A 72,089-nucleotide genomic window follows, 5' to 3' on the forward strand; every position below is an offset into this window, starting at 1 on the left:
CTAATTCTAAAAAATTCAACAACTCTAACCCTCAATATTTGTGGATTTTGTCAATTTAGTCCAAATTCAAAAAAATATAATGTTAAAAACTTGAAAATATATAAAATTTATTATAAAAAGACATAAAAATATAAAATATTAAAAAATAAGATTAAATAAAGACTTAAATATTAATTTGGTAGAGGAATTCAAATCAATATTTCTTGAATTTTAACAAAATCTTTTAGGGATTCAACAAATTTTAACCCTCAATTTCTCTTGAATTTTTTGAACCAATATTTCCATTTTTTTCTTTAAACCCAACGAGCTAAACAAGACCTTTGAATTAACTTTTTAAACTAATCACTACCAAATCCAATCAACACCATGATCAAACAGTTGGTTGAGGGATTCAAATTGGAAAGCCTTTACTTATATAAACATCTCTAGCTCTATTTCAACAGCAAAGTGTAGGGTTGTGAGGGATTCAAATGCTTAAGTCTAAGTGAAGCTTCACTGATCAATTTTTCCTCATTAAAAGAAAACACAAAACTAAGTTTGGATGTATCTGTAAAAAAAAAACGGACTTTGGGTGTGGGTTTAATGGTGAGTGCGATGATGAAGTGATGATGAAGTTTGGGTCTAGTAAATTTGGCTATGGATTTGGTATGGTATTTGATATTGTGAGGTTTAGGCAAGAGTATGAGAACAATAGGAATTTTGAAGATGAACAGGGAAGGAGATAAAGGGAAGAATATTGTTTTTCAAAGTTTCTCTCTTTTGTTTGGTTGACTAGAAAATCTGGTAATAGGAAAGAAAATTTTGAACTTTTTCTCTTGTAGTTTTTTAATCGCGGTGTTATGTAGTTGCATATGTCAAATGTAGGAGTGTTTTGTGGGTTTCTAATGATTTTGAATTATAACTAAGAAAATTTTACTTATTTCGATTATGGGTTTTGATTGACTTTTTTTTGAATGTTTTATATTTTTTAATATTTTATTTTTTTTGAATTTTTAGAATTTGGACTAAATTGACAAAATGTGCAAACATTAAGGGTTAATTTTGTTGAATTTTTTAGAATTAGGACCAAATGACAATTAAGTCTTTATATAAAGTTATATATATTTTTATGTCTTTTTATAATAAATTAAATATTTTCAAGTTTTTAAAATTATAGTTTTTTTTTATTTTTTGAATTTGGACTAAATTGAAAAAATGTGCAAACTTTGAGGCTTAAATTTGTTAAATTTTTCTAGAATTAGGACAAACTTTATAGAATGTGTAAAATGTTAAGGGTTAAATTCATTATTATACAAATCGAAAGACTGCCATGTCAGTATTCCGTTCAGTGACTAAGGTATTTTAATAGTAGAGTGACTGAAAATGACAATTAATCTAATGGAAGTAACTAAATTAATGAAAAAAATAATTTGATGACCAAAATAGGAATGCATTAAAACTTGGGTGACTATCTGAGTAGTTTACCCTTTAAATTTTATAGAATTATTAAAAATTTAAAAGTATGAAATTAATAGTTTAAGGGTTAAATTGGTTATTATCTATTTACATTAATGGAAATTAATGAAAGAGTGACCAAAATATAATATTTTAATAACTTGAATGAATGAAATATAAATATAAATTTAGTGAAAGTAAGAATTATTTGGAGAGAAAATAGGGGAAGGTATGTTAGTAATGTGTAGGGACAGGTGCATGGGAAAGAGAAGAAAGAGAAGATGCCTAAGAAAATAATAAAATCATTGAATTATGCAAATATATTTAAGATGGGATAAATATGTATCCTTATATTGTAAAAAGAGATATTATTTAAGATGCAAATGATGCCAAGATTTTGTTCTAATTTGTAGGGTCTGCAATATTATTACTTCTCCTATCATACACCATGTTGAGTATTTTAAGTCTAAAACACATAAATTGCAACTGGTTGGCAAGCAGGATAATAATAAGTTAGCTAGTGAGTGTAAGTGAATTATGGGCTAAAGAATTAAGTCATGGTGGCTGTGATGCGGTGAAATCTTTTATCTTACTTAATAGTAATTAATTTCATTACCATCTTTATTTTTAACTTTACCACCATCCAAAAGCACACTAATTTACCTTTGTAGTAGCCATGCTCATATTCACCTTCCTTATATAAGTATTGAGAATTCCAAGTTAAAATTTTATTGTTTGAGTTGAGTATTTTTCCAATGAAAAATTAGAGTTAAAAGGTAATTATTTAATTCGGTATTTATAATAAAAAAATTTAATTGAAACTATTAATATAGTTGTAATTTCAAAAATAAAAATCAATCCATTAAATTTATTGTGTTTGTTGAGAAATTACTTGACATAAATGGAAGTCCTAGTAATAAAATCATATAATAAGATTGAAAAGATTTGATAAATCGAATGTACCAGAAGGGGATTGATAATTAAAATTTTCTTTTCTAAGGTTGAAACACCTCAAAATGGATGGAAAAGTTTGTTTTTTTAACTTTCCTGACATGACATACATGTGGATTACTGTGTGAATGACACGCCAACATTAAAACTATTAAATATATATAATATAAAAAATATTTTGAATTTTTTAAAAAAATTAATTAAAGACAAAATTTGGTGAGTCGTTTTAATTTGTTATTTGCTTCTTCTTTTTTTCTCTCATTAAATTCTCGTTGTTGTTAGACTTATTTGTTTGAACACATGGACAATGGAGATATAAGTGACTACAAAATTAATTCTTGAACTACACTCAATATCACTCCACTTAATAGAACAAGTCATTGATGCTTCGAGAGGAACAAAGAATAGGTCTACTTCAATATATTTTTTGAGCGCATAAACGGAGAAGTTTCCTATTTCTTTGCTTACTTTTGGAACATAGAGGACAATGTTCGATTAAAGTGTGGGAGAATCGAGTTAATTTAGTTTGCATGATTTTTTTTTGCATATTTTATTTCTTCGATTTTTATGTGATGCATGCAATTTGCATGAAATCTTAACTTGATGAGATGTTGAATTATTTTTATATGCCTTTGAGATTTGGAAACTTGTCGTAATGAATATATTTGAAACCTAAATGTTGATTTTATATAGAATTTGCAACATTGATTGATGTTTTTAGGATGTTTGTTAGAACAATAGATGCTCCATATGGTCTTAATTCATTGTTATTTTCTATTGACACGTTTTTTATAATCGAATTTAGAATTTTCAAGAGAATTATATGGATTGAAACATGCTTGCAAAGAATGATCTAGGTGAATTTTTGATATGTTTCAAGCTTGAGTATTGGATTGACTTTTCATGGATGTGCTTAATTGGATAATTTTGATAATAAGCATGAGAATTGATTACTTTGCTATCTACTTCATGAGCTTAAAAAAGAACTAGTGACCCAACTGAATAACCAGAGATAGGTGCTTGATTATCATTTACCTTCATGTCAAAAGGTTTGGTGTTTCTTAGTATACTTCGTTGATGTAGATATGAGTAAAGTCGAAGACTATTTAGATTCAATTAACTAGGTAATTTAGGTTAGGTGCTTGGGTTGTCATTTGCACTCGCGTTCAAAGGTAATCATCCTAAATTCAAAAACAAAAAAAAAGAAGAAGAGAGAGATAAGAAAAGAAATTTGAGATTAATTATATTATTACTTGAATTATTCTTCTATCTCATGCTAATAAAAAAATTTCTATGATGAAGTTGAAGGAAAAGAAATTCGATACTTTATGCTCAATTGAAATTGTGGATTTTGGAAACCTAATGACTTTTGAAAGCATGATGAAGTTTGAAAATATTTTCTTGATTTTTCTAATATCTCTTATACATGACATATTATTAGGGAAGATAACCACACACGAGCATGAAGGTCTATTTTTTTCTAATTCTTCCTAATTGTATAAATTATTGTTATTGCTATATTTTGTTTAGCATATAGAATTTTGAATGTACTCATGAAAGCATGTTTGCTTGTTCCATTAGTATATAACGATATTTTTAATTGTTAATTTAAGTTGAGTATTTTCTTAGGTCACATATGCATTTGTTGTAACAACCCATTTTTTAGTGGTACTAGAAACAACAGTTTCAAAACCCCGTATTCCGATGATCGAGTTAGTAAATATTATTTAATAATATTTATGAGTCTATTATAATGTTTTATTGAATTTTGATATGATAATTTTGATAATTGGACAGTTAGTCAAGGTACAAATGGTGTGTATCGAAAGTCAGTGATTTAAAAAAATGAGGTATCAGAGCCTTTTTCCATAAACCCAACTCATAAATATTATTATTGAATATTTATGAAGTTATTATATAAGTAGATTGAAGTTTGGTCTGGCAATTTTGGCATTTAGTTAGCTAATTAAGGAAAAATGACTAAATCGTAAAAAATGCAAAAATTAATCACTATTAGTTTATATATACTAAAGGATTATAAATTTATAGTTGGAGGGTATATGATGCAATTAGCCCATATTAATTATAGTGGAGGGTATAATGCATGATTCATTATCATATTATATGTTAAAATTAATATAAAAATAAGATTAAAATAAGTTAAAACATAAAAAAAGAGTAAAAGATGGCCATTTTCACTTCATCTCTTTCATTCTCACCACCGAATGGAAGCCATGAATTCATTTAAGCTCTCATCTTTGCAAGGTGAGTGAGTTTTAATCCATTTTTAGTAAATTTTATATTTTTTAGATCATTACAATTAGGTCCAGTTAACTCGTATTTTTGTTTTTAAAAGTGTTAAAGATTTAAAAAGTTTTCATTGATTTTGTTTGAAGTTTTTGAATGTTTATTGTATATTTTGAAGCTTAGAAATTAATTAGGATTAATTTATTAAATAAATTTTGTTAGTTTTGAGTTAGGGACTAAATTGTGAATATATTGAAATTGGTATGAATTTTAGTAAATTGTGATAATAGGAGGTTGTATATGAACATAATTGAAGTGGGCTTAAAATTTGAAGTTCAATTTTGGAAGATATAATAAGTTTGATTTTAGGGGATAAATTGAATAAAATGTAAAATTTTAGGGCATATTTGAAAAATGAAATTTAATTATTATACGATACAACAGGTTATTTTGAGATGTTTGAAATTGATAAATTAAATTACATTATATTATAGATTGAGATTTGAACTAATCAATAGATAAGCACGAAAAAAGGAAAAATTGTGAATTAGTTTTCAAAGTCGTGTTTGTGGCTGTTTTGGTTAGGTAAGTTCATATGAGACTTACTTTCTTAATTCATAATATGTTTATATTATATTGTTTTACTTATAGTTTGAATTGTTATGTAATTATTGTCTTTTGGCATCAAATGGACTAAATCGTAAAATATAAATTAAATGGCAAATATGGATAAATACATGACATCGAATGAATGTGACATTGCTATATGATTGGAGAGTATGTTTATATTGATGTTACAAGGTTAAAATTGTAACCGAATTTCTATTTGAAAAGTGAAAAGTGTGTATATGGCTAATGAACTGTATATGGTAAAAATGCCCGAGTGAACGTATTAAAGGATAGGATACAATTGGCATGGCAATAAGGTTATTGCATGTTGTATGGGATACATGTGTTGATATAGAGATATTACTGATTATAACGGACTGTAGCATTTGTTGTGGATTACCGAGTTATACTGGTGTGGCGGAGGAATGTATTGATACTGATTATGTAATGCACGGGCTTTGCATTTAGGTGTTCTAGTGTGTTGTAGTTTAAGCTCTTACAAGCATTCTGGTGTGGTGTAGCTACCTGTGTATCTGAGCTATTTATTATAGTTCATCGGGCTACTAGAATAATAAAAAAGAGAAATGACTATGAAATAATACGAGTCACACACTCAATTGATTTTATGATGAAGAAATGATAATAATGGTAAAATATTGAATAATATATTACATGTTATAAGGCTATATTAAACTTTTATACGTTGAACTAATCTTAATATTGTAAAATACGATGTTAAGCTAAATTGTACCAAGTTATGAGATTGCTATGTTTATAAATAAGAAAAGTTGAATGGCATGATTGTACTTGCATATGAATTGGACAATATGATCTTATTTTATAAATAAACTAACCTTGTGTGAATTTGTGAAGTTGTATATGTATGCATAAGGATGCTAAAGGAGTGTCATATTTTGTACAATTGTGTTTCAAATTACTTTAACTAGTTGAAATGGAAAGGTATGTTTAGTTATTTTCATATGGACTTACTAAGCATTTGATATGTTTACCTTGTTGTTTCCTTTCTCTTGTAGATCGCTAACCTGCAGAACATGTTAGACAGATCATCAAGAAGCTCACACTATCTCGGTATTGATTCGGTAGTCTTTTGATCGTTCAAAGCTTGGTTTTGTGGCATGTGTATAGGTGTACTTATATATGTTTACCTTGGTTGCATAGTTTGGTTTGCATTTGGATAATATTTGAATTATGGTATATGTTGATGTGGAATGGTTTGAAAGTATGAAAGTATATACAAAGTTTGAATTAGTGATTTTGGTATGTTCTGGTGCCTATTGAGGCATATTGGTTAGCTGATTGGAAAATACCAAATTGTTGAAATGTTGAATTAGTTTTTTTAAAAGGGAGATATATGATATTTTGGCATGTATAAAGAGTTATAAATGCATATAGGTTGAATGTTAAACAAAAACTTCTCTTGAATGTAAATGGTCTTGATCCATATGAAATTAATCATTTACTTTTAATATGTTTAAGGACATGTTCACATATATATGTGTGTGTGTGTGCGCGCATGTGCGTGTGTATGTATGTGTTTTGTTGGGTGGAAGTGGATGTTGGATTGATGATGGAATGAAATGTATATATATGTTGAATGGGGCATAGTATGCACTTAGCCCTTGATAGGTGCATGTATTCATTTGAATTTTGGAAAGTGTATGCTTTGCAATTGATGAAAATTGTATGTGAGTATAGATGTCCATAATGAAATGCTTTGGACAACTTGTTTGGTGCTCATTGTTTAGTAAGGATGAATATATATATATTAAACTTATGCTTAACACTTTGGTATAGCATGTATAGTCGAGTGTGTATGTTAAAGTATCATTGAAGGAATGTGTTTGAATGGTTGAATTATGTTTGTTTTGGATGTATTAAATAAGTTCATGTAGTTGTTGTGTGTGTGTTTGTATGCATTCTTAATGTGGTAGTTGATTTGGGTATGAAATGAACTATTAAACTTATAATTTTGACCATCTAGGTAAAAGTATCGATACTAGATACCAAAGTATCGATATTTGACCAAAATGAACAGTGTTTTAAAAATGGCATAATGCCAAAACAGTATCGATACTAATTTTTGGTATCGATACATTTGATAAAAATACCAATACTTGTTCCCTTTGTATCAATACCTAGTTTCAAATATTGAAAATTTTAGATTGGTCCTTAATCATGCTTAAATCTATTAAACTATGTTTGTATGCTCAAATGAGCCTCTGTTTGGTTCATAACTTCTATTATGTATGTATTTAGAACAACTTGATGATTTAAATTGAATTCAATGTTATGATTTGCATGTGAATGTTTCAATAACTGTAGTAGCATCTGAAACTTGAGTCCGGTGATTGGACCGGGTGAGAGATGTTACATTTGAATTTTCATTCGCATTAGTTTCATGCTTGAGGATAAGCATGGTTCAAGTGTGGGGGAATTTAATAAGTGCATAATTTCCTAATTGTTTGTGATATTTATCTCATCGAATTATGCTATTTATGTTCTTAATTATATTAATTATATTATATTTATTATCAATTTAGGGAATAATTGAAGAAAAATGAGCTTAAAGTTTATTTTTTGGTAGTTTTTGTGGTTTGGATTTTCAACATAGTGTAGGTTTAGTATTTGGGCCATATCTTGAGCTACAAACCTCCATTTTTTGGGTCCATAATATAATGATTTGAATAGAATTGAAATATCTAGCTAAAGTTATTTCATGATTCTAGCAAAAAAAATGTCAAGAAGGCACCTAAAAATAGCCTAAAGTTTGACGCGAAGAAAAATTCTAGTTTATGTAATCAAGGGCACTTTTGTATTTTCTCCATTATATTATTTTTCCCTTATAAATAGATATTATTAGGTTGAAAGAGGGGGATAATGGTTCTTAGTTTTTATCTTGGTTTTGTGTTTTATTTTTTTATGAGTTTTTAAACCTTCTTTTCTAGTCTAAGGTTATTGAAGCTTGATTCTTTAAAATTTGTGAGATCTAATAATTACTCTTAATTTTTTATTTGTTATTTAATATTTGCATGTATTATAGATTAATTACAGTTGTTCAGGTTTGTTAAATATTGAGTCGGTATTTTATAACTTAGAATAATTGTTTTCTTAATTAGATAATTAGTCGATCGATTGATTTCTATTATTTGTGACGACTGCATGATTATTGGTATAGTGTTGGCATGCGATCTAACTTAAATAAACTCTGGTTGTGAATTTGTTAGTTAGAATTGAGGATTTCATTCTCAAGGCTATTGATAAATTAAATTCCTAAGCCCAAGAAACAATAACAAGCAATAAAAAAACTAATGACAATTTAAAGAATGAGTTGATAAAAAATTGTGAAATCTATTTTTATTAAAGCAGTTAAATTAAAAGTTTTTATATTCTCTTTCTCTTCTTTTGTTCTTTTTTCCCCTCTTGTTTCTTTCATGAATAACTTGAGCTGTCATTGTCATTCAACTGATGTACAGCCTTCGATTAGTCTTATCTAACTGTTTTGATCAAGATCAATAGTTGTCCCATCAAGTTTGTTGAGCCTACGGTCCTTTGTTTCACGATCGTCGAGTTAGTCCATTTCCTCGATTGTCACCATTTCTCCAATGTTGACATTTTTTAGAATTGAAAAGGTACAAGCCCAAGAAATTTGATGGAAAAGGTGTTAGGGCAATGTTTCAAAGTGACCCATACATTTCCCTTATTTCCTTGACTTGAAAACTCTGTGCTAGAGTTTAAGAAATTTTCCCTTTTTTGTGTGTGAAAATTCCAAACACATGTATCTTTTCTTAGGGCTTGAGCAATTGTATTTCTTTTTTTTAGGATCCCTAATGAGGTCTTTCTCACTATCAAATATAGATGATGTTTGTTTGTATATGTTTGTTAGGGTTTAGAAATTCATTTTAGTGTTTTATGATTTTTTTTGGGTTTAATGTTTTATGAAAATTTTGTTTTAGTTTTGATAATTTTATTAATAAATGATTAATAAATAATGTCATGAAAAATAATTTTTCATTTTGAAATTTGATCTCATTGATTGCAAATCTCAATGGAAAATTTAAATGTTTAAACATAAATTTTTTGATTTTTCTTCCTTAGTTAATTAAGGATGAACATGAACAACAAAGAATAGACAATGGAGAGAAATTAAAGGAAATTTAGGGGAAAAAGAAAGAAAACGAGGATTGGAGAAAAAAAAATGAAAGAGAAAGGAAAAAATTGGGTTTTCATTTTTTAATTATTTTAAAAAAAATATTATTAGTTATGTTAAATTAAGTATATTTTATATGATATTTAAAGGTTTATTATTATTTTATTTTTTTTACCTTTAAAATAAAAAAATATAATTAAGATTTATTATTATTTTATTTATTTTTAGGTCCCTTGACTTGACCCTTTTCTTACAAACACTTGCACATGGCATCTTACTATTAGTCCATGTGTCCTGACAAGTCATAAATTAACACCATTAGTTAAGGTAGAGGTGCTCGTGAGCTGGGCCTAAACATGATATTAACATATTTTATGATTGTCCAAGTCTGGCCCAACTCAAAATATAAGCTTAAAATTTTGTCAAAACTCGCCCATATTTTCTAAAAACTAATCTAAACCCATTTAGGCTAGCCATATTATTATTTTTAAATTTTTAAAAAATATTTATATTATATTATTTTAATATTTAATAATTTTATACATTTTTTATTTATTGAAAATTTTTATATAGTTATCTTAACATTATTTTAATGTTTACATTAGAATAGTATTATATATTTAGTATAGATTTATTTTTTTAATATGTTCTAAATTACATAATATATAAAAAACATAAGATAAAATATTATAAACTTAAAAATGGACCAGGCTTGGGCCTTAAATGTTTAAGATAAAGTCTAACCTATATTTTAAACGAGCTTAATTTTTTTTTGTTCAAGTCTATTTTTTGGGCCTAATATTTTTACCCAAATCCTCTCAAATTTTGGGCTGAACTTTGCACGTCTAAGTCAGAGGTTCTATATTGATAAACAATAGAAAATTATAGGTATCAAAATAGACATTTTAAAAGTAAAATTACCACATTAAAAGATTTGATAAAGTTTAGGTACCAAATCTGACATTAAGCGTACCGGCAATTATCCTTATTGTAGGCTGTAGCCAAGACCCAATACATCTGACCGCGCTGAATCACACAACAAACAAAGGATAACTCTTCTTACTAATAAACCCTAGCAAATTTGTCGTGATTGGTGTATAAATCATCTTTCTTATTCGCTTAGCGGCTCTTTCGGAGAGAGAAGGAAGCACGTTTAAGGTAAAGACGATGGTGTCGGGATCAGGGATATGCGCAAAGAAAGTGGTGGTGGATGCCCGCCACCACATGCTGGGACGGTTGGCTTCGATCGTGGCCAAGGAGCTGCTCAACGGCCAAAAGGTTGTCGTTGTCAGATGCGAGGAAATCTGCATGTCGGGCGGACTCGTTCGCCAGAAGATGAAGTACATGCGGTTCCTTCGCAAACGTATGAACACCAAGCCTTCTCATGGTCCCATCCATTTCCGTGCCCCCGCCAAGATCTTCTGGCGCACCGTTCGTGGGTCAGTCTTTAATTTTCTCAGTCTAATCTACATTATATACATATATTTTTTTTTTATTTTGGGTCTGATTTTGTAAAATGAGGAGCTCAAGTGAAATGGGTTTGTCGAAATTTATGTTTTGTTTATATCTTCGAAGCAATGAGGCTAAACCCAATAGTAAATTGCTTGCATTTTGAGCATTAGTTAGAAGAATGTTTGAGTTTGATGAGATTTAAGGTTAATGAATTTTGTAGAATGCTACCCCATAAGACTAAGCGTGGAGCGGCTGCCCTCGCTCGTTTGAAGGCTTATGAGGGTATTCCTGCCCCATTTGACAAGATTAAGAGGATGGTCATCCCTGATGCACTTAAGTAAGTTTATGTTTTACACTCTCTTTGATTTTTATTGCTATTGCTATTGCTATTGCAATTCCCGTGATTCTGTTCTAATCTTTTCTTATAACTTTTGATTAGGGTCTTGAGGCTTCAGAAAGGGCACAAGCATTGCTTGTTGGGCCGCTTGTCATCAGAGGTTGGATGGAACCACTACGACACCATCAGGGTGAGTTTATCTTATCATTCACTGCTTTGCCCTTGACTGTCCTTTAATCAATCTATGCCCTTATTTTTTGTGATAAGCACCTTTTGGAACTATTTGGGGGGGGGGGGTTTAACTGTGGCTTAAGTTGTTTATTTAACTTTATATTTGCTTGTTTAGTTGTTGAGGAAAAACATCCATCAACTTGGGCATGAATGTTCTTTTTTCTTAGTGCTTTTAGGAACTACGATAATGTGAAACAACTGCAGAGGAATTAGTACCTTCTTAGGATAGGATGTTATCGACTAAGAGCTGTATGAATTTTCTTAGGCACCAAGGAAAAAGATCATGCGCATATTGTTATACATTTTGTCATTTTAGTGGGTCTAATTGGGCTTTGGTTTTATCATCCTTCTGATATGTAAGTCTTGCGAGTACTGGTATCAATGCACAAACAACACTAGGCTATCTGGTGCATAATGAATTGTCAATATATATCTAATGGGAAATGCCCCCAGTATTATACTAAGGGTTATTTCTTGAAATTATAAAATTGTGTTTAGATTATGTTTCTACTGTCTAATAATAAGATTTGACTTCAGGAGCTGGAGAAGAAGAGGAAGGAGAGGGCTCAGGTTGCATATGAGAGGAAGAAGCAGCTGAACAAGCTTAGGGTAAAGGCTGAGAAGACGGCTGAGGAGAAACTTGGTTCACAACTAGACGTGCTTGACCCCGTTAAGTACTGAATTTGTAGTGGATAGCTAGTTTTTTCTTACAATTTTGTTCAAGTTCTCTCTGTATGGGATTTGGTTTCACTGTTTTATTCTGTACGGGATTGTTGAATTTTGACAGTAATCCTCTCAATATATTTCACATATATTCTATCTCCAATGAGTGCATTAAATTCCTATTATTTAGATTGCTAGAGAACATATTCTCCAATGGCTACAAAACATGAAAGAGGAGATTAGACAGTGGCCCGAAGTTGAAAGTTTGTGATTGTTTTATTAGAAAGACAATCTTCTGGGTTCGATTTCCACAAATCCTTGTACTTGGACTAGGTTTGGTTGGACGGTAGCTGATCAACATTGTTGATATGTTTGCTTTGCTTTACAAAAAGAAAAAAAAAAAAAGAGTGGGTCGAAAATACAAAGTAGGTATTATCGTTAGTCAATTTTTTTATTTTAGTCATCTGACTTTAATAAGTCTTCATTTTAGTCACTCCCGTTAATTCAATATTGTTGTACACTCATTTAATCACCCTAATTTTAATAAGTTTTCATTTTGCTCACTCATTTATATTTTAGAATTTTATTTATTTCTTCAAAAAAAAAAAAAAATCCTGAGATTTTATAGGAAATTTGAGCTATTTAGTTGTGGAGACTGAACCCATGTTTTCCTTGTAACTCAACTCGTTGTAAAAATCCAACTTTTCTTTATTATGTAACCCGGTTTTTCCCTTTTAACTAGAAAGACAATTTAAAAATTAATTCCAAAAAATATCGAAAATTAAAAAGATAAAATGTTTCCATTTTGCCCAGAAAATTCAATATAAAATATCATGTTTTCCCTTTTATGGGAGAAAACTAACATTAATTTTTAAAAAATAAAATAAATTAAAAAGATAAATTAGTTTTTGGATAATTATTCGGTACAATGGAGTAAAAAACTCCACAAACATATATAAGATGATACCAAGTGTCTTTTTTAATTATTTAATTATTATTTATTATGAGAAAATATTCGGCACACAACCAATCGAGTTTTTAGACTCCATTAACAATATATAAGATAATAATTCATAGTTTTTTCCAGTAAAAATCCAAAATTTTCCTATAAAAACTCAGAAAATCCCAAGTTTTCCTTTTTATTGGAAAATAATTCAAATTAATTATAAAAAAAGAAAAAACAAATTACATTTTAAAAAGATAAAATGAAAACTTATTAAAATTGGGCTACTAAAATGAATACAATAACATTGAGTGACCAACAATGTAAATGAAAAAGAAAACCGTCGACAGCAGGGTCGAACCTGCGCGGGCAGTGCCCAACAGATTTCAAGTCTGTCTCCATAACCACTCGGACATATCGACCTTGATTAGGTGTGGCTTCATTTAAAATTTACTTAATCATAAGTTCCAACCCTAAAGAGAGGAGTGTAGATAACTGCCAAAATAAAATTTGTGTTGTCACCAGTTGGGCAGAGCAGAAAGGGTAGGTTGATTTACATACACCTTTGGGAGTTGGCCGACAAGACGAAATAAAAATGGAAACGGGAGAAGATGAAACCTTTACTAATAATATAATATAGTATGACCAGATGGAAAATGTCAACAACATCTTCTAATGTTTGAATTAAATAAAATGTAAAAAAATCGATTAATACTATCCAATTAAGCTTTTCTCTTAATTAAGTTGACATTTAAAATAAATTGATAGCTAATTAGATACTGACAAGTGATAACTTTTGGTTTAATCTAATAATTTTCTTTAAAAAATTAAAAATAAAAAGTTATAAAAAAAAGAAAAAAGTTATAAAATATAAGAAAAATTACAAAAATATTAAAACTGATATAAACTTATTAAAATCATAAAAACTTATAAAAATTATAAAATTAATAAAACTTAATAGAAAAAAATTAAAAAAATTAAAATTGATATAAACTTATAAAAATTATAAAAAATTATAAAAACTTGAACTGAACTGGTTAGTTCGAAATCGGCAAGGATATTGGCCAAGGAAAGTCATTAGACTAGTTGACTTGGGAACTGAACAGTTGAATCAATTTTTTTTTATTTTTTAATAGTTTTATCAAACCAAAATATTATTATCTAATTATTAATTTATGTCAAAATAAAATATTCTAATCAAGATTTTTAGAATCGGACAGGTGGTCGAATCAGTCAGACCATCGATTTGTCTATTCGACTGATCAGTTCAGTTCAATTAAATAAAACATTAAAAATAAAAAAAAAATTAGTTCAATTGTCCTATTCTCAAATCAACTAATCTAATGGCTTTATCCTAACTGATACCCTTGTCGATTTCAGTCTAATCATTTCAACCAATTGATCTAATCCAGTTCAAATTTTTATGATTTTTTTATAAATTTTATAAGTTTATATAAATTTTAAATTTTTTTATGATTTTTATAGAATTTTAATAAGCTTTTATAATGTTTTAAATATGTTTTTATTAATTTTATGATTTTTTTATAATTTATTAAAATTTATTATATTTTTATATTTTTATATCAATTTTAATATTTTTTTAATATTTAATATTTTTATATTTTTAATAAATTTCTTTTATGATTTTTATCTTTTCTTTATGAGAAAAATATTAAATTAAATTGAAAGTTGTCACGTGTCACTATTATTTTTTTTTTATAATTTTATTTTATTTTATTTTACGTTTTTATGAATTTTGTAAGATGTAAGTCGAAAGAAAAAAGAAAGGAAGAAAGAGGGTAAAGTGATATCAATTAGTTTACAAGGAGATGAATGTGGTTTCTAACCAAAAAGGGAAAGTAAAAGGCATTTTCCTCTACATGGCTTAATCTAAAAGTAAATTAGAACTTCAAACATTTCATCATAGCTGCTTCAAATCTAATCTTTTTTTATCAATCACACAGTATACTCAAAATTAAAAAAAAAAAAAAAGAGTTTCTAAATGCATGGCATTGGTGCATTTTGTTTTAGGTTCCTCCAAACCAATATTTGAGTTTTTGGGTTATGAAAGTAAAAAAGCAGGTTGGTTTTCTTTAAGAAGAAGATACATTTGTGGGAGTGGGAAATTAATTTGCAAGCAAAGGTGATAATTGCACTCAGGCGGGTCCGCTAACCATCCTTTGCATTACATTTCCACCTATTTCAATTTAATTCCACATTCACTACACAACATGTATGTGGCATCTTCTGTAACTCTTTTGTTCCCCCCTCTCCTTTCAATGCAATGCCCAAAACGAAATTATACGAAAAGCCAAGAAGATATAACATGATTCATGGTTTCCACTTCCAGTTGAAATTTTAACGACTTTGGTCCACAAGGAAAAAAGAGAGAGAGGAAGCAGCTGCCATTTTTTTCCCTTGCTCTTTCAGCTGCTTTGCTTTCAACTACTGCTACTGTCAGTGGCGTTGGAGTGCCTATATATTATATACCATACCAAGAAATCATCACCAAACCAGAACCATAATAATGAATGCCAGTGTTGCCACCCCCTTTATCATTATCACCTGTCTCTTTAATCCCCTCCATTACTTGCATGCCTTAACTTTCTTTCTGAGACAAAATTCAATCATTACCCTTTAATCCCATTCCATTAACCTTCCATTAAGGGTTTAAGGGACTAAGAAATTTCCTTCATTTCAGGACGCTAGTGGATTCTATGGCCCTGAAGCTCTTCTGGGTCAGATTCACGTTGTTCTTCGGCTTTTGGGTTGTTGCTTTCTGTGATCAAGATGGTATGCATAATTTGTTTCGATTTTTGGATTCTTTCTCTCATTATAATGGCCTGTTTTTGCTACATTTGCTTTAGTTCTTAATTTGCAACATCATTTTCTTGTTGCTTGTAAAGCTCTGACCTTCATATCACCATGGAACAGCATGATCTAACAAAATGTTAGAAACAGAATGCTGAAGCTTTGAATTTGTTGGATTTACATTTGATTTTCTGTGAGACAGGTTTCTTGAGCTTATCTTGTGGTGGAGCAAAGAGTTATGTAGATTCATCTAAGATAAAATGGGTGTCAGATGATACATTCATAACCACAGGCAACACAACTACCGTTGAGTATGCTGAAGGTACCTCCTCCTCGTCCAGCATTGCACTTCGATTTTTCCCGGAACCTCGAGGCCGCAATTGCTATAGGTTACCGGTAGAGAATATGTCCTCCATTGTTCTTGTGAGGGCTCAATTTGTGTATAAGAACTACGATGGACTTGAGAAACCTCCAGCTTTCTCGGTGTCTCTTGGCAGAGCTATAGTTAACACAGTGAACCTAACCCACAAAGATCCATGGATCGACGAGTTCTTATGGCCAGTGAGTAAGGATACACTCTCATTTTGCTTGCAAGCTATTCCAGATGGTGGAGCTCCTGTTATTTCATCACTGGAAGTTCGACCACTTCCTCGAGGCGCTTACCAAAGTGGCATGGATGATATTCCCAATAAGTCACTTCGTAAAAGTTATCGAATTAATAGTGGTTACACTAACGGGTCCTTGAGGTAAAAGCATTTCATTATTCCTTATCCATATAAGGCTTCTGTTTTGTGTATCAGGATATCTGTGATTTAACTTGAATTAAACAGGTACCCTGTAGACCCATTTGACCGCATTTGGGATGCTGATCAAAGTTATACACCCTTCCATGCCTCGCCTGGATTCAACATTCCTCTAAGCTTCAATTTGTCAAGTCTAAAAGAGAGCCCTCCTTTGGATGTGTTGCAGACTGCTCGAGTTCTCGCACGACAGGATGTGTTACATTATAACTTACCTCTAGATAAGTTGGGGGACTACTACATTGTACTCTACTTTGCCAGCATCCTTCCTGTGTCTGCTTCTTTTGATATATTAATCAACGGGGACGTTGAGCTATCAGAATTCACTATAAGATCCTCAGAAGCCAGTACTCTATATTTTAAGCAGAAGGGAATCATAAATCTGGATATTGCACTTAGAAGCATCATATTCTACCCTCAAATTAATGCGCTTGAGGTTTATGAAATTGTTGATATCCCACCTGAGACTTCCTCAACTACAGGTAACATTTTCTTTTGTATATCTGATGGTTTTTTTCTGCTGTCTAGTGCTGATTCCATTCTTCCTGAACTTACAGTTTCAGCACTTCAAGTTATTGAGCAGGCTACCGGTTTTGATCTTGGGTGGCAAGATGATCCATGCTTCCCAACCCCATGGGATCATATTGAATGTGAAGGAAGTACAGTAACATCATTGTATGTATCTATTAAACTGTTACTTTGTAATTTTCTTAGTCTTACCATAGAGAACTACTCATACCGGGTTATCATCTTAGGGACCTTTCGGACATCAACTTGAGGTCAATTAGTCCAACGTTTGGTGACTTGTTGGATCTTAAAATACTGTAATGCCTTTTGCTGTGCAACATGTTTCTTTTACTATTAATATCGCTGGTATCCTCAAAATAAACACTTGCTAAATGTTGTGATTTGGTTTTCAGGAATTTGCATAACACATCACTTTCAGGAGCAACACAAAATCTGGGCAGCCTGCAGCACCTTGAGAAACTGTAATGTCCGTCAAAAAGTACTCACCCGTTACCGTATCTTCTAGCAGGACTAATAATATAATCTTGACTAAATTCTCAGGAATCTGAGTTTCAATCAGCTTACATCCTTTGGTTCTGATATAAGCAGCTTGGTTAACCTTCGAGTTCTGTAAGCTGTTTTCCTATGTTGTTATTTCTTTATATGATAAACGATAATTGAACTAATGCTGCATTATTGTTATTGTTATTATTTTTCTACATGTAAGGGACTTGCATAATAACAGATTACAAGGAATTGTTCCAGACAGCTTGGGAGAGTTAAAAAATCTACATCTACTGTAAGTGACTTTGATAAATATGCAGTTTGTTTGTCGTAGCGCAGCCTTGTGTTTCACCTGATGAAAAACTGTGTTCTCTGTTCTCCAGGAATCTGGAGAACAACAAACTTCAAGGTACCCTTCCCCTATCTTTGAATCGAGAAAGTTTGGAAGTTAGGTATGGCACTCATATAATATTCTCCTTTTATTCTCTAGGCTCTAGCTATTTATTCATGTATCGTTCGTGATAGATAAACTTCCATACAGAACATCAGGAAACTTGTGTCTTTCCTTCTCGACAATGGCATGCAATGATGTCTCGTCAAATCCTTCAATTGAGACACCACAAGTTACTGTTACCAATAGGAAGCACAGGGGGCATAGGCATTTAGCAATTATACTTGGTGCAGCTGGGGGAACCTTATTTGCTCTACTCCTTACTTTTTTAGTATTATTGTACATAAATAAGAGGAAAACTGAAGCCACATATACCACAAGTATGTACTAGTTATTCACATTGTTGTTACCGTGAAATCAGCAACATGGTTCTTATACACGCATTTTTCTTATATCAGGTGCAGCAATTGATATGCGAAATTGGAATGCAGCAAGAATCTTCTCCTACAAAGAAATAAAAGCAGCTACAAATAACTTTAAGGAAGTTATAGGCCACGGTAGCTTTGGATCCGTCTACCTCGGAAAGCTATCGGATGGCAAACCGGTTGCTGTAAAAGTGCGGTTTGATAAAACTCAATTGGGAGCTGATTCTTTTATTAACGAGGTTTATCATCTAAAATTCTCTATGATTTTCTTCTTTAACCATAAAGCAGTAGGAGCTCGTTAATTTTCTTAGTATTCTATTTGTGATCTTAATGGAGGACTCTATGCAGTCTATTATATCTAATGTTTTGGAGCTTGATTCTTTAGTTTATGTATGATGTTTGGCTTCTTGCTACATCTAATTTTCAGTCACATCGGCCCTGCAAAAGTTGCCTCATTGTTCGTAGGGTTGCATGCAGGTTCATCTCTTATCACAAATTCACCATCAAAATCTTGTGAGCTTGGAAGGATTTTGTCATGAATTGAAGCATCAGATACTTGTCTATGAGTATCTACCAGGTGGATCTCTGGCAGATCACCTGTATGGTATGTTTTCCTGAATAAAAGATTTAACATTTTCATTTTGTAATTTTAGCTACATGTCCTTTAAACCGTTATAGCTTGTTCTTGATGTTTGTTTCAGGTCCGAATAGTCAAAAAGTTTCTTTAAGCTGGATTCGGAGACTGAAAATAGCTGTTGATGCTGCAAAAGGTATGTCTAATTGTCTAGCATTAAAGGAATCCCTTGAGGGAATGTGTAGAGTTTATGCCATATTTGTTTGCGGAAATGGTATAGCTTCACTTTCACATTTGTAAGTGGAAACAGCAGGAGGTCCAATGTTTTTGGCATAATAAATGCTATTACCATTTTATTGCTTCTGATCATTGGCCTTGATTGTTTGGAAGGGCTGGACTATTTGCATAATGGGAGCGATCCAAGAATCATACACCGTGATGTCAAGTGCAGTAACCTCCTTTTGGATTGTGAGATGAATGCGAAGGTCTGCGATTTCGGCCTCTCTAAGCAAGTAACTCTGGCAGATGCAACTCATGTGACCACTGTTGTCAAGGGCACTGCTGGCTATCTAGATCCTGAGTATGTCTTCCTTAAATTGTGCCTTTACGGCACCGCACACCATCATTGATGTCGTTTATTAACTGCAGGTATTATTCCACCCAACAACTGACTGAGAAAAGTGATGTCTATAGTTTTGGGGTTGTTCTTTTAGAGCTCATATGCGGAAGAGAACCGCTGACTCATTCCGGAACTCCAGATTCCTTCAATTTAGTGCTATGGGTAACCAAAATTTCCTTTTCCTTTTAATTTCTTATTCTTGTGTATGAAAAGGAGCATGAAGGTGTGATGTTGTTGCATTTGTCAACTAACTGGAGAGTCATGGATTTAAGAAGGCTAATTAGTTTAAGCATGTTAATACAATATCCTGAAACATAGCTCTAAGCAACTGGATCATATTTGACTTAAACGCAGGCAAAGCCGTACTTGCAGGCAGGTGCATTGGAGATAGTGGATGACAACTTAAAGGGAACCTTCGATGTTGAAAGCATGAGAAAAACAGCCTTAGTCACCGTACGGTGTGTGGAAAGAGATGCTTCACGGAGACCCACTATTGCACAAGTGTTGGGTGAGCTGAAAGAAGCCTACAGTCTTCAGCTTGCATATCTTGCATCTTTGGGACACTCAGGTTAACCAACATCAACCCTATTCCAACTTTGAAAACTTTTCCTGCCCACTATTTAAAACGAGATGAGGTATATATAGTTGTTTCAAAAACAGACATCGTATAAGACTGCTTATATGTATCTATTCTGTCAATGGCAAGCAATAATAGTGTAGTGTAGTGTATTTGGGTAAACTTGCCAAACCATCCAACATGTTCGGACACAATGTTTCATACATGTTTCTGTCCCTGCAACATGTGCAAATCAATTGAAAGCAGTGAGTGGGGCTTGGTATTCAACTAAATACTGGATTTTGAAGCAACCATCCAATAATAAAAAATGACTGCTATATTATTTCTCCTACGGAAAAATGCTGTTGTTCTTGCAAAAAGAAAGAAAAAAAATTATTTATTTGCTTTCAGATGACATTATTAGAGTAATAGACTTATTATTCATTCAAGAAAAGAAATTTTGACTATTCAATAGTTAATTAGAGCATAGCCGACAAAGAAGATGTTGAATGATGATTGTTGGTTTCAGAGGCCAGCTTTTGAAAATTTTAATTATGTTTTTAAAATTTTAAAAAATAATTATTCCCTTATGAAAATTCTGATTAAATCTTTAAAATTTTTTAAAATTCTAATTAAAATGCTCCAAACATTTTTTTGTTATAAAAAGTTTTAATTAGATCTATCAATTCTTTTTTTTTTAAATATTTTAATTAAATACTCAAAACTTAATGCTAAGATTCGTCAGTATTGATTTCTACTATATTATATTGTTGGAATTAGTTTATTTTATTGTTGAATATAAACATATGATAATATTTAATTCTTAGTCTTTTATATATTTAAAAAGTTATATACTAACATTTATATTTGAATATGTATATTAAAAAAAAAGTTAAATTTTACTGTTAACTTTAATGCTTTAAGTAATTGTGACTGTTACCCCTCCGTACCTCCTCCTTCTTCAGGGAGGCTTATCATAAGAATGTTACCCTTCATACCTCCTTGAATTTAATTTTTATACTTTTTATTTGTCATTTCTAACTTAATTTTTATAAATTTTGAAATTTTAATCTTAATTTTATACTTTTTATATGTCATTTTTAACTTGATTTTTATAAAAATTTAAAATGTATTATTGATTTTTACTATTTACAAAATATACGGTAAACATATATGATTACATATATAACATTATATCAATTTTTTTTAAAAATGATGAAATTAATGTTTCAAAAAATATCAAAAATAAATGTATAATACAAAATTAATAGCATAATTACAATTATAATTGAAGTTAAAAACTGATATTCCAAAAAACAAGAATTAAAGTTGAGCATAATAGCAGAATTGATTTGATATTGAATACACGTAACTTGTACCGAAAACTGAAAAATGTTAATACATTAACACAAGTCTTGAGATTCAACAAAAAGAAAATGTTGATATTGTCTCAACGGACTCTCCAAAAAACACAGCTGTAATCTTTGTCCGAAACATCAGACAAGAAGTGAAAGGCGGCGATGGTTTCCAATTTCAACTTTTTCTTCAAGACAGTCAACCACTTTCCCATTCCAGGAAAACCCAGGGCCGAGAAAATTCCAGCTGGAAATTTTCATTGAGTTTGAACTTCACTATTATCTTTCATGATGTTTGATCAATTCCGTGTTGTTATTGTATTTCTTTTACTACTTGAGTTCCATTTCTCTGCCTTTCTTGAGCTCTTCATGTTGTAATGGTTTCCCCTACACTTACTTCGTGGACCTTAATTGGTCTTATAAGAGCCTTTCTCGGCCTTGCTTTAGCTTTTGTCCTTCTCTGTGGATCAACCTTGGGGTTTTTCGCTTGGAAACTTTATCATGTTTTTGGACTTTACTTGCCTTGTCCTTGTTCTGGGTTTCTTGGGTACCAAAATAGCAACCTCTGCTGGCATAACCTTCTCATTCAATTCCCAGTAACAAACATTCATTCTGCTCTTAAACTGCCTTTCAATAGGCTCCCTCTTAACTTACTTTGGTTCAACGATCAAGACTGGGATTTGGATGCCAAGTCCATTGAATTGCTGGGTGAAGCATGCCCTACTTCACCTTCAGGTTTAAGATTGCAAACTATAGTGAATAAAAAAAAGAGTGATTCTGATACCAAGGGAAAGAAAAGTATATATCTGAAGCATAAATCTAAAGTTCAACGAGGTAGGATAGCTGCTTTTGGCTATCGAAAGTCTGCTAATTTCTCAGTTGCAGATGCTTCTTCAGTTGATGGAGGTGAAACAATGATTGAAAATTGGGGTCTAGTTAGTGGAATAGAAGATTGTTTTCCTGGTAAGTAAAACTTATCTAATGTGATATCTTTGCATTATGGGAAGTTTAACTGCTGCTTCTGAAACTGGTTGAGGTTCTATGATTATTTTTTAACCATTTTAGTAAGTTAAGGAATCATTCATTGACATGAAGTTTTTATTGAATATTGAACTATTAAATGATGATCTTCTCTTATTAGCATTACATTTGTATTGACCTATGTGAAACCTGCCATTTTAGATGATAAAAACACTCAATCTGGCAATGATTTGAGTGAGGCAACCTGGCATGGTTTTGAACTGAGCAGTGGAGAGGGAAAAGGTAACACTAATGAAAAATTTGAGGTTACTGGAGATGGGGAAAATCGGATCAAAAGATTGGAACAAGCTATAAAAGAAGAAAAAGCTGCATGTGCTGCTTTATATTTGGAGTTGAAGAAAGAAAGGGCTGCTTCTGCTTCTGCTGCTGATGAAGCTATGGCAATGATTTTGCGTCTTCAAGAGGATAAGGCATCGATAGAAATGGAAGCAACGCAATATCAAAGGATAATAGAAGAAAAATTTGCTTATGATGAAGAAGAGATGAACCTTCTAAAAGAGGCCCTTGTCGGGAGGGAGAAGGAGAATCACCTTTTGGAGAAAGAAGTTGAAGCTTACAGGCAGATGGATACACGTAGAGATGAGCCAGAGGAGTATGATTTTTTTCAACATGATGCAAATAAAGGGGGACAAATTCCTTCAGTTTCACTTGGATTAGGTGAAGATCCGTTGCTGATGGGAAACAGTGGATCCACCAGGAAGAATGAAGTGGGAAAAGGTTCTAGTTGGCCTTCGGAATTTCAGACTTCATCATCTGAGAAATTAAGTCATACTGTGGTTGTTAATTTAACTGGGAAAGGAAAGGGACAAGATGATGATGATGATGATGCCATAGTATGCCAAGCAATAACAAGAAAAACTGCCCCAAGTTCTGGTGGCACTTCTTTAAGTGTAGATGAGCTTGAGAGAAATTCAGACTTTGGTGAGCCACTAGGCAGAAATCTACACAATTCCACATTTGATATGGAACCAACTGTTTATGATGTCCATGTTATTGATGATAACAAAGAAAGTCCTAAGGAGGAGAATAGTAAAAAAAGTAAACTGCCAATTGGTTCTGCATCAGACCACAAAACCTTTCTATATGACTTAGAGAGGAGTTCTTCTGCAGTCAGTAACGAGAGGCTGGAGATTGATGCTGAAATTGAACACCTTACAGAGAGGCTACAAATAGTTGGAGGAGAAAAAGAGAAGCTGACTTCCTCTGCCGATCAGAGGGAAAGGATAGATATCCTATTGAAACTCATCAAGGAACAGGTGAAGCAGCTTCGAGAATTTCAGCGGCTAAAGGAGCCTGTTCAACAGACTTCTTTACCTCCTTTATCTCCATCCTCTAAGGTAGTGTTACATTTCAATTTGACAGTTTTTCATTTTATAAACCAAGGGTAACTTTTGTTTGCATGCTTGTTAGCTATCTGCTCTTATGCTTGCATCAAATTTCCATTTTTGAGCTCCTGACAGGGAAAAATCAAGAATCCAGTTTTTCTTCTATACAATCAACAAAAACATGATAATTTGTGTCGATACAGAATCTTTGTAAAATCATTGTTCCATATCTGCATGAAAAGTGGACAACTCAAGTGAGTGAATGTCAACCGAGTAAACGTAGTGTATGTGTAAGACAAAACTGACCATAGTTTTCAGATGTAACCCTACTTATTAAGCATAAAAATATTGAGAAATGACTGTTGCAATTTTCCGTAACATCAGTTGCATGATACTGCCATATTTATTATTATTTCCTTAGTAGCATATCTGTGAACGCATTTCAAGAGTGTTTTTTTGCTTTCATGGGGTTGGAGTGAAAAAAATACTCTTTGAAAATCAATATTGTGTGATCCCAAAGAGTCATTTCTTCCTTCAAGTATAATTCTGTTGGTCAATTGCATGATGATGATGATCGGAAAATATATCTTGAAGAATGTTGTTTTTCATTTTTCCACTACTATTTTCTTACAGAACTTATTGACTACTTAGGTGTCTATACATCATTCCTTGCTTAGGACTTACTTCAGTTGCTTCTGTTTAGGTAGTATGGATGTTGTTTGAGGTCTAATACCAATATCATTAAGTGTAGGGTCCTTCTCTATGGGGAGCTTCTTATGCGAATATTTTAACCTTCCATTATTCGGGTTGTTTTCGAGATAATATCTGGTTTTTATTGTCAAAACACCTCCAAAGTCACCTAAATTGTGTGCTGTCAGGATGATGTTAAGGTTGTTTTTTTCATTTAAAAATCATCCATAAGAAAGCTGTTGCTTTGGTGAATTAAAAGGGACCAACCATATGAAGTTAATACAATGGGAGTAATATAATAACAAGTTTGGTGATAATATTTATATCTTACAACTGGCAGAGGACTAGAAATTTGGATTCTAGGTGGATTCATGTAGCTTACCTATTTAATATGTTCAAATTGAGATTTTTCTTGTTATTTATATGTGAACTTCCAACTAAGGGGAAAGAGCTTTAAATGATTTTGTTGCCTTGAATGTCGGTGGACTTTTATATAGGTCGTTAGAACCGGGTTTAATTAGTATTCAATCTTCTGCAGAAAATGAGAACAACTGTAATCCTTGCATGAATCTTGTTGTCAGAATTGTGTCATGTTTTTTCAGCCATTTCTTTCATAGTTGCTAACAACCATTCGTGTACTATCAGCTCAGCTCCACTAAAAGACGCAGGTGAAATGCATTGGTCAAAATCGATGATAGTGCCTAAGCCAGGTACAGTTGTTATCACAGCTCGGAAAAATCATCCCAATTGCTCCAAGGTTCGCCTTCAGTCCTTTTTGAGTTAGTTCGTAAGTTGTCGGTAAAATCCGTAAAACATAGAAGTTAGCGTGTGGAAGGTAGTTGATTTAGTTGGGTGTTTGATGCCTTGCCTGCTGAAAAAAATGTATGTAAACCTTTAAATATTATGTTACTTTCAATTGAATTAGGGTAGCTTCAAAGTTGTCTCTGGTTGACCCCTCAAATGTTGGTCCGACCTATAAATAAATAATCAAAGGCCAACTTTGATCACTGGTTTGTCATCTTTCTTGGCTTCGAGTACAACGGGTTATGCCAAGGAGCTGCCTATGGATTTAATTATAGTTTGAAAAGGAAAATGTACAAACAGAAAAGGACAAGAAAAGTTGACATTATGTGGTCACCATCTTCTCGATGCAATCTTTATGATTAGAAGAATGTAGTTGGGAGCTAGGACTATATTCCATGGTTGACTTTGTTTATTTGCCTGAGCCCCGATGGATCACGTCGACTCAAGCTTTTACCTTGTAATTTCAGGATTAGAAGTGAAGTATTCCACTATAGGTGAAGATGTAGTTCATTGATTCTAATACTATAGCAGTCATAATGATTAAAATTTGTGACTTTGAATCCTAAACTGTAATGATAAATGTTAAAATTATAGTTTATTTATTTATTAGTCGAAAGTAAGGGAATTGGATGCATATGTGTGCCCAAGTTTAGGTAATTATTATGGTTGAATGGCTCTTCTTGATCCATATCTTTTCATCATTCATGTGCCTGAAAACCGAGACATGAATCAATGTCCTTTGCTTGCCACGCACCCAACCGCGCACCAGGATGTCTTAGCCTTAAAGTTCTTAGCTTTTTGCTTTCGGCCTTTACCAACCCACCCTTAGCAATGGGACCTTAACTGGAAATATTATGCTCACCAAAAAGTGAATGCAATGTTTTGTACCCAAGTAACGGTAGATTTATTTTATGACCTATTTTTTTTAAATTCGAGATCATTATTATTAATTTGATAAAAAAATTATTTAGAATTATTTGTAAACTTTTATAAAAGTTAATATAAGAATACATGTTTGAAAAAAAAAAACAAGTTTTGAGATTTCATCCGAATTTAGGCGCTACTTTTGGTGCTTTTGTATTATATGATTCTAATAGAATATCGTTCTTTGATGGGAAAGTTGATATGTTTTGAAAATTAATGATTGAAATCTTGAGAAAATTAAGTCTACTTTGGTGGGATGGGATGATATCATAATTTACCGAATTTCATTTTATTAATTAAGAGATAATATTCAAGTATTTTAATATTTTTATTAACCATTCACATACATATAGTTCCTAAATTGAGCCCTCGAGGCCCTAGAAGTAATTTAGAAACAATTCGAGACCAAATTAGAAACATTTGGTAAGTCTAGGAAAAAATTGCAAAAATTTGGATTCAGGGGTCACACGGCCGCGTGCCAGGCCGTGTAACTCACTGACTTGCATACAAAGGAACTTATAGGAGACACACAGTCGTGTCACCAGACCGTGTGCCACACACAGCTGAGTCACACGCCTGTGTCTCAGGCCGCGTGGATCTAAAATTTGCCTGAAATCAAGCCATTCCTAACACCAATTCATGCATAATCCTTTAAGCCTTTTGTACACATAATCAAGGCACCAAAACCCTATCAAAACATACATATAATGACCAATTCAAGAGTCCTAAATCAACTAACCAATATGCCATTCAAGGCACCTCAAACGCAATCATCAAGACTTACCTAAACATGCATATTTTACCACTTTCCCTTCATCAACTACTAGTTCAATACCTTTCAAAACATGCCATAGTTTAAACATGATCAAGCTACTTCAAAACAGATTATATGAGCCATTCCAAAACATGTATAATAAGATAACTACAACAGCACAATCTAACAGGCATCAAATGTTGTCAAACCAAGATAACATCCATAACTTATACACGACAAATCCCAACTAAAAATTCACCAAAATAACATTAAAAGTCCACCTATACATGCCATTATAACCTTGACTAAAACATTTAAAAACTACCGATATTTATGTTAGATAGTGTGATAGATCTTTGACGAGTTTCCAAATCGATCGAGCTACCGATAATCTATAAAACATAGGAAAGAAACTACGTAAGCACTTAATGCTTAGTAAGTTCGTACAACATAAACACAACTTACCATTTCATTTGCATAATGTAAATAGAATAATTATAACACCAACTAATACCATAAGCTTGGCACAATGCCTATACAACATCACCAAACATCACCAAATACACAAGTTAGTGCATTTATACATGGTTCAAATGATTTCATTTAGAACTGATGTGGTCGTTGAGAGCACCAAAAATATCTTATTCCCTATAAAATAATAAAAATAATAGTAAAGGGGAAGTAGGGTCGAATCCTCAGGTACTGGATTGTACGAATGCTCGTTTCTTGAAATCTTGGACAATTTCTTGGCCAAGAAACTTGCGTTCCTGAAAAAATAAAAAAAAATAGAATTAAGAATTTCGATTTAGAAAAATAAAAATAGTATTTAAATTAAATTGAAATTGCGAAATTAAATAAATGACGAAAATTGAGATGGAGAATATATAAAAATAATAAAGAGAGTTAAAGGAAAAGAAATTCTTATTGGTAGATTCCAGCCTCCAGTTGTCTCATTCTGCTTTGGGTTCAATCCTCCGCTTTTAAATAACCTTTCTCAACTCAAGTAAGCCAGTTATATTGGAAGAGGACGCCTACGACCACCAGCTCCAAAGATTAGACTTACGATTTTTAAGGAACCTGACTCTAGCCAGTAATCTATGCTAGATCAACGCTTCTCAATGGCGAATCCACGCCATTTTGTCTCTTTGGCTTGCCAACCTTTGACGCAGTAAGTTAACGAACCGACTGTGTAATCCTTCCAAAACATACAAAGCGAAATCTTACTTCTTAAGGGCCATGGACGGAAGCGTCAGCCCATAGTGCGGAGAAACGATGAATACTTGGCGAGAAGGCTAAGTACAGATTCTAGGCCTCAAGAACCCTTTTTGGGGAATATTGACAACTTTCGGCTAGATAGGTTTTAGTGGCTTATGATAATGGTGGAAAAGGAAATAAATATAAAAATGGAAAAGGGGATTTTATTGAAAGAAAATATGAAGAAACAAAAGCCTAGACTTTCAGAGGGAGAGTGTTTACAGAAAAGGATGAACCCCAAATAGAGTCACTTCACCCCCTATTTATAGTGCTAGGGAGATAGTCTAATTGAACTTAAATTCTAAAAAGATAAATACATTTAATTAAAGATAAATAAAGATAATTAAAATAAAATCCTAAATTTGAATAATCCTAATAATTATCTTAATATTAATTATCCTAATATAAATAAAATGGAGTCTTATAGAATAAAATCTCTTCTTTTTGCGTTTTTAGTCCTTGTGTCTTCCACGCTCGCACTTTTGGCACAATCTTTTTCCTGTGTCGCATATTAGCCCAATGTGTCTCCAAATTCGCACTTTTGTCCCTTAATTTTGCTTTTGCCTCCAAATCAGTCCCTAAAAGATAAAAAGACATAAATAGCTCAAATTAGTAGGATCAAGCTCAGAATAAACACATGATTAATACATAAAAATATGTTATTCTAGAGCATTATCAAATTCCCCCTACTTAGCCCATGCTTGCCCTCAAGTATGGTTCCTATCCACTGTGAAAGTTAAATTCTGCCATAAGAGAAATACCACTCCAAAGTTTTATAAGAATTAGTTAAAATGCATATAAAAAATAAAGAGAACCCTAAGCTTGCTTTAGGTAAAATAGAAAAAGTTTTCCAATTAATACACACAGAAATTAAAATCGATTTTAATTATTTCATGGAAATTAGGTGAATTACTAAACCTACCAAGACACCCTCTTTGTTTCTTCCTTAGTCCCAAACTTTATTTATTTACATATATTTTCTCTTTTTTTTTTTACTTTTTATTTTATTTTATTTATGTATGTGTGTATGTATGTTGAACTTTTTGACGCTAAAAGAGTGATGACAGTCAAGCACCAAACCCTGGTTACTTAGCCCAACATACTTTTTATTTTTTATTTTTCCTAAGAACATGTCGAACCTTTTGATGCGAAGAGTGATGACAACCCAAGCACCAAACCCCGGTTACTCAGCCCAACGCATTCTTAAGAATTAATTTCGGTTAGCGGAGCTTTAACTATCACGTCACACAACCTTTTGACGCGAAGTAGAATGACAACCCAAGCACCCTACCCCGGTTACTTAGTCAGTCACGTTCTAAGCTGTACTCATAACCACGGAAAAATTTATTAACAATGAAATTAAAATTTTGAGAACTTCGGGAAAAACAATTTAAGTGTCAATAACAAGTTTCAATAATCACCTAATAGCCATGAACATTAATTTAGCATGCAATCATTTTAAGTGTTCACTTTAGATTAAACTTGATTAATTTTACAAAAAGCAAGATAGAGTTAACTCCATTAATCATAATTTTTTTAGCCTAATAAAAATAAAACAGTGGAGATGGCATCAATTATAGGAAAAATCATAACTTCCATAAAAGGCAAGAATCATGCATGAAAGTCAAACAGTGGCAAAGTCATGGTTAAATTCTTGGGCATGAAAAGAGGCAAGATATTCCAAAAAAATAGTGAGCCAGCAACAATAGCAATAACCAAACCAGCAGCAACAACAAAAATTCAGCAGCTAAAATGACATGAACAACTACCTCCCCCCTACTTAAACCACATAGTCCTCGATGTGGAATAAATAAATAAATAGGTAGAAGAAACGTTTAGAAGAACTCCTCGTGTAGTTACTGTCATTTGCGCATTATGGTAATTAGTTCTCCCTATTGTTGCTTCGGTTTACCTAGACAAAAGAAGAGAATTTTATTAATATCTGAAAATAATAAATAATAAAATAATAAGATAAAATAAAAATAAAAATAAAAATAAAAATAAAAAATAAAAAAATAAAAAAATAAAAACTGGGTTGCCTCCCAACAAGCGCTTGTTTAACGTCGTTAGCTCGATGCCTTGAATGGTGGTTCTAACTGAATTTTCTCGATCGTGTGGGCCTAGAAATTCTTGTAAAATGGCTTCAGCCGTTGACCATTGACTGTGAAACGCTTCCCTGATTCTTCACTTTCTATTTCAACTGCACCATGCGTAAATACTTCAGTCACAATAAAAGGTCATTGCCATCAAGATCGAAGCTTACCTGAGAATAGCTTTAATACGGAGTTATAAAGCAAAACTCTTTGTCCTACCGAGAAATGCTTCTGAACTATATTTTTGTCATGAAACAGCTTTGTTTTGTCTTTATAAATTCGAGCATTCTCGTAGGCATCGTTGCGAATTTCCTCCAATTCTTGAATGTCCAATTTCCTTGCCTTCCCTGCGGGCTCTAACTCCATGTTACATTGTCAAATAGCCCAATAAGCTTTATGCTCCAACTCTAATGGTAGATGACATGCTTTGCCAAAAACAAGTCGATAAGGGGTCATGCCAATTGGTCCCTTATACGCCGTCCGATAGGCCCAAAGCGCGTTATTGAGCCGAAGACTCCAATCCTTATGGTTGGGTCGAACTGTTTTTTTCCAAAATTGACTTGATTTCTCTGTTTGAAACCTCTGCTAGGCCGTTCGTTTGGGGATGGTAGGCTGTTGCTATGCGATGATGAACTCCATATTTTGATAATAGTGCCTCCATGACCTTATTGCAAAAGTGGGTACCACGATCACTGATCAAAGCTCGAGGTGTGCCAAACCTAGAAAAAATAGTTCGTTTTAGAAACTCTACAATAGTTTTAGCATTATCATTGCGAGTAGGCTTTGCTCCTATCCACTTAGAAACATAGTCAACTGCAAGAAGTATATATACGTTTCCAAACGAAAAAATAAAGGGGCTCATGAAATCAATGCCCCATACATAAAAAATCTTACATACATGAATCGGGGATAGGGGCATTTGATTTCGTTTAGTGATATTACCTGTACGCTGGCATTTATCGCAAGACTTACAAAAGTTAAACGCGTCGCGAAAGATTGTGGGCCAATATAGCCCACACTCCAATACCTTGTGAGCTGTCCGCTTAGGGCCAAAGTAACCTCCACAAGATTCTGTATGACAAAAAGTAAGGATAGAGATTACCTCAGTTTCTGGAACATATCGTCGTATTATCTGATCTGAGCAATGTTTCCACAAGTATGGGTCGTCCCATATGTAATTCCGAGCTTCGCATCTAAGCTTGTTTTTTACAGATTGAGCTAACTCAGTGGGCAACGATCCTGTGGTTAAGAGATTAACTATGTCTGCATACCACGAATAGTGAACCTCGGTTGAGAATAAGCTTTCGTCAGGGAACTCATCTTTTATGGGAACATCATCAAACGGAGTTTTTATCCTACTCAAGTGGTCGGCCACCAGGTTTTCACACCCCTTTTTGTCAAGAATCTCGATGTCAAATTCTTGGAGCAGTAAAATCCACCTAATGAGCATTGGCTTTGCTTCCTTCTTTGCGATCAAGTACCTAAGAGCTGCATGGTCAGAAAAAATAATCACCTTAGATCCTAATAAATATGATCGAAATTTATCTAAAGCAAACACAATAGCTAAAAGTTCTTTTTCTGTGGTTGTGTAATTGCTTTGTGCAGCATCTAGGGTCTTTGAGGCGTAGCAGATGACATGAGTCTCCTTGGCTATCTTTTGTCCCAATACAGCTCTCACACTGCGTTAGCTTGCATAACATATAATTTCAAAGGGATAGTTCCAGTCTGGTGCTTGTACTATAGGGGCGGTTACCAACTTTTGCTTAAGTGTATCAAAAGCCTCTTTGCATTTTGGGTCAAACTCAAATTTCTTGTCTTTCTGCAACAGTTCGCACAGTGGTTCAACTATTTTTGAGAAGTTTTTTATAAAACGTCTGTAAAATCCTGCATGGCCAAGAAAAGAACATATCTCTCTAACAGTAGAGGGATATGGAAGAGAATTTATAATGTCAATTTTGGCCTTATCAACCTTAATTCCCCTAGATGAGACTATATGACCTTGAATCAAACCTTTGTCTACCATAAAATGACATTTTTCATAGTTCAAGACAAGATTAAATTCTATGCACCTGTTCAAAATTATCGTAAGGTTTTCAAGGCATTCAGTAAAACAGTTTCCATACACGGTAAAATCATCCATAAAAACTTCAATAATTTTTTCTACATATTCGGAAAATATACTCATCATGCATCTCTGGAAAGTAGCTGGTGCATTGCAAAGTCCAAATGGCATCCTTCTGTATGCAAATGTGCCAAAAGGGCATGTAAAAGTGGTCTTTTCCTGGTCCTCTAGCGCAACAGGGATTTGGAAGAAACCTGAATATCCATCAAGACAACAAAAATGAGTTTTACCAGCTAAACGTTCAAGCATTTGATCTATTAAAGGAAGAGGGAAATCATCTTTTCTAGTATAAGTGTTCAACTTCCTGTAATCGATGCAGACACGCCACCCGTTCTGCACTCGGATCGGTACTAAGTCACCCTCAGCATTTTTCTTTACTGTCACGCCCGTTTTCTTGGGCACGACTTGTACCAGACTTACCTATCTGCTGTCAGAAATGAGGAAGATGATGTCAGCATCCAGCAAATTAATTATTTCCTTTTTTCCCACCTCCATCATATTAGGTTTAAACGTCTTTGTGCCTCTCTCCTTGGTTTTGTGTTCTCCTCCAAGTAAATCTTGTGGGTGCATGTCAAAGGGCTTATCTCTTTCAAGTCAGCAATGGTCCAGCCAATCGCCTCCTTATGACTCTTTAGTACCTGGATCAAACTTTCCTCCTCGGGTTTAGAGAGTTTATTTGAAATTATAATGGGTAAGGTATTACCTTTTCCTAAAAATACATATTTAATATGCGCGGGAAGCGGTTTCAATTCCAAATCTGGAGCCTGCAAACAGAAGGTAAAAGTTTAGTTTCTGATAAGGAAAATAATGTATTAACAAATTCATAATCATCAGATCTATATTCAGATTTGTCTTCATAAGTTGACTCAAAAGTCTCGTCTACTAATGAGTCAATCATGTCGACACGGTTTACGCTCAAGATTTCGCTTGGATGGCTAATGGCATCGTAAACATTAAATTTCACGATCTCCCCATCAAATTCCATCATAAGAGTGCCGCTTCAGACATCGATTTTGGTGCTAGCAGTACTAAGGAAGGGTCCGCCCAACAGGAGGTCTGAAGATCTAGTAGTGTGTCCTCCTCCATCTTTATTACGTAGAAATTTGCAGGGAAAATAAGTTCATTAACTTTTACCAAGGCGTCCTTGAGGACTCCTTCGGGATGCACAATAGACCTGTCCGCCAATTGAATAATAACACCTGTCTTTGTCAAAAAACCTGCGTTAAGTGATTCATAAATAGAATAAGGCATTACATTTATGGAGGCCCTTAAATCACACATAGCCTTTTTAATTCCTAAATGGCTAATTTTGCATGGAATAGCGAACATACCCCTATCTTTACATTTAACTGGTATTTTTTGCTGTAGCACTGCGAAAACATTCTCACCAACACTTACCTTTTCATTGCCTGTTAGTTTTCGTTTGTTGGTGCAAAGCTCTTTGAGGAACTTGGCATACCGCGGAATCTGTCTGATGGCATCTAATAGTGGTAAATTGATCTTGACATTTCTGAATGTTTCGAGGATCTCATTGTCTTCCTTACTTTTTTGACACTGATTTAATCGTCCTAGGAATGGAGGTTGGATTTTCGGCAGTGGGGGTTTCGCTGGGACCTGTTCATCATTTTTGGGTTTTTCCTGGGCACTTTCTTGGCCAAGATTTCTGCCAGGAATTGGTTCTAGCACCTTTCCACTTCTCAGCGTTACTACATTTTCATTTTGCCTGGGGTTTGGTTCTGTTTGCGATGGCAGCTTCCCTTGAGAGTTTATCTTCTCAATTGACGTGGTCAATTCTCTTATAGACGCTTTGATTTTTTATTAAAAATCAAGCATGTTAACTGCTAATTTATTGACCAAAGTTTCTAGAAAATTACTTGAATCTCATGGCTATTGTGGAACTTGGTTCTGGTATGGTTGGTTATATCGTGGGTTGGCCCCATAACTTAAGTTAGGGTGATCCCTCCATCCTGGGTTGTAGGTATTTGCGTAAGGGTCGTATCGCCTTTGTGGTGGCCCAGGAAAATTTCCCACAGCATCTAAATGGGCCATAGTATCATCATTCAAACTGGGACATGCATCAGTTGTATGTTCAGGGGTAGCACATATTCCGCATAACTGGGCTGTCTTTGCTTTTTCTGCAACAAGAGAATTCAAAATATTAGCAATTCTATCAACTTTGTCTTCTAAGGTTGGATTACTTAGCTGATGAACCCTTCTAGGGGGTTCAGGATTAGCTCAGAATTGTTGAGAATTTGCAGCCATCGTGGAGATCAAGTCTCTTGCTTGTTGTGGAGTCATATTAACCAACGCTCCTCCACTCGCGATGTCTACCATATTCATTTCCATGGGTTTTAGGCCTTCATAAAAGTACTGGAGCAAAGACTGTTCCGTTGTACCGTGTTGTGGGCAACTTGCACACAACTTCTTAAATCGCTCCCAATAGTCGTACAGAGTCTCTGCGTCTTTTTGCCTTATGCCCACGATTTCTCTTCTTAACTGAGTCGCTCGTGATGCAGGGAAAAACCTGTTAAGAAATAAGCGAGATAGATCAGCCCAAGTTGTAATGGATCTAGGAGGTAAATAAAATAACCATTCCCTAGCTGAATATTCTAAGGAAAAAGGGAAAGCGCGTAATTTAATTTGATCCTCAGTTACCCCCTGTGGTTTCATGCTCAAACAAACCATATGGAATTCTTTTAAATGCTTGTGGCGGTTTTCATTTTGTAACCCACGGAAAGTTGTCAGTAGCTAAATCAAGCCTGACTTTAATTAAAATCAGTATCCATAGTAGGATACGTGATGCATAGTGGCGGTTGTTCTGTCGGCGTTTCGGCCAGTTGCTGAATTGTCTGAGCCATAGGTTGAGGTGCTAAATTAGGGTTTTCGTCAACCTTAGTGTTAAACACTTCTTCAGGGGAATCGACTTCGACTTTTTTGCTTTCAAAAGTTTGAGTAGGGTTTTCATTAACCCTAGACTCTGCTTCGTCGTTGATTCTGATTTCTGGCGGTGGATTGCTTTGAGTTCTAACCATCGTTGACTGCTTTTTTCTTAGCTTTGTTTCTTTGCGATTAGCTCTCACAGTCTTTTCAATCTCCGAATCAAACGCAAGAGTTCCTGGAGCAGATCTGGTCATAAGAAACAAAAAACAAGATTAGTACGTTACCGATCCCCGGCAACGGCGCCAAAATTTGATGCGGTCGTTGAGAGCACCAAAAATATCCTATTCCCTGTAAAATAATAAAAATAACAGTAAAGCGGAAGTAAGATCGAATCCTCAGGGACCGGATTGTATGAATGCTCGTTTCTTGAAATCTTGGACAATTTCTTGGCCAAGAAACTTGCGTTCCTGAAAAATAAATAAAACAGAACTAAGAATTTTGATTTGGAAAAATAAAAATAGTATTTAAATTAAATTGAAATTGCAAAATTAAATAAATGACGGAAATTGATATGGAGAATATATAAAAATAATAAAGAGAGTTAAAGGAAAAGAAATTCTTATTGGTAGATTCCAGCCTCCAGTTGTCTCATTCTGCCTTGGGTTCAATCCTCAGATTTTAAATAACCCTTCAACTCAAGTAAGCCAGTTATAGTGGAAGAGGACGCCTATGACTAGCAGCTCCAAAAGATTAGACTTATGATTTTTAGGGAACCTGACTCTAGCCAGTAATCTATGCTAGATCAACGCTTCTCAATGGCGAATCCCACGCCATTTTGTCTCTTTGACTTGCCAACCTCTGACGTAGTAAGTTAACGAACCGACTGTGTAATCCTTCCAAAACATACAAAGCGGCCGCCTTTGCATATGCTGAAAAGCTTACTTCTTAACGGCCATGGACAGAAGCGTCAGCCCGTAGTGCGGAGAAACGATGAATACTTGGTGAGAAGGCTAAGTACGAATTCTAGGCCTCAAGAACCCTTTTTGGAGAATATTGACAAATTTCGGCTAGATAGGATTTAGTGGCTCATGATAATGGTGGAAAAGGAAATAAATATAAAAATGGAAAAGGGGATTTTATTGAAAGAAAATATGAAGAAACAAAAGCCTAGACTTTCAGGGGGAGAGTGTTTACAGAAAAGGATGAACCCCAAATAGAGTCATTTTACCCCCTACTTATAGTGCTAGGGAGATAGTCTAATTGAACTTAAATTCTAAAAAGATAAATACATTTAATTAAAGATAAATAAAGATAATTAAAATAAAATCCTAAATTTGAATAATCCTAATAATTATCTTAATATTAATTATCCTAATATAAATAAAATGGAGTCTTATAGAATAAAATCTATTCTTTTTGCGTTTTTAGTCCTTGTGTCTTCCACGCTCGCACTTTTGGCACAATCTTTTTCCTGTGTCGCATATCAGCCCAATGTGTCTCCAAATTCGCACTTTTGTCCCTTAATTTTTCTTTTGCCTCCAAATCAGTCCCTAAAAGATAAAAAGACATAAATAGCTCAAATTAGTAGGATCAAGCTCAGAATAAACACATGATTAATACATAAAAATAACTTACTCATTTGTTCATCTCATTTAGGTCACCATTTCCTTTTCATAAGTACATAGTACATTCCATTTGGACACTTACCATTTCCTTTCCTTTTCATACCCGATGAACCATCTAGAATATCATCAGATACTCGAGAAAGCCCACACGAATTATGCTTAAACATATAACCATAACATTTCCTTTACATCATTGCTTACACGAGCTGTGAAATGGGCCTGCTCACACGAGCTGTGAGTTGGAATGTAAGCTACACGATAATACTCACATGAGCAGTGGAGTATCCGCAACAAATGTAGGACCTTAGCCATTGGTAGGACATTTAAGACCAGCACCCGAAATATGAAATCCCTAATGATATGTCATTTGTATCCTACGAATTACTAAGGTTCAACCGGGACTTAGCATCCGTCATTTCTTCATAAAATTGATACAATTATACATTAATCCATTTACATTAAAAATAACATAGTAAACATTCAAACTAAACAACATTAATTCGATAATCATTTATACGAACTTAACTCAACAACGAGGGTGTAGAAGTTAAACGAGTTATTCCCAAGCTTTTGTTTTACTTCGATCTAGGTCTAAATAGAAAAATTCAATCCATTTAAACCACTAGTATTCAATCCATTTAAACCACTAGTATTCAATTTAGTCCACATTTCATATTTATGCAAAAGCTACTATTTTACCCGTAACATTTTAACTTTTCACAATTTAGTCTTTAAGCTCATAAATTGAAATTTAAGCATTTTAATCCCCCATTCGAACTAATAAAATTTATTAGGGACTTATATCAACCCATAGAAACCATCATTTCATAAATTTAACATGAACTTTTACTATTTTTACAAATTAATCATTATATGTAAATTTCATAAAAAATCACTTTACAAAACTTGTTTATTTATCAACAAGGATCCATGATCTACCATTTAACATCAAGAATTATACAAGAACATTCATGGAATAACCTTTAACCTGTAACAATTTCGCAAGTTGATCCCCGGGCTAGCTAGATTAAGCTAAAACGACTTCAAAAACATAAAAATCAATAAAAACAGGGTAAAATTACATACCATGCAAGTGAAACTAAGCTTGGCTGAACCCTAACTATCTTCAATGGTGATTTTCGATTTTGACATAAAGAAAGCAAGAAGATGATATCTTTTGGTCTTTAATTTACTTAACATTTTAACTTAATTGTCCATTTACCAAAATAACCTTTTAAAATCATTAAAATTTCAGTAAAACCTTGCCATGAATATCCATTAACTATAGAAATGGTCTAATAACCATTTAAGTCCACTCACTTTAAAGTTCCATAGCCATTTGACCCTTTTAACTAATGGAGCTCTACTTTTATACTTTTTACGATTTAGTCCTTTCACTTAATTAATCATACAAACATCAAAATTTCTTAACAAAATTTTGATACTACCTTACTAATATCTCATAGACATTAAAATAATAAAAAAAATAAAAATTTACTCATCGGATTCGTGGTCCCAAAACCACTGTTTCGATTTCACTTAAAACAGGCTGTTACACTAGATGCATACAATGTGACAGCCCTAAATTGACCCTAGTCGGGAAGTGGTTTCGGGACCACAAAACCGAGTTATGAAAATAATTAATTGTTATATTCTATGCTTATTATGTGTGTACATGCATATGTGGAAATTTCATTCCCTAATTTTGCCAATTGTATGAGGAATTATTAAATAGGGATCAACATGAGACATGGTGAAATATGATAGGCTAATTTTAAAGGGCTTATTAGTGCATGTCAACACAAAGGTGGACTTGCATGTCAAATTTGCCCAATTCCCTTATAGTGGCCGGCCAAGATGGATTGATGATGGGCAATTTATTTGTTGAATTAGATATTATAATAGGAAATTGGGTTATTGGAGACATAATGAATTAAAGAAAGAATAAAAAAAAAGAGAAAGGAAGCCACTATCATATCATCTTCTCCATTGTCGAAACTGGAGAAATAAGAAAAAGAGAAAAGCTTGGCTAAGGTTCGGCCATTGGGAGTTAGATTAAGGTTAGTCTTTTGTTTGGTTTTTGATAATTTTCACATTTTTGATATCATTGCTTTGTGTTCTTTAAAACCCATGGTTCAATTTTGTGAATTGATGATGATTTTGTGTTTTGCCATTGATGAGTGCTTGAGCTTTTTGATAGTTGTTGATGAAAAATGAAAGATATGTTAAAGATTAATATGTTTTGTGTTGAAGTTTTTGGTGATTTTGAGTAGTTAGGGCTAAATTACAAAAATAAATTTTTGAAGGACTCAAAGGTGAAATAAATGAAATGTATGGACTTATATGGGTACTAGGAAGATTCGGCCCTTAAGGAGTGTGACCAAATTTTGTGTATTTTGTGTTTTGTGGAATAAAGACTAAATTGTGAAAGTGCGAAATATTAGGGGTAAAAATGTAATTTACCCATTTATGCGTTATTAGACTAAATTGAATGAAAATATGTTAAAATGAGATTTATTTGAATATGTTAAGATCAAGAAACCAAGAAATTGGATTTAGATCGGGGAAAATCGAAAGTAGTTGAGTAGCCGATCAATTAGTCGACGACATCCGAAGAAAGTTTATAAGCAATTAGATATTAAAATTTCGGAATAAATGTTAGTTATATATGCTGAAATGGAAATATGATAAATGTATATATAGCTGAATGTGATATGTGTGAATTATATGTTAAATTAAGGCTTGGTAAGCTAGCTATTAAGGTGAAATGCTAATGTTAGTATTTGATTTGGTAATAATCTGTTTGGGGACAGCAGCAGTAAGGTGATTTTGGAAAATCGCCATAATTTGTCGGAGTTGAATTAGAAGCTGAGTGAATTATGTCATTAAAGCTTGAAGAGTCTATTTTCTTACAAAAGAAACTATAAAAACAAAAGAGTTACCGATCTTGAGATATTTGAAGTATTGTGGGGCTGAGTCAAAATGACTACTAGATTCCCTGTTCTGTTTTTAGAAAATCATTATAAATTGTAAAAAAATGATTATAAGATAAAATTTATATGCTTAGACTCATTAATGAGTCTAGTTTCAAATGAGATCAAATACAACACATTTTGAATTCTGTAAAATGAGAAATTTGATTCGTAGTGAAGAGTGGTCAGAATAGTCAAACAGTGAAACAGGGGAAACTTTAAGAAAAATCTGGTATTGATTGGCCAAGCCTAAAATTCTGAAAATTTTATGGATGGAAGATATACGAGTCTATATTCAGGGAAAATTAACGGAAAGTGATTTGGAGTTTAGTAGCTCCAGTTATAAATAATTTAGTAACTGCTGCTCAGGAAAACAGCTCGTAGTGAATATGTGATTTTGTTGTAAACATTAATGAAAATTTGCCAATGAATTATTTATTGATTATTATAAAGCTTACTATAATCTATGTGTGTGAAAGTCGGATCAATATATATATTATTCTGAAAGTAATACTTGAATAGTCGATTAATGACTATTTTAAATTTTGTTGAACTTAAGCTCAAGAGCAAAGGGGAACTAGATCCGATAAAGGGAAGGAAAAAGTAATTGAATAGCCATTGAAGTCGTTCGACAACATCTGAGGTAAGTCTTCGAGTAATGACCCTACTTGAATTATATTGAAATGATTTGTCATACTATGATGGATAGTCGAATGTGCATAGAGACTATGTTATAAAGCCAATTGAAATCATGCTCTTTGTGTGTGGCTATTGAGCCGAAATTGGAAAGGTTTAATAAATGCTTTGTGTTTGAGCCTTAGTAACGAAAGTGAAATATGGATGTGTCATGATTGTTGATATATGTGTGCATGAGCATTTGAATGATATCCGGGCTAAGACCCGAAGGCATTTGTGCGAATTGATATATCCGGGCTAAGACCCGAAGGCATTTGTGCGAATTGATATATCCGGGCTAAGACCCGAAGGCATTTGTGTGAATTGATATATCCGGGCTAAGACCCGAAGGCATTTGTGCGAATTGATATATCCGGGATAAGACCCGAAGGCATTTGTGCGAATTGATATATCCGGGCTAAGACCTGAAGGCATTTGTGCGAATTGATATATCCGGGCTAAGACCTGAAGGCATTTGTGAGAATTGATATATCCGGGCTAAGACCCGAAGGCATTTGTGCGAATTGATATATCCGGGATAAGACCCGAAGGCATTTGTGCGAACTGATATATCCGGGCTAAGACCCGACGGCGTTTGTGCGAATTGATATATCCGGGCTAAGACCCGAAGGCAATTGTGCAAGTTGATATATCCGGGCTAAGACCCGAAGGCATTCGTGCGAGTTGCTATACCCGGGTTAAGACCCGAAGGCAATTGAGCTTGTGGTTATATCCGGCTAAATTCCGAAGAAACTTGGGTTTGAATGTGAGCGTTTTGTGCTGCAATAAATTCAATTAATACGCTCGATAAACCCAAACGATAAGGTATGTTTGCATGTGCTTCGAAAAAAAAAAGTCGATTCGCTTTAAATAATATTCGTTCAATCGACTAACGAATTTTCGGCTTTTAGATAGGTTGATACCTTGTGTGTGTATATGTTGATGAAGTGTGAAGTAAGTATGCTTATGAGAATGTGAATTAATAAAGTGATTTATTTAGCTATGTGAATGCAATACTTTAGTCAAAGCCGATTTCATTACTTGAAACTTACTAAGCTTTAAAATGCTTACCCCGTTGCTTTGGCTCTCTGTTTTATAGATATTGTTCGTTAGCTATCGGATTCGGGATCATCGAAGTCGAAGTCATCCACACTATCAAAGCTCTTTTGGTACTCTTTTAGTTGAACTCTGGATATGGCATGTATAGGACTACCCGTTTGTTGTGGGTCATGGACCCTTTGGACTTGTATAATTTTGGTTAGCCATGCGAAAATGGCTTATATATGTTTGAGTATAATGTTATAATCATTTAGTGTGAATATGCTTGATAAGGATTGGCCATGGGAATGGTTAATCACCATCATCATTTGTGCTACTCATGTTAAAAGGGCTAGTTGAATTATGGAAACTATGAAATAGGTAAAGTCTACCTTAAAGGCAGATGCTGACAGCAGCAGTGATGTAGATTTGGGAAATCACTAAAAATAGTAGGAATGGAATTAAATAGTGAATAAATTATGTAAACGAACCCTGATGAATCTATTTTCATAGGAAAGTAACGAAATGATCATATGGACAGTATGTTAAGCGATATTTAGGTTCTCGTGAGACAGGGCCAGAACAGTTTCTGGATTCCCTGTTCCGACTTTGGAAATTCATTATAAATTAACCAGAGATAATTAGGAGTCATACGATATATGTATAGATTCCTCTCTGAGTCTAGTTTCCAAAGAAACAAACGGCATCAGTATTGAAGCTCTGTGCAGGGAGATATCCAAGTCGTAATGCGCAAAGGTCAGTGTAGTCGATCCCTGTAACATGGGGGACTTTGACTAATAAACTGTACTAATTGGCCTGACCAAAAATTCTAGAAAAAAATATGTAGATGGGCATATGAGTCTAGTTTCAGGGAAAAATCACAAAACTGATTTTCGAGTTGTGAAACTCAAGATATGATTTTTAAAGCGACTAGTATGCAGATTGGGCAGCGTCTGGGAAATATTTTTATAAGGGGTTTAAAGTCTGTTAACACCTCGTGTTCGACTCCGGTGTCGGTCTCGGGTTCGGGGTGTTACATACAAGTGGTTGTTTTGGTATGTTTAGGTTTATATGCAATTTGGAATGTTTGAAGTGGTTGTTTTGGTATGTTTAGGTTTATATGCAATTTGGAATGTTTGAAGCTTGATGAATGGTCAAATTGGTTATGCTATGTTATGCATTTGGAATAAGGTATTTGAACATTTAAAGGTTTTTTTTTTGTGGATGAACTTTGATGTTTGCTATCTAAAGTTTAAAGGATGTTTGAATGAAACCCAATTGTGTACATGTTTCGATTGAGTGATTGTTGTATATATGTTTAACTTGTGGTGCCAATGAGGGAATATTGGTTAGGCACATAGGTTGGTTGTGAATTGGTATGTTTTGGCTTGTTTAGGCACATTTTGGATAGGTTTGATTGTTGGTTATTGCATAGCTTAAAGCCCAAGCGTTTGGATATGAAATGGTTTCATTTTGAAGGTTGTTTTGGGCACAGATGGCTGGTGACATGGGCTGTCACACAAATTTGTGCCCCACATCTTTTAATTTTTGATGCTTAAATTGTCCACATGGTCTTAAAGAGTTACACGGCATGGCGACACGACCGTGTGACCCTAAATTCGAATGGTACACGATCTGAGAACACGAGTGTGTGGTGTAGCCACATGGCTATGCTTGGGGCCACACGGGCTGGTCTCTTTCACACGGCTTGGCCACATGGCCATGTGACCCCTGTTTACATTTTGTTCTCGAAATTTTATAAAAGTTTCATTTTAATCCATAATTAATTTCAGATGTTCCGTAAGCTCAATTTAGGTTGTAATTTGAAAAATAACATGGAAATGATTGCATATGATTTATTTTGGTTATGTTTGATTAAATTATGAATAATTTTACAATTTTATAACTGTAATACTATATAGCTCTGGTTGGTGACCAGACCGAGTATATAGTGTTACATACGCACAGTAAATGTTTGAGATGAAGTGATTACAATGAAGAGAGAAGACTCTATTTATAGTTTAGCTCTCCTACATCCAACAATACAAATTGAGTTACATCAATAGTTGAGATTAATACCTATCTACAAGATGAGAGTCTTAAGGGATTTAAAATCTATACAATCTTATCCCTTAGGACTTACAATATTGTCCATGGTAACTCTAGTTTTACTGAAGTGTTTCATTAGGATACCAAGACTTCAAGTGGATGAGCTTCTCCATGTGCTTCACGAATTAGACCAGTTCAAGTGAGTCAAATGAGCCCCATTTAATTAGTTGATCCCCATAGGATGTTCTGTGTATTGGAAACAATCTGGTTTGAAAATGGTTTTCTTACACGGCGGAAAATAAAAGTTTTGAAAATCGACCTGATTTGTGATATTTATAGCAATAAACCCTAGACAAAAATCGTACCTGTTTTTTCGGATAGATGGATAGATAGATGTTTTTCATTCTTGAATTTCAACCAAACAATCTTTTCTACTATTCTCATACCACGAACTGCTTCAAGTGTGGGCTCGAACCAATTGAATCAAAATATGGAACTAGAAATTCTTTTCTTTTATGTGGAAATAAAAATTCTCTTCTCAATTAGAAATCGGTAGAATTGTTATTTTAGGAAAATATATTTAATATTTGAGATTAAATTCTCTCTATTTTTTGACAGGGTAACAATATCTTAAAATTGTGTTAATAGCCTTATCGGTGTCATCTATTTATAGAGAGAGAAGGTAAAATACTTGTTGAATTAAAGATGTTTATTTCAATTAGAAAAATGAACTCCTTGTCTAATTAGGAGTATAGATGACGACAACATCTTTTTGGCCTGTTCCATATCAGGTCCAATTACAAGTACTTTTCGAGCTTTTAACCCAATACTTTATCATTTGATCCAACCCAATATTTGTTTTTCTATTTTCAAAAAATAAACTTTAATATTTATATTAAATAATTTTCTCATCTCAATTTTATCCCAGTAAAATTATGAAGATTTTACCTCTAGTAAAACTTTTGATAAAATATATTTAATATTTCACTATTCAACTTGTTCACTATGACTGGATGGTTTATTTTCATTTTCACGCTTTAAAATAGCTAAAAAACCTAAACTCATTCTTCCGATGATTTCTAAGTAATTCATGTTCATTTGCAAATGAATAATTTCTCATTTTCATTTCCATTTTGAGAAAATTACATTCATTTTCAAATAAGTCCATTTCTCTATTTAAGAGAAAACCATAATAATTTTTGGATGTTTTTCATTTCATTATTTCTATTCATTTTTATTTAAACACGCAATTCATTTATGGTTTTAAGGAGCTAACGAGGGGCTGATTGGACATATGCAATTTATTCGCAAATTATTTATAATTAAGTTCCAGCTTTTCACTTATTAATTATAAACTAATTTAGTCACGAAATCATTCCACTACAGTATCATGACTGAGCTCTCCCCAACGCCATACCATTATGAAAGCAACTCGATTAGTGCCCGTCTAGTGAACTTGTCATAATGTATTGCCCTCATAGGATATCTCTAATCTCTTTGAGATAATATTCGTTCTCGGAATATGATCCTAGTTTATCTCTTGGTAACCATTACATCTTCCTTCATGAAAAGTCAATCACCATCAAATAATGATGAAGTCATCCATCACAAAGACGAATGACCCGTGACAATGTTTACTTTTCAACGACCATGTAATTCCAATGAGAGGATATTATTTAGCCACGTTTCGGGCTATGAACTCCAAATTTGTGAATGACGCTACATACTATAGGAGTCGTACACCATACGCACTAGCTTTCAGTTTCTTATATATATATTTGAACTTAGGCTTTTACTTACATCAAAGTGTACGAGTCATGCATACATAGTCTGCCATCCACTCAGGATTTAGGTATGCCACACTATGACTGTCACAAGTGAACAAATCTATAAATGAATTTAAGATCTATTCTTCTTAGGTCCAGTATGATGTTTTGTCAGTCTGAGCAGTCACATCTATGTCTCTATCTTCTGGGAGTCATCCGCTTTGATGCCCAAGACAAAACATCCCCCAAATTGGACTTGATAGATGACATATTAGTCTTTCAATCGATTTTGTAACAATCCATTTTTCAGTGGTGTCGAAAATAGTGGTTTTGGGACCACAATTCCAATAATTTGATTCAATAATTTAGATGTTTGGATAGTTAATTAGGACTAAATCATAAAAGTGGAAAAAGTCAATCGCTATATATTATTATTAGTTAAATGGTTTAACGAGTTAAAGTACAAGGGCTTAAAACAAAATTAACCCTTAGTCAAGTATGGTGGATGGTTATTGAATGAATTTTTGCATAAAATTATATGTTATTATATATTAAAATAATGTTAATTTGTAATAAAAAAACCAATGTTAATAGCCATTTTATTTTTCATCATTTTCAACCTATTTCCACCAAAAATCCATAGTTGAAGAACATCAAGGTTTGTCCAAGTAATTTCTTCTTTCATGATATGAAATTCAAGCTCATTTTTAGTAATTTTTATATTTTCGAGATCATTATAGCTTAATTTAGCTAACCCAAAGACTAATTCGTAAAACTGTTAAAGATTTTGAAATTTAACATAGATGGTTTTTAGGTGTTTATGAAGTTAAATGAGAGATTTATAAGTTTGGTTGTTAATTAAGACTATTTTGTAAAGAAATTTTGGTTAGTTTTAAGTTTAGGGACTAAAATGATAAAATAATAAATTTAGCATAAAATTCTTAAGAAATTTAAATGATTATGGGTTGTAAATGTATATAAGAGAACTCGACTAGCTTGGTTTTGGTTTAATTGTGATAGATATGTAAGTTTTGATTTTAGGGACTAAATTGAATAGGAGATAAAAGTTTAGGGTAATAATGTAAAATGTCATTAAAAGGTCAAATACATGAATTTAGATATTTTAAGTTATTGAATCAGTTAATTAAGCTAAGTTATTATATATAGATCAAGAAATGGATCAACCAATCGATAACCATGGAAAAGGAAAAGTTGTCGAGTGGTCCTCGTTGTGGTGTTGGTAGCTGCTTTGTTTAGGTAAGTCCGTATTAGGTTTTTTTTATGTTTGTTGATGGTTTGAATTCTAATATATATGTGTATATGTATGTGTTTATAGTTAAATGGTTAATTGAGGTAAGTTTTGCAAATGGAAATGAATGATTGATTTGTAAAGTATGACAATTGTTCATGCTTGAATTAAATTACGATATCCTATGGAATGTATGTGATTAAGATGAACATGGTATTATGTTATAAAGATGAGAAAAGCTATGGGAAATAAGTTAAGGCTCATGTGAGCGAAGTAAATGATTAAGGTTCAAACGACATGTCGCTAGGGTGTTCCAGGGACTATGTTTCGGTGGTTATAGTTATCAGGTGTTTTGTACCGATGTTACAATTTTCAGGCACTCTATGTCGGTTTTATTTTATCAGGTACTATGTTCCAGTCGTGGCTACCATACCGATGGCTAGAATCTAGCATTTGTTGCAGACTCTCGTCAGCTTGTGTTAGCAGTATCATGTAATGGTTAATGTCTCAATTATCAACTTGTATGACCATTATTTTCCCACGTACCAAAGTTAATTTACTATAGTTCCATAGGAAAAATATTTAATGAAATGAATAGAAATGGAATTTAATAGCATGAAAGGTTATGCACTTACTGATTATGAATTGGTATGTGAATTATGTTATCCTGAGATCATGATAATGTTATACATTCAAGACTAACCATTTAATATGGTAAGGAAAAGTGAAACTTGGCAAGGAATATTAAGTTGTATGTTAGTTTCAATTACTATGTTTTAAGTGACAGGTGTGTGATGTTTAATTATACGACCTTACTAAGATTTAAGTAAGCTTACCTCGTTTCATTTTCTTCATTGTAGATTGTCAGATTTGAGCTGTTGATTGGATTGTTTTTGGAGATCACACAACCCTTCAACTCTTTCGGTAGCTATTTACTTATTTTGGCCCAGTTATAAGTGGCATGTAAATGGGGTTGTGGTAATGTATGTATAGAAAAACTTAAGTTAAATTTTATGCCATCTTGAGTAAGAAATATGTATTTGGATGTAATCTTTGATGGTTACTTTGGCTGGTTGAAGTGTTTGATGGCATAGGCATATTTTGGCATCTAAATGCATAAGTGATTGTTGAATTGCTATATATATTTTAGGTAACGTGATGAACTTTGGTTGGTGTTTAGCTAGCAATGGAAACAATGTGTTATATGATTAGTTAGGTTTTACCTTTATGGTATGAATGGTATTGAATGTTAATGGTAAATGCTTGAATTGTGGTGCCAATTGTGGCATACTGGTTAGACACGTAGGATGTTTGTTATTTGGTACATTTTGACAGGTTTTTGATGTACTTTTTTATAGTTTTAATGGTTGACATTGCATAAATTGTGGCTTAAGTGTTTATAAGTTTGATTGCTTGGTTTAGAAGGTATGATTAGGTGTGCACAGTCTACCGCACAACTGTGTGCCATACACGGTTGCAGGGCATAACTATATGGTCTATTGAATTTAGGTACAGTTTGATCTACATGACCACAGTCTGTTACATGGCTTGATGTCATGGCCATGTGTCCCTAGCTTACACGGCATCAGCTTGTTACATGGTTAGGCAACATGGCCAAGTCATAGAACCACATGGTCTTAGTCGTGTCACATGGCAGTGTGACCCCTGTTTTCACTTTTTACCTATCTTTTCATAAAATTTTTAGATTAGTCCTGATTTGTTCCTGGGTTATTTTAAGAGCTTCGTAACCTCAATTAAGACTCGGCTTTGATTGAATATCATTGGATATTTGTATTTATATTGTAATATACTTATATTGTAATATGGAATAGTTGATTGTTTATGTCAATTTATTGAATGATATAGATGTTTAACAGTTTTAATACCTTATATCTCAGGTCAGGTGACAAGGCCAGGTATAGAATGTTACATGTTTTGTCATTATTGTTATACGAAGAATATGTTTAGGTTCGTCTATCAATATAAGTTGTATTTCTATATTACGATCTAACCACGTAATACCGCTTAGTATTAGTTAAACATTAGACAACTAGTGAGCAACATTTTCTTTCATTTTGCTTTGCGTGTAAAAACCATGTGAGGTCAGTATACAAAGTATTAATGTAATTCATTAATAATTTTATTAACCAATCTATTTGAAAAATTACAATTGTACTTAGACGAAAATACTACACTTAGGGCACTAGATCCAATATTGTGTGCATTAGTCACAGGCTTCGATCTATAGACTGTGATATTCTCCCCTACCTTTTTCTTGTGACGCCCTCGTCGTGTCCTCATAATGACACTGGTTCAACTTGTCTCAAAACTGCCATGACGCCTCGGCTGATTCCCAACCATTCTCTATGTTGGGTAGTTTCTCCCTTCGAAACATTTGTCTCAGCTTATGTCTTTGTATCATCTAACTTGAATTGTTCCTCTCTTTTGTACATCTTGATTGTAAGAGGCCACCACTCTTAAATTCTCCCATTGTGGCTCACCTTGATTGGGATTTCCTTGATCCTTAGAAATAGGCTTCAACACACCTAATTGAGTATTGCTGCTAACTCTGGCTTATAGGCCCCTCAGCTTAGCCACTTCAGAACTCTGAAAGGGGCCCTATATCTTTGCTTAGCCAATGGTAAGTCATAATAAAAAAACACTAAAAAGAGTTTGAGATGTATCTCACTCATAGCGTTTAATCTATTTAACTAATCAGTTTGTATCCCTAAGTTTCCCCCAAAGTTTGATGCTCAACGCACTTCTCTCATAGGTGATAGCTCCACTAATAACTCAACAGACTTCATATCGGTTTTTTACACATCTAACATTTCCAAGGGGGTCTTTGTAGCACTTTGATCTACCAACTCAATGTTCTTGACACAATGAACATCCTCGGCTAATTGGATTGTTGACAATACCTTGGTTCCATCTTTCTCATCACAACTCACTGTCACAATGCATTATTGTTGATGAGTATCCAAAATACATAGGCAATCAACAAAAGGAACCAATAGAGCATTAATCTTGTTAAGAAAAATCAAGCCAAGAACGAAGTCATAATCATCAAAATGAATTACCTCGAAGTCTTCCTTGCCTTTCCATTGACCAATTCGTAGCTTAACTAATTGTGCTACTCCCAAAGTGGAGACTTTTTCTGAATTTACTGTCTTGATATTCTTAGTCAATTTTCTAATCGGGATACCCTTGGCTTTTTTCAATATGAACAAATCAGATGCTCTTGTAAGTACAAGAGCACTCCTCCTTCAGCCTGTGATGCTGATGTCCACAAAGATCAAAAGCGATCCCTCTTCACTTTACAGAATTGAGTATCATTGACCTAAGCTTTAATGCCTTTTCCTCATCCGGCTTCGCTTCATCTTCTTATTGATTGCGGATAGCTTGGATCACTGTGGGCATCCTATGCAGACTACTACGTAAGAAGCATTTCATTGGCTCCTTCAATTTGTTGTTGGGATTCCATTTCTGATTATGTGGTTTCCTGTTACCACTATTGCCACCATTGTTGTTTTTAACCTATCATTCTTTATCTCCCCCACTATTACCCTTCTCATTGGGCTTGGAAGACTCGAACTTGTCTTTATGGTCATGGATTTGGTAAGTTCTTTGACCCCTCGATGTTTCAACTCTTGCTTTTCCCAAGGATTCAGCCCATCCATAAAGGAGAAAAATGCCTTCTAACCCAAATAAAAAATCTAGAGCATCATTTTACTGAACTTTTTCATATACTCCCTAATTATGTATTGTTTCGTAAGTCAACAGAACTTAGTTCGAGGCTCATCCTTAACATACTTTGGGTCAAATTGCCCCTTGAGTTGCTTCTGGAACTCCTCCCAAGTCCCAATGGTAGCTCAACCTTGTTTCTCATCCGTGGACCTACGACACCACCATAAGAGAGCGACATTAGTGAAGTACATAATAGCAATATTTACCTTAGTAGTATCATCCATGATGCATATGGAACGAAAGTATTACTCTATTCCCCACAAAAAGTTATTCACATCCCTTGTAGACCTCGTCTCTGTAAATTCTTTTGGCTTTGAGAGATCTACCATAAACTTGGGTGACACAACCAACACCTAATTACCAAAAGCAACCTTGTAGATAGTGAGTTCTCTCTTGAGCTTCGTAATCTGTTCTTTTAAAGTTGTTACCATGGCTTCGAGCATCATTCTTCTCAATTTGATTATCCATAGCAACATTGATGGCCTTTTTCATCATATCCATATTGGAATTGAGAGCCTCTACCACATATTCCTTAAGCTGCTCTTTCGTCGAGTCCAACTAATTGGTGCATCCTTCAATTACCTTAAATGTTTCCTTCTAATGGTCACTAAACAAACTAAAATCACAACAAAGGCAAGCGCACCTATCGAATAATAGTATAGCGATGGTGATTTGGGAATATCATATCCACGAGGACTAAAAGTAGTAGTACTTACTGTTTTTCTATTATCTAGCTGATAAATTGAAGGAATTGTTTTTAATCTAAAATTAACTAAATTAATTACTAATAATGCAACAGAGAATGAATTAGGAAAACTAATCGAATAAAACCAATGAGATAGGCAATACCTAGGAACTAGACTTCACTTATTATTCTAAATCTGAATTAAACGATTTATTCACTTGTGCCTTGCTCCGTAGAAATCCCTAAATTATGTTAATATCTCTTTTGAATGTAAAAACAATTGACTCTAGGTTGATTAATTGAAATATCTTTCTAATTAAAACCCCTATTTGTCACATTAACTTGATCTATGGATTCCCCTATTAGATTTGAATCTAATCCGATAGATTTATGTCGTCTTATTTCTAGGATAGCATGCAACTCCACTCAATTATGCTAGATCTACTCTTAAACAGGGACTTTTGCTCCACTAAAATAAGCACATTAGACATGGATTAATATCTTGAAAATATTAAAACATGAAATAAGTATAAATAATTGAGAACAAAAAGCAGGTATTATCATGTAATTTTAGAAATCAAATAATAAGATTCATATAGGTTTCATCTTCCCTAGGTATCTATGGAATTTAGTTCATAATCTGGAATAACATCATCTCAAAGTTAGGAAAACAATAAGACATAAAGAAACCCAATAAAATTTCTAAAAAAATTGAATAGAGATCTTCAATCTTGAAGGAGATCCATTTCTGAAATGAATCCATGGCATTTTTCGAGTCATTTCTTCGTTCTTCTCTGTGTGCCCCCTTAGGTCCTCTTCTAGTGTGTTTTCATAGACTTTAGAATGCTTAGAATCCCTAAAAATTCACTTTTTTCACGTAAAAGAGAAATAGGGTGCGAAATTGACAAGGGCTGGCACATGGGCATGTGGCTAGCCCGTGTGGAAATGGCCAGGCCGTGTGGATCTTGAAAATAGCTCTTTTTGTCTGATTTGGCCCCTTTTTCGCTCATTTCACTTCCCTATGCTCACCTAAGTATAGAAATATGAATTTAAAGGATTAGGAGCATCAAATTCACTAATTTACATAATAAATCATCCAAAAACATGTCAAGAATGGGATTAAAAACATGGTGTACTTTTATGGTTTATCACCTTTACACCATTTATGGATTCTTCTAGATTGACAACTTGAATTTCCAAAGCCAATAGAACATCCCTCAATCTACTAGTTTCCCTACCCCTCCTACGAGTCTCCCTAGGCTCAATCTACTCATCTAATCCTTTCCTCTTCTCACTGCCGCTTTACGTAACATTAGATTGGATACTAGCTGTCATAAAGCTAGAAATTTAACTTGGAAAATCGCGCGGTCTTAGGCTATTTCTTTGCTTCAAATTTGCTTAGGTCAACCTAACTTTCAAAAGTGAGAATTTTCAAGGGACAATATCTAAGACACCAAAATAAATGAGATCACCTTAAAGAAAAAAAGAAGAAGAAGCTCAAATTGAATAGAAAAGCCACAAGAAAGCTAAGCACACAAAGTGTTTGAGTAAATCTTATAACGACCCAAAAGCCAATGGTGTCAGATAGGTGGTTTCTAAACCCCATTCTTCGATGGTCAAGTCCGTAAATGTTATTAATTAATATTTACGAACCAATTATAATATTATTTTAAATTTTGATCTGGCGAATTTGTTAATTGGATAGTTAGTTAATGTACAAGTGTATCGACCCTAAAGTTAGTGGTGTTGAAAAATGAGGTATCAAGACCTCGTTTCCTTAAATCGAGCCCCTAAGTTTTTTATTAAAAATTTATGGAGTTATTAGATAGGTGACTCAAATTTTGGATAGGTAATTTCACCGAATTGGTGACTAATTAAGGTATAAGGACTAAATTATAAAAGTGGTAAAAATTAATTGCTATTGGTTTTTATTTTTTAAAAGGGATAATTAATATTAAATTAAGGCTTTAAATGGTAATTTAGCCATTAAGATAAGTGGACAGTTGTTTGTGTCCATTAGTGTAAAAAGATGTTAAAAATTATATTATAATTATAATTAAAAGTAATAAAAACGTGTTTTAACATAAAAATTAAAGGAAAAGAAAGGCATACCTTTATTTCCTTAATCTTTTTGGCCAAACCTAGGAGGAAGAAGAAGGCATGGAGCTTCAATCTTTTAGTTATTGCATGGTATGATATACAAAGCCTATTTTTCATAAATTTTATATTTTTGAGATCGTTGTAACTCGATTTAGCTAACCCGTTAAAAGATATAAATAATGCCATTGATGCATGCTTGAATTTTTAGTTCCAAATAGTTAGATTTTAAACATAGATATGAAAAATGACTAATTTGTAAGATAAAAACTGTTAATTTTGAACATAAGGACTAAAGTGTAAATATTTTAAAATTGGAATGAAAGTTTTGTAATTATAGATAATATAGGGCTTTAGAATGATGTAATTAAGATTGATTTAAAAATCGAGGCTCAAAATTGAAAGTTATGACCTTTTCAGTTTTAAGAACTAAATTGAATAAAATGCAAAATTTTAGGGGACATCCAAAAAGTGAAATTGAATTGATATATGTTTATAATAGGTTTTTATATGATGTTTGGAATTGATAAATTGAAATAAATCATTATAGATGAAGAATTGAATTAATCGGAGGATTATCGCGAAAAAGAAAAAAATTGCAGGCTAGTGCTTGACACCCTGTTTGTGGTCATTTTTGCCAGGTAATTTCGTATAAAACTTACTAAGTTATTTTACTTATTTTTAAAATTATACTTAGTGTATATTAATTTATATTGATTAAAATGATGTTGATTTTTGTCATAGGAGGGATTAAATTATAAAATATAAAATAAATGATGAATACAAGTAAGTATTTCCATGATTTAATGCTTATTTAAATTCCGCATATTCACAATATTCTACATCATGCATTGTTGTAGTAGACTTCTAAGGATAAATTAAATTGAATTGGAGTAACTGAGATTGAATATTGAGATAAGGATTAGAAGGAATAGATTAGAAACTTTGGAATTGATTTACATTTAGTAACCGACATGAAATTAAGTTGAAACATATAGAGACATATGATATTTGATTAAATTTGGATTAGAAATTTTGAACCAATCTATATGAAACAAAATAAAAGATGGTTTTCTTGTAGCCACTTGAAAAGTGATGGAACATTCGGCAAGCTATTGGGCCAGAATTGATAAACCATTATCGTTGGGCAATCCGGGTGGTAAGCCATTGTTGTCAGGCAATCTCGAGTAACAGGTCATTGTTGTCGAGCAATCCAAGATGACGGAATTGAGTTGTTATACCATCGTTGTCAGGCAATCCGGGATGGTAAGTTATCGTTGTTAGGCAATCTGAGGTGGCAGGTTGTGGGGCAACCGAGGATGACGAAATTGAATCGATAAGCCATCACTTTCGGGCAATCCAAGGTGGCTGGTCATCATTGCCAGGCAATTAGGGATGATAGATTGAAATGAGTTAAAAATGATCTTGTGAGCTCAGAATATTGTTGAGAAGATAACACAGTTTGAGATTTTACATATTAGAACTGTATATTGAATGATGACTTCAAGCTTGAGTTATAAAGAACAAAACTCTTAGATAACCACTCCATGTGTTATAAATTATACTATCTACTTATACTATTTTGGATTCATAGGAATACTATTGAGTGATATACTCATCATAAGGTTTGTTTCCTATATGCAGGATAGGTTCATAGTTACGTTTCAAACATCCACTTCAGCATCTTGTTAAGATTCTCAATTCCATAGAGTTTGTGCATATTGTTTCTAGATGAATTTGGCATGTAGGTTTTTTATTTTTTTAAATGATGTTAAACATGGACGTGAGTTTGTAAAGCATGTTTTTGGTATAATATATATTTTTATATGCATAGGTATAAAGGTATATATGCTTGTAAGTTGATATGTCAAGTTATAGAATGGTAAATTAGATTATTGTTGTAAATATTCCTTGAGCATAAATTGAAAGTGTTATTAAGGTAACGCATTTAGGGAATTAGGTGTTTGTGGTTATATCATGTGAATGACATATGCTTGATATATAAACATATGAGTGTGTAACTTAAGCCTTTCATATATTTTGATTAAGGTATGGAATTGATGTATATGTTAGCTAATTCTATTAAGGTTGTTGATGTTGGTTTTTAGAAAAGTGAAGTTTTGAATGTGCTTTGGTCATGTCAAAGTTGTATAGTTATTATTCAATTGGTTTAAAATGAAATTGCAGTAGGTTTGCATGGTTATGCCTTTGAATTGTAGGTTTTGAGAATGTGAAATTGCATAAACAAATAGTGATGCTGCAGCATTGCTCAAACAAGGATATCACGTCGTGACGTCGTGTGTTTGTCGTCAGGACAAGATTGAGTTCTAGGTCACAGCGCGATGTGTTACCTTATCGCTGTGATGAGACCATGACAGTGATTCACGACGTGATGAGGAACCCTCTCATGTCACGATGTCAACCCTAAATTTTGAAACATTTCATTTTAGTCCTTTTTATTTCGATTTAACTTTAGAACTTTAGTAAGCTCATGCAAAAGCCAAGAATGATTGTATTAAAAGTTGAATGTATAATCGTTTGATTTTATCTTTAAATTTTCATAATTTAAAATTTGAATTGATCGTAGTTGCTCCGAAAATGAATGTGGCATATATTAACTTGGGCTCAGTGATCGGGTTGGCCATAGGATGCTACAAATGCTCTTAAATATATTCAATAACTTTGAATGGGATGAAATGTAATAGCCCGATTTTAGCTAAATCAGAACAGTGGTTTCGAAATCAAAAACCCGATGTTGAAAATATTATTTTAATGTTATTTTGTTGTTTATAGCATGTGATTATAAATGTGTGAAAGTTTCATGAAATAATTTTAACGTTTGAATGCTTAATTTGATAAAAGGACTAATTCGCGTAAAATGCAAAAGTGACATTCTATATGTTAAATGTGTTTAATTGCTATGAATTATTAAATGAAAGGTTCTTATGATGATATTAGACCATTGATAGTGGAATTTGACATAAATGGACATTAAATGGATGATATTAAATGTTTTATAACAGGGTTAATTTTGTAAATTGGTTATTAAGGCACAATAAATAAAACCAAAATAAAAATTTTTTGTTTATTCATCATCTTTGAACCTAAAATAAAAGAGAAAAGAAAACATTGGGGCTTGTGATATTCGGCAAGCTTGATTAAGATATGTTTTGAGCTCGATTTTTGATGATTTCTACGTTTTTGTGATTGTTGCTTTGAGTACTAGCTAGCCCGTGCCTTAATTTTTGAATTTGTACATGATTTTGTGAAGTGCCATTGATGATTATTTGTGCTTTTGGATATTTGATGATAAAATATAAAAACTTGATGATAGATTTTAATATTTTGTAAAGTGATTTTTGACAAAAATGGCAAATAGGGATTATATTGTGAAATGTGTAAATTGAGGGGTTAAATGTGTGAATATATAATAAATATGAGCTGATATGTACATTAGGAAAATTTAGCTAGTATATATTTGAATGAAATTGTGTGAATTTGGTGTATTTGTGAAATAGGGATTAAATTGTAAAAATATGGAACTTTAGGGGCTAAAGTGAAAAATGCCCAAATCGGTGGAAATCGAAAGTTGTCTAGTAGTCGATCCGATCCGTTCATCGTATATACGAGGTAAGTTCATATGCAAATAAATACCTTAAAATTGATTTATAAATATTTATTTGTCATTGAATTACTGTGAATGTTGAACAAACAAATACGAGCAAGAATCGACGAAGTTATGATATCCGAAAGTCTCGTACGAACCCTAGGAATAGTATAGGATACGAATGTCATGACATTAGGATTGCCAAGATGTGATTACATGTAAGACCATGTATGGGACATTGGCATTGTATTGTGAATACGTGTAAGACCATGTTTGGGACATTGGCATCGTTATGTGATTTCGTGTAAGATCATAGTTGGGCTATTGGCATCGATATGAGATAACATGTAAGACCATATTTGGGATATGGCATTGTACGAGCTATATGTGATTTTTGAGTATCCTTAAAGATTTCAAAAGGTTCAACGGGCAAAGTCAAGTCGAGAAAGAATGTGTGAACGAGTTAAGCGATACAGGTACGTACGAGATTCATACGAGTATTGGAAAGGGAAGTATTTGATGAATTCACATGTGATATTGAATATGTATACATTGGGAAAGGTTTGTGAATTTATATATGCTTATTCATAGTTGGTCTATTTGATGGAAATGGTGTTGAATCATGTGGTAATTTTATTTGTATATGGCTTACTAAGCTTTTAAAGCTTACTTTGTGTGTTCTTCCTATGTTTTATAGATTATTGAAACTAGCTTGGACATCGGGGATCATCAGGAACCGTCATCACACTATTGACTACTTGTTGGTACTTTTGGATGCTTTGTAAATGTGGTATATAGCATGTATAGGCTAGTGATATAGCCATGAGATTTGGCTTGTATATGATGTAAATGTTGGTATGTATTTGGCCATTTGAGTTGGCTAGATTTATGAATTTGGTATGTGATATGTGATGTATATAATGTCTTATGTTTTGACATGTTTGGTATGGTTTATGTGTTGGCTATTTAGTTAATTGATTTTGGCTAATTATCAATGATGTATCATGGTTGAGAAATGGCATATTTTGAATTGGTTTTAAGATGATGAATTGATATGTTTGAGACATGAAATAGTTAATAAGATGGTGAGAAAATGCATATAGAAGTTAAGGTTATGGCATATTGTTTTGGCATGATTTTGGTTATGGATTGGAGTAGTGAAATGGATGGAATTTAAATAGCATGAAATGTGCATGAAATGGTCATTTTTGGTTGCCTATTGTATGAGAAAATGATGTCAAATGAATGCTTATAGGTACATGAATGATAGGTGGGAATAATGGCTTAAATCAAGCCTATTTTCGTGCCACACGGATGAGCACACGGGCGTGTGACTCGACCGTGTGACCCCTTGAATCCTAGTTAAACAAGTCAGTGAGTTACATGGCTTAGGTACACGGGCGCGTCTACTGGCCGTGTGTGACACACGGGCTGGCACATAGGTGTGTGGCCGGCGGTGTGACCCAAGTTAGTATACCCTCCAGTTTTCTTACAGCCATGGCACACAAGCGTGTCTCGGGCTGTGTGATGCAAGTCAATATGTATGCCCTGTTTCCACACGGCTTGTGACACGGGCGTGTCTGGTAACTGTGTGAGGCACACGGCCTGTTCACACAGGTGTAAGATCCCTATATGCATAAAAATTTTATGAGTTTCCCAGAGTTTTCAAATGTTATCAGTTTAGTCCCGAATCTCTTTTAAGTATGTTTTAAAGTCTCGTAGAGCCTTATAAGGGACAATATGATTATGTTTGATTAACATAGAGCCTTATAAGGGACAATTTGATTATGTTTGATTAATATTTATGTGATAATAAATTCATGTATAAGAATGTATGTTGTACGCTGTAATTGATCGATAATGCCTCGTAGCCTTATTCCGGTGATGGATATGGGTTAGGGGTGTCACATGAAATGACTGCAAATGAAGGGGTAGGGCTCTATTTGTAGTTGAGCTCTCCTAGGTCCAACGATACAGATTGAGTTACATTAGTGATTGAGAGTAGTGTCTGTCTAGAAGATGAGAGTCCTAAGAGATTTAAACTCTATACGATCTTATCCTTTAAGATTTACAATATTCATTGTGGTAACTCTAGTTTTACTTGAGTGTTCCACTACGCCACCAAGGCTTCAAGTAGATGGGCCTCTCCATGTATTCTGCGAATTTGGCCAGTTCAAGTGGGTCAAATAAGCCATATTTAAGTAGTTGACCTCCATAGGACATTTTGAGTGTATTCCTTACTATTTTTTATCCGTGGCCTATGACACTATCACATGCTCATCTTGTTGTATATCCCTCCACCATCTATCTTTTATCTTCTACCTCCCACCTTCACTATCTTATTTTTTCTTCTACTTCGAACTTTGATGAAACCAAACTCACGAGCTTTCCACAAGCGTGCTTTTTGATAAGCATGTAATTTTCTATTTATTTGTGATATTTCATGCTTTGAATTATGTTATTTTGTGTTCTTAATTATATTATTTATACATATATTTTATTTATTACTGATTTAGGAAATAATTAGAGAAAAATAAGCTTAAAGTTTATTTGGAAAGTTTTTATGGTTTGAACTTTCAACACAGTGTAATTTCAATATTTTGGCCATAACTGGAGTTATAGACTCCTCCCTTTTGGGCTCATAGTATATCGATTTGATAGGAATAAAAAATATAACAGGCCGATTTTAGCTAAATCAGAATAGTGATTTCGGAACCACAAATTTGAGGTTGTAAAATTATTTTAATATTATTTTTGATGTTTATGGCATGAAATTATATATGTATGGAAATTTCGTGTGTTAATTTTATCGTTTAAGTGGTTAATTTGAAAAAAAGGACTTAATCACGTAAAATGCAAAAGTTGCATTCTATTTGTTAAAGGTGTCTGTTTGCTATGGCTTATTGAATGTGAAGTCCTTATGTTGTAAATAGACCATTGATAGTGGGAATGGTCATAAATGGCAAGTATTTGGTGTTTATTAATGTTTATGAACCAAGGGTAATTTAGTAACTTATGAATTATGTATAATAAAACAATACAAAAATTTAAATGGTGGTCATCTTCTTTAATTCCCAACCGAAATTAGAAAAAAAAAGAGGGTTTTGAGCTTTCATCCATTCGACCATTGTTCATTTTGATTGAGGTATGAAATTTGTTCAGTTTTTTATGATTTCTATGTTTATGTGATCGTTGCTTTGAATATTAGCTAGCCCATGCCTCAATTTTTGAAAGTGTTGATGATTTTGGAAGTTTCCATTGATGAATTCATGTGTTCTTTGATATTTGATGATGAAATATGACAGTTTGAAGTTAGATATACATGTTTTGTAAAGTGATTTTGAGTAAAAATGCACATTAGGGATTAAACTGAAAAAAGTATAAATTGATGGGTTAAATTGTGAAATAAATGATAAATATGAGTTGATGTGTGCATTAGGAAAATTCAGCTAACATGTATTTAAAATTGTGAAATTTGGTGTATTTTTTAAATAAGGACTAAATTGTAAAAATGTGAAAGTTTAGGGATAAAGTGCAAAAATAACCAACTATGTCTTTTTGGACTAAATTGAAAGTGTTGATGAATAAAAGAGTTTATTTTGAATGTATATAGATCAAGAACAAAAGAAAACAGATTTAGATCGGGGGAAATAGAAAGTTGATGAATAGTTGATCTAGTTCATTTATTCCAACTACGAGCTAAGTTCATATGTAAATAAATTTCTTTAAATTGAATTTATGTGTTTATTTGTCATTGAATTGTTATGAATGTTGAACGAGCAATTACGAGCAAGAATCAACGGAGTTACGACATCCGGAAGTCCTGTACGAACCTTAGGAATAGTATAGGATACGAATGTCATGACATTAGGTTATCAATATGTGATTACATGTAAGACCATGTCTGGGACATTGACATTGTATTGAGATTATGTGTAAGACCATGTCTGGGACATTGGCATCGGTAATCAATTTTATGTAAGACCCTGTCTAGGATAGTGGCATTGATATGTGATAACATGTAAGACCATATCTGGGATATGACATTGTACGAGCTTACATGATTTTCGAGTATCCTTAATGATTCTGAATAGTTCAACAGGCAAAGTCAAGTCGAGAAAGAATATATGAATGAGCTAAGTGACTCAGGTACGTACAAAATTCATACGAGTATTAAAAAGGGGAAATATTTGATGAACTCGACTAAGACCTTGAATAAATGTTGAATGAGAAAGGTTTGTGAATTTGAATGAGATTAGCCATGTTAAGAATATTTGAATTGATATGTAAATGTTCATGTGATGACTTTATTTGTTTATATGGTATATGGCATGTATAGGCTAGTGTCATCTTGGTATGTTTTGAGTTGTGATTATAGCCATGAGATTTGGCTTGTAAATGTTGGAATATGGCCATTTAGGTCGGCTTGAATTATATGTTTGATAAATGATATATGTGATGTATATAATGTCCTAAGTGTTGGCTTGTTTGGAATGGTTGTATGGATGCTCTTTTGGATAGTTATATGTTATGGTATTATTGCTTGGAATTTGGTATATTTTGATATTATTTGAGGATGATGAATTGATATGTTTGAAAAGCATGAATTGGTTGATAGAAAGGTGAGAAAATTCATTTAAGAGTTATGTGAGATTGATGATTGTGGTATATTGATTTGGTATGTTTTGAATATGGAATTTTGTAGTTGAATTGATTGATGATAGATGGTATGATATGTGTGTGAAATGACATGTTTTGGCTGCATATATATGTGTTGAATTGATAACATTTGATGGCTAGGTGGTGTTTGAGATGAGGTTGGCAAATTGGCTTTGCAAATAGCCTATTTTTGTCTACACGGGCAGAGACACTGGTGCTTGTCTCAGCCGTGTATAACACAGGGTCATGATACACTGCATGTGTCCCTTGGGTTACCCTTTCGAATTAAGGCAGTATACTCTATAGTTTTGACATGGCCTAGACACACAGGTGTGTCTATTGGCCATGTGAGACACACAGCCTTGGCACATGGGCGTGTGTGGCTATTTCGAAAGGTACACAGGTTTGACACACGGGCGTGTGGTCGACCGTGTGGCCAAGTCAGTAACCTCTTTAATTTTTCACACGGCCTAGCATACTAGTGTGTCCTTGGCCGTGTGGTGAAAATTAGTATGTATGCCCTGTTTTCACAAGGCCTCTGAAACGGGCATGTCTGGTGGTTGTGTGAGGCACACGGTGTTCATAAGGGCGTGTGACCCTTAAATGTTAGAAAATTTTATAAGTTTCTCAAAGTTTGCATATGCTATCGATTTAGTCCCGAACTACTTCTAAGCATGTTTTAAGGTCTCGTAGGACCTTAGAAGGGACAATATGATTGGGATGAATGGATTTTGATTGTGATTGCATAAATGCATAAGAATTGTGACAGCCCTAATTTGACCCTAGTCTGAATGTGGTCTCGGGACCCTAAAACCGAGTCATAAAATTTATTTGCATATCTTCTATGTGTGATAGTGCATGTGTGAAAATTTGATGTTTTAATTTAGTATTATGAATGTGAATTTTACTTGAAAGGACTTAGTTGAGAAACTTAGAAAATATGATAGGTAAATTGTAAGGATCAAATAATTGCAAAGTGGGAAAACTTGGGTTTGTATGTCAAAATGCCCAAAATTCATTAATGGCCGGCCAAGTAATGATGTCTCTCCCACTAGGTTAAATTTATTATAATTTTATGTTGGCAAATGGTTAAAATAATCTAAATAAGAAAATGAATTAATAGGAAAAGATGAATAAAAGAAGAAAGGAAAGAGAGAGTACTCATCTTCTTCCTCTTGCAAGCCGTAACTTAAATGAAATAGGAGGGAAACTCTCAAGGATGTTCGGCCATCCTAAGGGTTGATTAAGGTAGGGTTTCATGTTAATTCCATTAAATTAAATAAAAATATAGTTAGTAGTCCATGTTTTATTATAACCCATATGTTGATATTTTACTTAATTAGGTGACAAAATGAGCATATGGTTAAATTGGATGAATGCTAAGAGGATGGTGTTTTTGATGTTTTAGATAGAAATAGTAGAAAGGTGAAAAAGGAGCTAGATAAATGGATATATGTGAATTTAGATGATGTTATGAATAGATGTGAAGCTTATGCTAGTTTAGAAAAATTCGGTCAAAGTGTTCATGAGATGAAACTATGTGTTAAATGACAAATGGTGAGTAATTGCTATTTTGATAGTGATAATGTATTCGGCCTTGAGGCATTAGATAAACATTTGTTGAAGTTCTAATGTCTTGAACAATGACGGTTGTAAGATGTAGTGGAAGTCATTAAATTATATATGTGAGAAATTAGCAAGGGTGGTTGCCGTATGTACAAAAATATATATGTGTTTATATATATGTGTGTTTATTTGAAGTAATGATTGGATTATTAATAGTAACGTGATCCTAGGTGGTCAATAGCCGAATAGCTTAAAAACATAAGGTAGAAAGATCACATTTTACCGTGTGGTTCTTGTGATAAAAAATCATTAATATTATGGGATATAAATAACTAGCAAGGTGATTAAATTAGTTAATTTATTTATTTTAGCTCAAGAACCCAAATGAGGGGAATCAAGCAAGGGCAAAGCAAAGAATATCGAGTAGCCAATTGGAACCGTTTCATCCAACACAAAGTAAGTCTATAAGCAACTAAGCTTGGTAATTCTATACATAATTGGTGTATACATATCGTGAAGAAATTTCTCTCGTTCATGTATTCTTTTGATTGAAAGGCATGTGACCGATTATACTTAGTTAATTAAATGAATCACTTTGTTAAAACGAAATGATTTTGGCACTATGTGTGCTAATTTGAATGGCACTATGTGTGTGAATTTGTATGGCACTATGTGTGCGGATTTGGATGTCAATATGTATGTGAATTACTAAGGCACTATGTGTGCGAATTTGTATGGCACTATATCTGCGGATTTATATGGCACTATGTGTGCGGATTTGAATGTCAATATGTATGTGAATTACTAAGGCATTATGTGTGCGAATTTGTATGGCACTATATGTGCGGATTTATATGGCACTATGTGTGCGGATTTGAATGTCAATATGTATGTGAATTACTAATGCACTATGTGTGCGGGTTAACATGGCACTATGGGTGCGAATTTCCTTGCTTGAGCAGTACGTGTGCAAATTGGTTGTTGATAAAATAAATGCAGGAACTAAATGAAGGGCAAAAACTATTGTCCGAATAAGAAATTGGAGACATGAAAATTGAAACATAGGTACATGAATGCATCTATTTCATCATTGTTAAATATTGTAGGAAGGAATTAAGGTATCCGGTTATATGATACTTTGAGTTAATAATATGACTTGACTAGTAGTTGAATTGATAATTTCGATAATCTATGGAACTTTCTAGTTTCTAGATCGACATATTCAGTTGATTGTTTGCATTACATGGCTTACGACTTACTGGGTTGAAAACTCATTCGGTGTGTTTGCTTGTCTCTTATTTAGATTTCTTTTTGATCCGTTTCATGCTCGGGACCATCCTCGAAGTCATCACACCTGCCTGCAACGTTTTGGTATCCCTTTTTAGTTAATTCTAAGTTAACATTATGGCATGTATAGGATAGCATTTTGGTAGATTTTGTTGTTTTGATAGTATTGTACATAAAGGCCATGAGAAAACGGCTTAACTTTCATGCTTAAATTCGATTTTGTTGGATTATGATTAAGCTCTTTGTGGTTAATTGGCAATGTGTTATGGGGGAGTGGTATATTTGATATTTATTATGAGTGTCAAATTTGTTTAATGATTTTAAATATGTGAAGTGGGTTGATTCGATTTTTGTTTTGCATATTGAATGGATTATTTGAATTTCGATTGTTGTATTGGTTAATGTGTTATATGTGATATGGCATTTGAAAGTAGTTTAGTTATATCCGAACATGTATATGTTTGTTTTAACATGTTCACGGCTTGGTATGGGTGATTCATGTTTTCGAATATATATATATATGTTAGTAGTTAAGGACATACCCTTATGAAGTATAAATTGTAATGTGAGATTGTTTGAAAGTTACATAATCATATACTATAGATTCGGATATAAGATAAATCTATGTGGAGTGGGTATAATAAATCTACGATTCAATATTTACTTATATAAATCTTATGTATATAAGGAAATGGTTTATGATAATGTGTTTCGGTTATATATTAAATAACGATGTGTTTTGTGATATAAAATGTTATGCACTAATAAATATAAATGCATGTTATTATATGAGGTATATTCGGTGTGTACTTTTTGTGTAATATAATTTTAGATATTAACTTATAAAATTTATATGTTTTAATATTATACTAGAATGTGTCTAAGTTTCAATCGGCTATGTGATATTAATAAATTGTTTGGTTTAAAAGTTAGTCCAAGTGTGTGCATGTATATTTTTTTTAAAACAAAAAGATATTTTGTTCAAGTAATACCTTGTAATCCCAATCTGGCGACGAATACGGGTTAGGGGTGTTACAAGAATGATGTGTATTATTCGGTAATGCGTCATAACCCTATTTTGACGACGAATACGAGTTAGGGGTGTAACATTTAATTGGTATTAAAGCTACGATTTAGTCAATTCTAGGACTAACGTAGCGAGTGACAGTCTAGCTATACATGCCATATATATAAATTGCGATAATATGATGATTCCTGACAGTTAAAATGTGTTTTTATATAGAAAATGGATCCCGATCGAGCCATAGTTGATGATGTGAAAAGTAAGGCAACCGCTCTTGCTCAAGGGGCAGTTTCGGCCGATTCTAGGCCTATTTTTAGTAGCTAAGGGGGATAAGCTAAGCAAGCCTTCTTCCCTAATGATAAGTGAGTGGTTCACAGAGTTCATTCGAACGAACCCGGTTGTTCAACAACCTTCACCGCCACTTGTTCCTCAACAAGTCCTAGTTGTGCCACAGGTGATGGATCCGATTCGATTGATTAAGCTGCTAGTGGATAAGATACGTAAACATGGGGCTGAAGAGTTTTGGGCTACAGTTGATGATGACGCAGAAAGGGCTGAGTTCTGGCTTGTGAACACAATCAGAGTATTCGAGGAATTATCTTGTACTCCTGATGGATGCATTAAATGTTTTATAACATTACTAAGAGATAATGCGTATCATTGGTGGAAAACCTTAATATTAGTGGTTCCTAGAGAACAGATTACTTGGCAGTTCTTTCAATCTGAATTTCGAAAGAAATATATAAGTTAGCCATTCTTTAATCAGAAGCATAAAGAGTTTTTAGAGCTGAAACAGGGTCGAATGACTATCACTGAGTATGAAAGAGAATTCGTACGATTATGCAAGTATGCCCGGGTATATGTGTCTACTGAGGAGATTATGTGCAAACGATTTGTTAATGGGTTGAATGAAGATATAAAGCTGTTAGTTGGGATACTTGAATTGAAGGAATTTGTCGTACTAGTTGAGAGGGCTTGTAAAGCCGAGGATCTCAACAAAGAAAAAATAATCTGATTTTGAAGCAAGAGATTCAAGAAAGAGATCAACTAGTAAGTCTTATTAGTCTGCATCGAAGAAAGTCTGAGACTCGTTCAATCGTTCTACCGTATCGGTGGGACATTCAAATAGAGATCAAGTAAGACAACAGTCGAGCTTCAAAGCTCCAGCTACTTCCATAGCTAGTGTTGGCAGTGTGAGACAAAATCGACCCGAATGTAGACAGAGTGGGAAATGACATTTCGGTGATTGTAGATCGAATGATCGGGCTTGTTTTAAATGTGGATCGTTAGATCATTTTATCAGAGATTGCCCAGAGTTAGCTGAAAAAGATAATGTTCAGAGTACAAGACCAAGTAACACAATAGTTAGAGGCAGACCATCTCGTAATGTTGTAAATATGAATGGTGGTAGAGGTGCGACATGAGACATTACTACGAGATCTGATGCTAGAGCACCTGCACGAGCCTACGCTGTTCGCGCTCGTGAAGAAGCGTAATCTCCAGACGTCATTACCGGTACTTTTACTCTATATGATACTAAATTTATTTCATTGATAGATCCAGGATCAAATTATTTGTATATATGTGTGAATTTAGTATCCAGTAAGACTTTGTCTGTAGAGTCTACTGAATTTGTAATTAGAGTATCGAACCCTTTAGGCAAGTGCGTGTTGGTTGATAAAGTGTCCAAGAACTGTCCATTGATGATTTGGGATATTTGTTTTCTGGCTGATCTGATGTTGTTACCATTTGACGAATTTGGTATAATTCTTGGTATGGATTGGTTAATGCTGCATGATGCTGTTGAATTGCAAACAAAAGATGATTGATCTGAGATGTCAGAATAATGAGATTATCCGAATTGAGTCAGATGATTTGAATGGCTTGCCAGCAGTGGTTTCATCAATGTTAGTTCAAAAAAATGTGAGAAAGGGTTGCGAAGCTTATTTTGCTTATGTGCTTGATACAAAAGTGACTAAGAAGAAGATTGAATCAGTGCCATTTGTATGTGAGTATTCAGATGTGTTTCCTGAAGAGTTACCGAGTTTACCACCGATCCAAGAGGTTGAATTTGGTATTGATTTAATGACGGGTACAACACCGATATCGATAGCTCCATACAAAATAGCTTCGAAAGAGTTAAAAGAATTGAAAGCTCAGTTGCAAGAACTGACGGATAGAGATTTTGCAAGACCGAGTTTCTTGCCCTGGGGTGCTCCTGTGTTGTTTGTGGAATAGAAAGATGGCACGATGAAAATGTGTATAGACTATCGACAGTTGAATAAAGTGACAATCAAGAACAAATACCCTTTACCACGGATTGAAGATTTGTTTGATCAGTTAAAAGCGGCTACAATGTTTTCAAAGATAGATTTGATATTGGTTTATTATCAGTTGCAAGTTAAAGACTCTGATATGCCGAAAACTGCATTTAGAACGAGGTATGGTCATTATGAATTCTTAGTTATGCCTTTTGGACTAACGAATGCACCTGCTATTTTTATGGACTTAATAAACCGAATTTTCAGACTATATCTAGATCGATTTGTTGTTGTGTTCATAGATGATATTTTGATATATTCACAAGATGAAACTGAGCATATCGAGCATTTGAGAATTTCATTACAGACCCTGCGTGATAAGCAATTATATGGAAAGTTCAGTAAATGTGAATTCTGGTTACGTGGGGTTGGTTTTCTGGGGCATATTATGTCAGCATCGGGTATTTGAGTCGATCCGAGCAAGATTTCTGCAATAATGGATTGTAAGCCTCTGTGAAATGTATCCAAAGTCCATAGTTTTCTGGGACTAGCTGGCTATTATAGACGATTTGTGAAAGGCTTTTCGATGATTGCGACTTCGTTGACAAGATTGCTTTAGAAAGATGTAAAGTTTGAATGGTCCGAAAAATGTCAGAAAAGTTTTGTTCAGCTGAAAAATCTTTTGACTGAAGCTCCAGTATTAGTACAACCAGAACCGGGTAAAGAATTCATGATCTATAGTGATGCATCGTTGAATGGTTTGGGTTGCGTTTTGATGCAGGAAGGCAAAGTCATAGCTTATGCTTCGAGACAGTTGAAACCGTATGAAGAGAATTACCCGACGCATGATTTAGAATTAGCAGCTATTGTGTTTGCATTGAAGATTTGGTGTCATTATTTGTTCGGTGAGAAATGCCATGTTTATTCAGATCACAAGAGTTTAAAATATTTGATGACTCAGAAAGATTTGAATTTACGACAGTGGAGATGGCTAGAATTGCTAAAAGATTACGAGCTAGTGATTGACTACCATCCGGGAAATGCAAATGTTGTTGCCAATGCATTAAGCTGAAAATCTTTGTTTGCTCAACATGCAATGATTACTCAGTTAGCTCTTTCTGATGACGGTTCAATTGTCGCTAAGTGGAAAGTGAGACCGTTGTTTGTACAGCAGATTTGTGAAGCTCAGGAAGTTGATAATGAAATGTTAGCTAAAAGAGTTCAATGTGATTCAAGCCCTGATTCAGAGTTTCAAGTTGATTCCGATGGTTATTTAATATTCAAAGGCTTAATATGTGTTACGAGAAATTCAGAGTTGATTCAGATGATTTTGAACGAAGTGCATAATAGTCCTTTATCTGTTTATCCGGGAAGTATGAAAATGTGTAACGATTTGAAATAGCTCTATTGGTGTTATGGTATGAAACGTAACATTTCAGAGTTTGTTTCTAAATGTTTGATTTGTCAGCAAGTTAAAGCTGAGCATCAGGTACCGTCTAGTTTATTGCAGTCGATTATGATTCTCGAGTGGAAGTGGGATAGAGTGACTACGAATTTTGTTTCAGGTTTGCCCCTATCTCTGAGTAAGAAAGATGCAATTTGGGTTGTTGTTGACCAGTTGACAAAATCAACTCATTTTATTCCTGTGCGTACAGATTATTTGCTTGATAAGCTTGCTGAGTTGTATATCTTCGAGGTTGTGAGATTACACGGAGTACCTATTTCTATTTTTTTAGATAGAGATCCAAGATTCACATCGAGGTTTTGAAAGAAATTGGAAGATGCACTAGGTACAAAACTACATTTTAGTACCGCATTTCACTCGCAGATGGATGGTCAATCCGAGAGAGTTATACAGATACTTGAAGATATGTTGAGATGTTGCATTCTTGAGTTCGAAGGTATGTGGGAAAAGTATTTGCCATTGATTGAATTCACGTATAGCAACAGCTTTCAGTCAAGTATTAAAATGGCTCTGTACTAAGCTTTATACGGTCGAAAGTGTCGAACACTGTTGTACTGGACTGAGCTAAGCGAGAATAAGATTCACGGGGTTGATCTGATTAGAAAGACTGAAGAAAAAGTGAAAGTAATTCGTGATAGTCTGAAAGTAGCATCAATTGACACAAATCATATGCAAATTTGAAACGGAAAGATATTGAGTTTCAGATTGGGAATAGAGTGTTTTTGAAAGTTTCACCGTGGAAGAAAATACTTCGATTCGGTCTTAAGGGCAAATTGAGTCCGAGATTCATCGGGCCGTATGAGATTATGGAGCGAGTTGGACCAGTTGCTTTTCGGCTAGCATTACCATCTGAGTTAGAAAAGATTCACAATGTATTTCATGTATCGATTTTAAGAAGATACTGATATTATCCTTCGCATATTATTTCCCCGACCGAAGTTGAGATTCAGTCAGATTTATAATATAGTGAAGAACCGATCTGAATTCTAGCCCGTGAGATCAAAGAGCTGAGAAATAAAAGAATAGCGTTAGTAAAAATGTTATGGCATCGACACGGGGTAGAAGAAGCTATGTGGGAACCTGAGGATGCTATGAGAAAGAAATATTCAAACCTATTCGCTGGTAAGATTTTTAGGGACGAAAATCCCTAATGGGGGAGAGTTGTAACAGCCCGATTTTAGCTAAATCAGAACAGTGATTTCAAAACCACAAATTTGAGGTTGTAAAATTATTTTAACATTATTTTTGATGTTTATGGCATTAAATTATATATGTGTGGAAATTTCGTGTGTTAATTTTATCGTTCAAGTGGTTAATTTGAAAAAAAGACTTAATCGCGTAAAATGCGAAAGTTGCATTCTATTTGTTAAAGGTGTCTATTTGCTATGGCTTATTAAATGTGAAGTCCTTATGTTGTAAATAGACCATTGATAATGGGACTGGACATAAATGGGCATGCATTTGGTGTTTATTAATGTTTAAGAACTAAGGGTAATTTAGTAACTTATGAATTATGTATAATAAAACAAAACAAAAATTAAATGGTGTCATCTTCTTTAATTCCCAATTGAAATTAGAAAAGAAAAAGAGGGTTTTGTGCTTTCATCCATTCTTCCATTGTTCATCTTGATTGAGGTATGAAATTTGTTCGGTTTTTGATGATTTCTATGTTTTTGTGATCGTTGCTTTGAATACTAGCTAGCCCATGCCTCAATTTTTGAAAGAGTTGATTATTTTGGAAGTTTCCATTGATGAATTCATGTGTTCTTGGATGTTTGATGATGAAATATGAAAGGTTGGTGTTAGATATACATGTTCTGTAAAGTGATTTTGAGTAAAAATGCATATTAGGGATTAAATTCAGAAAAGTATAAATTGAGGGGTTAAATTGTGAAATAAATGATAAATATGAGCGAATATGTGCACTAGGAAAATTTGGCTAGCATGTATTTAAAGGAAATTGTAAAATTTAGTGTATTTGTGAAATAAGGACTAAATTGTAAAAATGTGAAAGTTTAGGGATAAAGTGAAAAAATGCCCAAACATGTGTTTGTAGACTAAATTGAAAGTGTTGATGAATAAAAGAGTTAATTTTAATTATATAGATCAAGAACGAAAGAAAATGGATTTAGATCTGGGAAAATCGAAAGTTGACGAATAGTCGATCTAGTTCATTTATTCCGACTACGAGGTAAGTTCATATGTAAATAAATGTCTTTAAATTGAATTTATGTGTTTATTTGTCATTGAATTGTTATGAATGTTGAACGAGCAAGAATTGACAAAGTTACGACATCCGAAAGTCCTGTACGAACCTTAGGAATAGTATAGGATACGAATGTCATGACATTAGGTTATTGAGATGTGATTACATATAAGACCATGTCTGGGACATTGGCATTTTATTGAGATTATGTGCAAGACCATGTCTGGAACATTGGCATCGTTAATCGATTTTGTGTAAGACCTTGTCTGGGACAGTGGAATTGATATGTGATAACATGTAAGACCATATCTGTGACAGCCCTAATTTGACCCTAATCGAAAAGTGGTTTTGGGACCACAAAACCGAGTTACAAAAATAATTAAATGTTATATTATATGTCTATTATATGTGAAATTGCATGTGTGAAAATTTCATGCTTTGATTTTGTCATTTGGATGTGGAATTGTTAAAAAGGACTTGTATGATAAAACTTAAAAATGTGATAGGTAGAATTTAGAGGGCCGAGTAATGCATGGTATATTACAAGGAGGACTTGCATGTCAAATGGATCACTATTAAATTAGTGGACGGTAATGATGATAGATGATAAGTAATATATGTATTTTGTGTTAGTAAAATAATAACTT

At 33.4% G+C, this 72,089-nt stretch overlaps 3 protein-coding genes and 1 non-coding gene across 6 annotated transcripts; 3 read left to right on the forward strand and 1 right to left on the reverse strand.

Moving 5' to 3' along the window:
• Window positions 1-10,312: 10,312 nt before the first annotated feature.
• Window positions 10,313-12,255, forward strand: LOC107955241 (60S ribosomal protein L13a-4). Its single transcript, XM_016890973.2, has 4 exons — window positions 10,313-10,848; window positions 11,082-11,198; window positions 11,301-11,388; window positions 11,967-12,255. The coding sequence occupies exons 1-4, from the start codon at window positions 10,577-10,579 to the stop codon at window positions 12,108-12,110; spliced, it is 621 nt and encodes a 206-aa protein (XP_016746462.2). The 5' UTR covers window positions 10,313-10,576; the 3' UTR covers window positions 12,111-12,255.
• A 1,121-nt stretch (window positions 12,256-13,376) lies between these two features.
• Window positions 13,377-13,457, reverse strand: TRNAS-UGA (transfer RNA serine (anticodon UGA)). The gene has a single exon. It is a non-coding gene; the product is annotated as a tRNA-Ser (tRNA).
• A 1,811-nt stretch (window positions 13,458-15,268) lies between these two features.
• Window positions 15,269-20,510, forward strand: LOC107955242 (probable LRR receptor-like serine/threonine-protein kinase At5g48740). Of its 2 annotated transcripts, none has more exons than XM_016890974.2 (16): window positions 15,269-15,828; window positions 16,049-16,592; window positions 16,677-17,128; window positions 17,204-17,321; window positions 17,402-17,470; window positions 17,567-17,635; window positions 17,715-17,783; window positions 17,881-17,952; window positions 18,041-18,109; window positions 18,199-18,428; window positions 18,507-18,712; window positions 18,939-19,077; window positions 19,175-19,243; window positions 19,438-19,627; window positions 19,696-19,828; window positions 20,021-20,510. In XM_016890974.2, exons 1-16 carry the CDS (start codon window positions 15,753-15,755, stop codon window positions 20,237-20,239), a joined length of 2,724 nt encoding a protein of 907 aa, XP_016746463.2. In that variant the 5' UTR covers window positions 15,269-15,752; the 3' UTR covers window positions 20,240-20,510. The 2 variants fall into 2 exon arrangements, with proteins under 2 accessions (XP_016746463.2, XP_016746464.2); XM_016890975.2 differs by having other exon boundaries at window positions 18,951-19,077.
• Window positions 20,511-21,556: 1,046 nt separating this feature from the next.
• LOC107955243 (myosin-binding protein 3) lies at window positions 21,557-26,071 on the forward strand. Of its 2 annotated transcripts, none has more exons than XM_016890976.2 (3): window positions 21,557-22,540; window positions 22,760-23,955; window positions 25,279-26,071. In XM_016890976.2, the coding sequence occupies exons 1-3, from the start codon at window positions 21,955-21,957 to the stop codon at window positions 25,303-25,305; spliced, it is 1,809 nt and encodes a 602-aa protein (XP_016746465.1). In that variant the 5' UTR covers window positions 21,557-21,954; the 3' UTR covers window positions 25,306-26,071. The 2 variants fall into 2 exon arrangements, with proteins under 2 accessions (XP_016746465.1, XP_016746466.1); XM_016890977.2 differs by having other exon boundaries at window positions 25,284-26,071.
• Window positions 26,072-72,089: the final 46,018 nt, after the last annotated feature.

Source organism: Gossypium hirsutum, chromosome A07 (genome assembly GCF_007990345.1).
Source record: "Gossypium hirsutum isolate 1008001.06 chromosome A07, Gossypium_hirsutum_v2.1, whole genome shotgun sequence".
In the NCBI taxonomy this organism is placed as follows: Eukaryota; Viridiplantae; Streptophyta; class Magnoliopsida; order Malvales; family Malvaceae; genus Gossypium; species Gossypium hirsutum.

Bases quoted from the DNA above. Each gene is read 5' to 3' on its own strand.
- LOC107955242 (XM_016890974.2), top strand. From the start codon at position 15,753: ATGGCCCTGAAGCTCTTCTGGGTCAGATTCACGTTGTTCTTCGGCTTT. The intron at 18,110-18,198 runs GTATGGCACTCA...ACTTCCATACAG, and splicing joins CGAGAAAGTTTGGAAGTTAG to AACATCAGGAAACTTGTGTC. The intron at 19,078-19,174 runs GTATGTTTTCCT...TGTTTGTTTCAG, and splicing joins TCTGGCAGATCACCTGTATG to GTCCGAATAGTCAAAAAGTT.
- LOC107955241 (XM_016890973.2), top strand. From the start codon at position 10,577: ATGGTGTCGGGATCAGGGATATGCGCAAAGAAAGTGGTGGTGGATGCC. The intron at 11,199-11,300 runs GTAAGTTTATGT...ACTTTTGATTAG, and splicing joins GTCATCCCTGATGCACTTAA to GGTCTTGAGGCTTCAGAAAG. The intron at 11,389-11,966 runs GTGAGTTTATCT...ATTTGACTTCAG, and splicing joins ACCACTACGACACCATCAGG to GAGCTGGAGAAGAAGAGGAA.
- LOC107955243 (XM_016890976.2), top strand. From the start codon at position 21,955: ATGGTTTCCCCTACACTTACTTCGTGGACCTTAATTGGTCTTATAAGA. The intron at 22,541-22,759 runs GTAAGTAAAACT...CTGCCATTTTAG, and splicing joins AATAGAAGATTGTTTTCCTG to ATGATAAAAACACTCAATCT. The intron at 23,956-25,278 runs GTAGTGTTACAT...GTGTACTATCAG, and splicing joins CTTTATCTCCATCCTCTAAG to CTCAGCTCCACTAAAAGACG.